Here is a 72,089-nt window from a genome sequence, read left to right as displayed (position 1 = left end):
AGCCTTATCTTTAACCACACCTAGATCTGAAGCAATAAAAACCTCTACGGACACGCCTTCGACATACGTTACACCTAGTAGTACAACAGCTCTTACTACTAATGAATTATGCGACTTAAATCCTAGCGAACTAATATTTTTTGTAATGCATTATAATTTGTATATTCTTCATAAAGATAAATTATGGATAATGAAATTAGAATCAAAGAAATTCACAACAAAAGACATGTCCATTTATTCAGTCTTAAGATTTCTGCCAAAATTTGATAAAATCACTTCAGTCTATCAAAGGCTTACAGGAGAAATTGTTCTCATAATTAAAGATGAAATATTTATTATTAACGAGCATAGTTTTGCTTTAATCCATAAATTTAACGTAACTTCGATTTTTACACAATTTTACCAAAATCAAATTATTGGAGCAGTAAATACATATTCGGGGAAAACAATTTATTTTTTTTCTAATAATTATTACATAATAGTAAATGATCTTACTTTACAACCTATTTGTTATGGTTACACGTCTCGAGATTTTTCAGGTATACCATCTTCAATACAAGGCGTCTTTCGCTATATTAATGGCATGCTCTATTTTTTTCAAAATGGTCGATATTTCGAATATAACGAATTGACAAATTCTTTATATTCTTCAGACAAAATTAACCTACAAAAATTTGGTATTGAATGTCCTAATATATCTTTATATGAGCAACTAAAAAAATTGTTAACCCAAATATTGAAAAAAAACATCATTACGAAATGTCTAATATTTAATAAATAAAACAATTATTGATTTATCTATGTATTAACATATTATATTTCTCATTAATAAAAAATATTTAATTCTATTTACATCATTTTGATTATCTTTATCATCGTCACCATTTTACATTTCCGCATTGTACAACCCACATCCAACCGAGCGAGTACCTTAACTTTTAATAATTCATAGGGACCTGTCTAGGATCGAATCTCATAAACAATTAAGACATTTTTCTTTTATTTAATTAAATAAAACAGAAATCTGCATTATTAATTATGGTTCGGTACCAATTTTTACTAAACACACATAGAGGTCGCCACTTCCTGGATCATACCACCTAATCATTGTACATCCTACATTCAGGCAATCAGCATTCTACATTTCTACATAGTACCCCCCGCATCCCCCTCCACCCACTACATTCAGCCAATCAGAACGCCCTGACCTATTAGGCTCCGCCCCTTTTTCAACTCCACCGGAAGTCCATAAAGCCGGGAACACATTGCTCTGACGTGTTGTGTTGCGATGCGTTATGATGTGAATCATACTGCTTATTTTGCGTGTATTTAAATGAGCAGTGTGCACATTCATCTGATGCGGTTCGTTCTGACGCGTTCTGACCTGTCGTGTCGCGATAAAATGCGGGTGAACCAGATTTTTGTTTGACACCGTCAGAACGTTTTCGGCCGTAGGTTGTAGCGCGATGGCCGCGATGGTGAACGAAATTGAACTAATTGAAAATGTAAGAAATCATGAATGTTTATTTAACGTCAAGTCAAGACACTACCGAAATCAAAGTATGAGACAAGAAGCATGGGAGGAGATAGCAAAGGAAATTAATAGCCCATGTAAGCTTATTTTATTTATTTTTATATACATACATAGTTACATAGGTACTGTATTTTTTTTAATTTATTATTACGTTACGTCCACGTCGTACAGTTTCTAATTGCCATGGTATACTACCAATATCTGATAGAAAATAATCTCTAAATTTGTCCCGAACGCGAAAAGCATCTTGAGTAGAATTTTGACCCAAGGGTGGCACTAATGTAAAACACGATTCGAGGGTGTTACGATATATTTCTTCTGGCTCAAAATCATTATTGCAGCATAACATATTATGAAGACAAATTGCGGCATATACTATGTCATCAACAAAATCTGGTTGTATTTCCATGTGCTTAAGAAAAATTCGCCATCGTGCTGCAAGAATTCCAAAACTATTTTCCACTACTCTCCTAGCCCGCGAAAGCCTATAGTTAAAAATTTTATTTGGCTCATTTCCTGCTACATAACGCCGGCTATAGGGGCGTAATAAATACGATTTTAGTGGGAAAGCTTCGTCTCCCACAATAACATGAGGTAAAGCTTCACCGTTTTGTGTAAGCGGCTTATCAGCTGGAAGATTCAGTGTATTATTAGCTAACGAAATTCCCAGAGAAGACTTGGCAAAAATTCCTCCATCGCTGTTGCGACCATATGAGCCCACATCAATCGCTATGAATCGGTAATTAGCATCCACCAGCGCCAGCAGAACAATTGAGTTACAACCTTTGTAGTTATAATAATTTGATCCGCCATTAATAGGACAGCAAATATTTATATGCTTTCCGTCTAAAGCGCCTATACAGTTAGGAAAGTTCCACATAGACTGATATCTTGCACTTGTTTCTTCCCATCGTTGCTTTGTGGGTATTGGTAAAAATTCTGATGCTAGAAGTTCCTTTATGGCCTTTGCTACTTCTTTGATAATTTCACGAACTGTGCTAAATCCCATTTTATAACTGAAGCCAAGAGATCGAAATGAATTGCCAGTGGCTAAGAATCTGAAAAGAAAACCTGCTGTTAGCAAAATGATCACATTTGCATTTTATATAGAGATTTCCATATTAATTTTTCGACCCGATTTTGGCCCTGTTGTAATAGAAGGACATTGCTAAAATTTGGAGTAGATAAATTACTTTCAAATTACTTTAGTTTGTTTGTGGTACCAAAAAAGTATGACAAAAGACTTAAAAATGCATTATTTCTCTAAAAACAATTAATTTTTTATCACACGTATTTGCAGACGTCTATCAAATTTTAACATTTTTATCTAGATACCGAGATGTAAGAAAACACTAATTTTGTTCTGTTTTTTGCATGACTGATAGCTTATGGCATTTTGAGACTCTAAAATGTATCTATGTCAAGCATCAGTTATTTACTTCTATTAGATCAGGGCATAAAATAGTTGAAAAGTTAACTGGGAAATCCCTATGTGCGCCTTGAAAAAATACACTTAATAGTATGTATATGTATAAATAATTTAACTTTTTAATTAATTTAAATTTGTATTTTCTTTTAGTGCCATCGGTTCGAGAGTCTTGGATTAAATTGAGAAACGCATTCCTAAACGCAAAAAAGCGAAGGCAGACCAAGAGTGGACAAGAGACAACAAAAGTGGTTCCCTGGAAGTATGAACAAGAAATGTCGTTTTTAATACCATATCTAGAGTGTCGCCAAACTAAAAGCAATCTAGAATCACAAAAAGATTAACCAAATGTAATTGATGATGAGAGCACTGGCAGTGACGATGTTATTAATAATACGCTCCAAGAAAGTATCACCTTGAATGCAGACAATTTGACACAGACACAACATTCAAGTACTGACACACCAGTTATTAGTACCCCGATCCATCCAAAATATTCGCAAAAAAAAGCCCGTTTATCCAGCAAAGATATATCTCTGAATCCAGCAGAGGAAATGGTGCATATCATGAAACAAAACGCCGAGGCACGAAATGAGAGACGCAATAAGATAAATTCAGATTCTCCTTCCTCTAATTTGGATGAGGTAGACATGTTTTACCTTAGTATGGCCAAAACAGTGAAACGCTTACCACAAAGGGAACAGGCATATATTAGAATGGAGTTTTGCCGAATGGTATCTGAAGCAGAAATCAGGAATTTGGATGCAAAAAGCCTTCCCGTCTCGGTGACAATCTCCACAGATAATCAGTCAACGTCAACATCATCTCTGCAATCCACTCCTTTGCATAGTCCAACTGATTTATCAACTCAATACAACAACTGTCCATCATCTGGTACGAGTACTTCCTACGTGCAACTTACTCCTTTGCGAAATCCAACTAATTTATCAACTCAGAGCAGCTGTCCACAATCTGGTACGAGTACTTCCTACTCTCCATCGCTGTATGAACACGGATTTACCCCATTTATGTAAAATATTACTGTAGATACTTATTTAGAAATAAAAGTTATTTACCTTAAAAATACAGCTAATCTTTCTCTTGTACAGATCGCTCTTCGAAAAGTGGTATCAATTTTTTTTATTCTTTCTTCAATTTTTCCATGTAAACTTTCAAATTGATCCCTGGACATCCTAAAGTACATATGGAAGCGATTTGCATCTTTAATAAGTAGATTCACTAAAGTATGATATTCGCCAAATGATTCTCTATTTTCGTTTATTTCGTGAATCCAAATTTTTTTTTTTCTTAGGTTTTGTAGAACAAATAATAGCAACAGCACATTCTTCAATTTCTTCATCAAATTCATCTGATGAGCTTGAATTCATGGTGAACAAACGCAAACAACACACCGCTATACTGTCACTGCATCAATTAAATATAAAATATTAACGTCTGACATTGGTCAGACCTAATATGATGCATCAGAACAATCTGTTTACAACCCGTCACATCATAATGCATCACAACACATCGCAACACAACACGTCAGAGCAATGTGTTCCCGGCTTAAGAAATACGCGGTGCTACGTCACCATCACCCGCTTTTTTACAATACTCATGGGCATTCGTATGCGAAACAACAGGCTTATGAAAGTATGATTGAAATATTGAAAAAGTGCGGAAGTTCGATATAGGAGCAAACAAAGAAACTGTAGTAAAAAAAATTAACTCTTTAAGAACCGCGTACAGGAGAGAATTAAAAAAAGTTATTGTGATTTGCTTAACTTTATAGGGGATCAAGAAATTCCACGAAAGACGCAAACCAATGTTGAAGATGAAGATAAAGAATCAGTAAGTACATTTTTATTACGTAGGTATGTAATAGTAGATAAAGGTAGCTACTTTTCTAAATGCCTTGAATTGTTGGAGAAACCATTTTATCCTGCCATGGAACTTTTGAAGCCAGAATTGTTAAAATAGTTTGAAAATTTCTCCCTTACTTCTTTTGCTTCTGAACTGGCATTGCGCTGATGGCCGCGAGCAAGATCCAATAAATTATAATCAGCTGTGCCAAGGCCAGACGTAATGATACCAGTTGTTACGTCTTCCACGTCGAATACGTCCATATATAGGAGCATACGCTTCATTTGCATGCTTTCGTAGAAAGTTGTGAAGAACACAGGATGCTAACTCTACTTTATCAATATTTTCAACGTTCAAATTGATTTTTGTATGAAAAATTCGAAATCTGGCAACTAAAATCCGTTTTCGACTATTCGGCGGGCACTGGATAATTGGTAGTTGAAAATCCTTTTATTATAGTCCAATTCCCTTTGATTGTAAGGCTTGAGGAAGTCTGGTCGCAGCGCAAATGCCTCATCTCCGACGAAGACGAAATTCAAGGGGGGCTCTCCGTCGACAACTGCCTCTGCAGCTGGCAAATGTAATTTATTATCCATTAAGTTCTTCATAAATATTGTATCGTCTAGCACACCACCATCAGATACTCAACCATTAGTTCCAACATCGCACATAATAAATTCACAGTTTGCATTCATAATGGCCATTAGCACAATGCTGTAAGTTTTTTTGTAATTATAGTAGTATGATCCAGATCGAGGAGGTGCCACAATTTGTATATGCTTGCCGTCAACAGTGCCCAAGCAATGTGGAAAATTCTATTTTTGCTCAAACTCTCTACCGAAACTCTTCCATTCCGTCGTAGTTTTAGGAAACTGTAACCAAAATAATACCTCATTACTCACGGCTGTTTCACAATTCTTTATAAAAAATATAATTATATACATTGATATATTCATATGATTTTCAGGAACTTCATCAATTTACGGCTGAGCGTGATGAAGCAACTAGTGAATCAGGATTATTCTCACCAAGGGAGTCGCCAAGTATTTCTCCACCCTCTACACCACACTCTTTGACGTTGGGACCATCCACATCCACACGCCCATCCACTCAGACAACTAGAACCATAACATGGCAGCTGGATAAATGCGATAATATATTATTACATGTGATTGGGAAACGTTTTACAGCCACGGCGCCGCCGGCCGTTAAAGACAAATTTACCTTAATAGCCAAAACATGGGCGGTGAAGTTAAAGATAGAAGTTAAAAATCGGTTACAGAATCAAACATATTTTCAAAACATAGAGCCTAATCGGCACCAGACTCTACAACCATACCTACAACCACAGACACTTCAGCACCATACACAACCGTACAATCAACCACCTCACGGACAACAATGGCCAGTGTCAATACAGCCAACTTATTCGCAACTACAGCAAAAACAAGCATATCTACATATGCCGGAAGAAGTCAATCTCACTTCATGCGTCTACCCCATTCACCAGAGCAAACAAACATAAAAGATCAGTTTCAACAAGAACGACAACACTTGACAAAAGAACCCCTACTGCAGAATGAACCCAGCAATCAAAAAAAAGGGTGAGAGCTCAGTGTCAACATACTTTCAACATTTTAAAGATGTTTAACTTTTGTTGTTCTTTTTTTCTTGGAGAAAGTGTTCTTTAAGAAAATTTTATTTGTTTGTTTTTCTTTTTGATAAAGGAACATAGTTTTTTGACATTTCCTGTATTATTATAAGAGAAATATATTTTATTTGTTAAATGATATTTACGTACCTTTAAATATTGTTACAGGTTAAAATTGGCATTTTATACTCTTTATTAAAAGCACTGATTACAGTTATATTTTCAAAATAGATATTTTACAAATATTAATGATTGATACTAGTAATGCCCTCTCTGTAATAGCCTCCCAAGTAACCCATAGTTCTGTTCTCTAGCCATTTCAAATTACAGTATTCTTTTTTTTTAAGGACACATTTAGTTTTGTACATTTCAGCTTCATATTGTACTGGTTGTTAATGAAATTTTATTTATACTCTTATAAAACCCGGTTATATTAAATATAAGAAATATTTTAGAATTTAAATTATATCCTATATTGATTATTTAATTATTTTATAACGAATAATGATTAATTGGGCATGTACAATTATTGTGTATGTTGTACTGTTCATAGTACAATATCTGATTTTGGCTTGACCATACCAGATATGCTGGTTGATTTTACTCGGACTGACCTATCTAATTTTTGTCTCTTTTTATCTAATGTAAATATTAGTTTTCTTGGAAGATAGCAAGAAGTTGCTGGTCTAGGCAAAATCGAAATTGATTGTCATAGTGACACATATTTTCATTGCCAACTTCCTTGGGCCACAAATTTTGTTATTTATTTTTTATAAAAGGTTTTATGGTACTTATAAAAAAAGTTAAGTTATTTTGTTATATATTTCGATTGGCAATACACTTTGTGCGTGATTGCTTAAATACGGGTTTGACCTCTGCGGTCGTCCCTTTTCCCAGACCGCCGTCATGAAGTGAAGAGTGCTTTAGTTCTTTTTGAAATTCGTGTGAATTTTACCCATATGGGGATATAATTGACTAAATGTGGTGATAGTAAATCAACTTTTGGGGCGTAATGCTGTAATTTGTTGTTTTGTTGAATTTACTGGCCTTTATGGCGATTTAAAACCTAATAATTTTTCACGTGCCCTCGAACATCGGCAAAATAGCGGTTCTGATTGGCATTGGCAGGGGACAATGTAATTAGCAAAGCTACATAACATGGATTTTGGACGGATTTTTTTTTTGTACGGACCTGATTTCTTCATGTCACATGGTGCTTTCGTTTTGGGGTTATGTACTCTACTGGCTCTAATCTAGAAGGAGATTTTAAGCAACTGTGAGCTAACGTCTAACCTAGACCACTACCAGAGCTTGGCGTATTGTGAAGTGGAAGAGGTGAAGCTTGGAAGCCTGCAGTTTTTCTTTGACTGGGATTTGGATGTCTGGGAGAGTCTCGAATCTGAAGTAGTCTGCTGTGTGTGGAGCTAGGTGACACAACATAACATTTTTTTTTATTCACTTATTTTATTTTTATTATCACAACTTTTATCTTTTGAGTTGAGATACATACATAAGCTTATTTAAAATTTTATTTACATTATTTAATCGATGCTATTTTATTATTGAATATTACTGATAAGAGTACATATATATGTGACAAGTGACTCCTGTGAGGTAAGACGCAGCCGGCTTCGTAGTACTACGAGTATATACTTGGGTTATATTATTTATTTTCAGACTACTCCTAAGATGTCAAATTTTCTCAGATTAGCTAGTAAATATTAGAGTAAACTAATAAAAGGGTAATTTTAAGTGGGGAAGCTTCAACAGTTAGGGTTGTTATTTTTTTTTTTGCTTAGGTCAATGTCCGTGGCGGGATATACCGGGCCATGTAAGTTATTAGTTTAATTGAATTGAAGCTTCATTCCCCAAAAGGTTTGGGTGTAACATAGTTTGTTTTATTTCGACAACCACACTTTGATTGTGTATTTTTTGGTGTGATGTTGTGGTTCCTTATTACCAACTTAAATAATTATTCCTCTTAACGATAAATAACATAACATAATTCTCTGTGATAATCAAGACTTAAATAAATTGTTATTTTCTGTTGTTAATTTGTTTTTCACTTGAGTTGAGTAGGTTGGAATATCATAGGTAATTTGGAAACAATAGTGTATACTGATTTGACTTTGATTTTGTTTTCCAAGTTTCGTTTTGAACTTGCCTAAATAAATTTTGATAAATATTGGGCGTCCTTTGGGATTATATAAAATCCAAAACTTGGTGGCGCCATACTGATTTTGACATTTAGTTGGGTAACTCTTGGGTAGTTACTACCTAAGAAATTTTGGTTCATTTGGTTGAGAAAGAAGCTAGAACCCACATCGGCTTGAGCTAGCAGCATTGTGAAGGATTCCTTCTCTGGGCGTTTCAGGTAAGAGGGGTTAAGTTCCTCCGGGCATCAAACAACTTTTGGAGACCCTCTTAAGGCCATAAACCTTTCACTATTTTTAGTACTTCTTTTCTTTTGATTAACTTGGCATTCATCGCTTCACCACCATCATTCCATTTTATTGCACTTTAGAAAAAAAAAAATATAACACTGGCGCCCCAACTTACTCTTCTTTCTCTATAGTTACCCAAAATTTTTTTCTTCTTTCACTGGATTGGACTTTAATATTCATATTTTGGATTTGAATTTTTTTTTAAAGGTTAACGTGAAATTTTAGGACAGGTGTTCAAATGATATTTGGATTTGGAATAGGATAAAAATCTTCTATTTAATTTTTGGTGAATTTTTACAGGAAAATATAGGAGTTGATTTTGGTAACCTATTAATTTTGACCTATCTATTCATATAGTACATATATATTTGTTTTTGATTTTTGGTCAATTTTTTTTAGTACAACATGTATAAGATTACAATAGAAAGATTGCAAAAGGATGAGCTGGAATATGAAGTTAAAGTTAGAGGTATTGACCCTTCTGGTACAGCAGATTCCTTGCGTAAATGTTTGCGTTCCCTTTTACAATTAGAAAAATCAGGCAATTCAGTTCAAAGCTCAGCAACTCTTGACCCTGATATCGAAATTCCGATTTGTGCAAATAAACTTACTGAGTTAAAAGATTCAATTTCATCTTTTCCTGGCACAACTACACAACATTTGAAAATAGAAACAAAATTTGCTCATTTAACTGGCAGAATAAATAGGATTACAGACACCGATAAAGAGGTGGCTTCAAAAAGGTCCTCTTTACTTCTTGAACTTACAACATTAGTTTCTGAGTATGAAAATAAAATAAAACTTCTTTCAGACTCTAATATTGATCCACCCTTAGATAATAATTTTGAAGTAAATACTTTATTAGATTCAACTCGAACTTCTATTCATGATAATTCTAGGCCTACTCGAAATGAAGTTAATATGACTGCGATAAATACCAATATGCAACCATCTACATCTTATTTCAAAAGTGTTCCAGTTTTTAAATGGAATTTAAAATTTTCAGGTAATAAGTCAGGTTTAAGCTTCAATGCATTTTTACAGAGGGTAGAAGAACTATCTATTTCAAGGGGTGTTTCAAAGGCAGAACTTTTCAACTCAGCTTCTGATCTTTTTGACTGTCAAGCTTTAAATTATTATCACTTAATATCTAGATATGCAACAGATTGGGACTCTTTAATTAAATTAATGAAAGATGAATTTGTACCTCCACACGTTGCTGATAAATTATGGAAACAAATTTTAGAAAGAACTCAGGGTAGTGATGAACCGATTGGTATTTATGTTGCAGCTATGTCTCAACTTTTTGATAGAATGCCTACTCCAGTTGGTGATCAGTTAAGATTAAGAGTCTTAAGATCAAACATTTTGCCTTTTTATCAGGAAAGATTAACTTTGCATGAAATAAATACACCTTTTGAACTTATTGAATTGTGTAGAAAGTTAGAGGAGACTCGGTTAAGGGTAGAGGATTTTAAACCACCTAAGAAGGGCAATTTGTCACTCGAACCTGATTTAGATTATCAATATAATAGGACAAGTTTAGAAAATTTTAAAATAGGTAGTAAACTTAATAGTACAGAATTTGACAATCTAAATAATTGTGAATTAATAAACTCAAATTTTCAAAATTCCAACTATAATAATAATAATAATAGATTTTCAAGTAATTATAACCAGAATATACCTCATTCAAATCAGAGTTCTTTTGTTAATACAAATAGATTTGCAAATAATAATATTAATAATCAAAATAGGCCAGGACAAAATCAAAATTTTAATCAAAGATCTAGTAACCACAATAAATTCCAAGGTTCAGATCGTTATGGACAAGACAGAAATTTTAATTCTAATAATTTTAAGAACAGTAATTTTAAAACAGGTCCTAGTGGTCTAAATCATCACAATTCTGGCAACAAAAATAATAATAATTTTGGTAATGCTAATTCTGGAGTAAAACTTTGTTTTAAATGTGACCAACCAAATCATTTTGCTAAAAATTGTACATCAAAAATTAAAAAATGTTTTGGCTGTGGAAAAGATAACTTTACTAAAATAAACTGTCCAAATTGTAATAGACATAATAATCAGGAAAACGACTCGAGAAGCCAATCTTAGGTCGAGGGTTTGCTTCTGGTTTTGATTCGACCATGGATTGTAAAAATAAAATTGTACTTGACTATGTATTAGCACATGTAGGTCCAGGGGAATGTCCTTATTTATCAGTAGAAATTTTTGGGTCTAAATTTTATGGTCTTTTGGATTCAGGTGCAAATAGGACTTTTATGGGTAGTGCTGGTTGGGAAAAATTGAAAATATTGGGAGTTACTTTGGACATTAATAGGAGAACATCTTGTACAATAGCTAATAATATGTCGTGTGAATGTATAGGCGTTGTTAGCGTGCCTGTAAGTGTAAAAGGAGTTATTAGGGTTATTGACATTTTTATAGTCCCAGAAATTCGTCATGAGTTGGTTTTGGGTATTGATTTCTGGAAAAGCTTGGGTATTGTTCCTGACATGCGTCGAGGTGAATGGCATTTTTCTGAAGAACCTTTAAATTCTGAAATTTCCTTGATTCAGTGTGAAGCAGATTTATCTGCAGAAGAACATTTGGCTTTGGATAAATTAGTTTCATCTTACTTTCAAAAGATTGGGGATAGGCTGGGATGCACTTCAGTTGTTAAACATAAGATAACCACTAATAGTGAGCCTATTAAGCAAAGGTATTATCCTGTATCACCTTTCAAACAGAAACTCATTGATGAGGAGGTTGACAAGATGTTGGAGTTGGGAGTCATCGAACCATCTACTTCAGCTTGGTTCTCTCCGGTTCTTCTGGTGCCTAAAAGTGATGGCAAAATGAGATTCTGCGTTGATTTTAGGAAATTAAATGCTGTATCCGAGCGTTGTGCATATCCACTTCCCTACATTTCAGCCATTTTGGATAAGTTAGGTGGAGCCAAATATCTTAGTTCTTTGGATTTGAAGAGTGCTTATTGGCAGGTTGAATTGGAGGAAAATAGTAAGCAGTATACTGCATTTACCGTTCCTGGACGTGGTTTATTTCAGTTCCGTAGACTTCCATTTGGATTACATAATGCCCCCGCAACCTTCCAAAGGTTGATCGACACCATCCTCGGTCCCAAGTTTCAGAATTCAGTGTTTAGATATATCGATGATATTATTCTAATAAGCCCAGATTTTAAGAGCCATTTACAGCTTCTAAAAGATGTTTTTCAGTGTTTGGAGGAGGCCGGTCTTACACTTAATAAGGAAAAAAGTAAATTTTGTAGAGCCGAGTTAAGATATTTGGGTTATGTAGTAAATCGTCATGGAATTTCTGTGGATCCTTCCAAAGTCGAAGCCATTACTAACATGCCAACTCCAAAATCAGTGACAGAAGTTCGTAGAATTATTGGTATGCTCTCTTGGTATCGTCGATTTATTCCTACCTTTTCTGATATAATTGCACCATTTACCAAACTTTTAAGGAAGGGTACTAAATTTTATTGGGATGTAAAATGTGATGAAGCTTTTCAAAAAGTTAAAAATTCCTTGATTTCAGCACCTATTTTAACTTGCCCTAGGTTCGAATATGACTTCGTTTTGCAAACAGATGCCTCAGGATATGGGGTTGGCGCTGTTTTATATCAAATTTATGATGGGCGTGAAAATGTAATTTGTTATATATCTCGTACCTTGACTCGACAGGAAAAGTTGTATTCAGCTACTGAGCGAGAACTTCTAGCAGTCCTATTTGGTATAGAAAAATTAAGATGTTATTTGGAAGGTGCTAAGTTTTCGGTTATTTGTGATCATCATAGTTTACAGTGGCTGGATAATCTTAAAAATCCTCAAGGTAGATTGGGGAGATGGGCTTTAAGGCTGCAGCAATTCGACTATAAAATAATTCATAGGAAAGGGCGCGATAATGTAGTAGCGGATGCTTTATCGAGGAATGTCCCGGTAAATTGTGATTCTGTTCAGTTCTCCAACCATGATTTTCATAAAACTAGTGATTCTTGGTATATTAAATTGAGAGATAGAATTGTCAAAAATCCATTAGATTTTCCTCTTTGGAGAGTTAGTGAGGACAAGATTTATAAATATGTGAGGTTAGATTACCCAGATTTACGTGACGCTGCTGACTATTGGAAATTAGTTATTCCTAAGGATAGGAGACACGAGGTTTTTGCAAGCTGCCACTGCTCGCCTTTAGGAGGTCATTTAGGTGTCTATAAGACTTATGCCAAGATAGGCAGATTGTATTATTGGCCAGGGATGAGGTCGACCGTGGTAAGGTTTGTGAGACATTGTGTTACTTGTCAGAAAATCAAACCTGAACAAAAGAAGCCAGCAGGCTTAATGGTTTCTAATTTGGTCCCTAAACATTGTTGGCAGGTTGTGAGTATGGATTTATTTGGTCCTTTGCCTAAGAGTAAACGTGGCAATATGTATATATTTGTGGTCACTGATGTATTTAGTAAATTTAATCGTTTCTTTGCCATTAGGAAGGCTAATTCTGCTAAAATATGCAATATTCTTGAGGAACATATTTTTCTTTTTCATGGAGTTCCAGAGGTTATTAGGTGTGACAATGGGGTACAGTTTAAGAGCAAAGAATTTCAAAATTTAGCAAAAAAATATGGATCTAAAATCATGTATAATCCCAATTATCATCCTTCTCCTAATGTTACAGAGAGAGTCAATAGAGTACTAAAATCCATGTTAACTGCTTTTGCTTCGGAAAATCATAGAATATGGGATGAAAACCTAGCAGCTTTAGCTTGTGCAATTAATACAGCAACTCATGAAGTTACAAGTAAGACGCCTTACTTTATTAACTATGGTACTGAAATGATTTTGCATGCATCAGAATTTTTTCAATATAGGGACGTTAACCAAAATATAGTTTCTGATCAATCTCAGGGGAATTCCATTAAAAGGGTTGAATCTTTAGGGAAGCTAAGGGAATTTGTATCGAAGAAATTATTACAAGCAGGTCAGAAATCTAGGGATCAATATAACTTAAGACGTCGAAATGTAGAATTCAATATTGGTGATTTAGTTTGGAAAAGATTGTATGCATTGTCAGATGCAGGGAACTATTTTACTGCTAAGTTGGCAGGTAATTTTGAAGGTCCTTTTAGGGTAAAAAATAAAGTGGGTTACTGCATTTATGAACTTGAGGATATGCATGGGAAATCAAAAGGAAATTGGCATGTGCAAGATCTTAAATCTTATTATGATGAAGTTGGAAACTAGCTACCTATTTAATTTATTTTTTTTATTTTCATTGCCTATTACTTAACTCAATAGATAATTAAATTTAATTTGGATGGTAGTGTAATTATTTTCTTAATTGGCTATACACCTATAAATTAGTATTTAAAAAAAAAAATTTTAGAAAAAATTTTTTTTGGGGGAAAAAGAGGGTAGCTTTTACAGGTTAAAATTGGCATTTTATACTCTTTATTAAAAGCACTGATTACAGTTATATTTTCAAAATAGATATTTTACAAATATTAATGATTGATACTAGTAATGCCCTCTCTGTAATAGCCTCCCAAGTAAACCATAGTTCTGTTCTCTAGCCATTTCAAATTACAGTATTCTTTTTTTTAAGGACACATTTAGTTTTGTACATTTCAGCTTCATATTGTACTGGTTGTTAATGAAATTTTATTTATACTCTTATAAAACCCGGTTCTGGACTAAAGAAATATTTTAGAATTTAAATTATATCCCATATTGATTATTTAATTATTTTATAACGAATAATGATTAATTGGGCATGTACAATTATTGTGTATGTTGTACTGTTCATAGTACAATATCTGATTTTGGCTTGACCATACCAGATATGCTGGTTGATTTTACTCGGACTGACCTATCTAATTTTTGTCTCTTTTTATCTAATGTAAATAATAGTTTTCTTGGAAGATAGCAAGAAGTTGCTGGTCTAGGCAAAATCGAAATTGATTGTCATAGTGACACATATTTTCATTGCCAACTTCCTTGGGCCACAAATTTTGTTATTTATTTTTTATAAAAGGTTTTATGGTACTTATAAAAAAAGTTAAGTTATTTTGTTATATATTTTGATTGGCAATACACTTTGTGCGTGATTGCTTAAATACGGGTTTGACCTCTGCGGTCGTTCCTTTTCCCAGACCGCCGTCATGAAGTGAAGAGTGCTTTAGTTCTTTTTGAAATTCGTGTGAATTTTACCCATATGGGGATATAATTGACTAAATGTGGTGATAGTAAATCAACTTTTTGGGCGTAATGCTATAATTTGTTGTTTTGTTGAATTTACTGGCCTTTATGGCGATTTAAAACCTAATAATTTTTCACGTGCCCTCGAACATCGGCAAAATAGCGGTTCTGATTGGCATTGGCAGGGGACAATTTAATTAGCAAGTAGGTATTCTTGAATTTATCGTTTATACTGATAGTATAGGTTTTTTTCTTTTCTTTTGGCTACTAGAGCTACATAACATGGATTTTGGACGGATTTTTTTTGTACGGACCTGATTTCTTCATGTCACATGGTGCTTCGTTTTGGGGTTATGTACTCTACTGGCTCTAATCTAGAAGGAGATTTTAAGCAACTGTGAGCTAACGTCTAACCTAGACCACTACCAGAGCTTGGCGTATTGTGAAGTGGAAGAGGTGAAGCTTGGAAGCCTGCAGTTTTCCTTTGACTGGGAATTGGATTTCTGGGAGAATCTCGAATCTGAAGTAGTCTGCTGTGTGTGGAGCTAAGTGACACAACATAACAATTTTTTTTATTCACTTATTTTATTTTTATTATCACAACTTTTATCTTTTGAGTTGAGAGACATACATAAGTTTATTTAAAATTTTATTGACATTATTTAATCGATGCTATTTTATTATTGAATATTATTGATAAGAGTACATATATATGTGACAAGTGACTCCTGTGAGGTAAGACGCAGCCGGCTTCGTAGTACTACGAGTATATACTTGGGTTATATTATTTATTTTCAGACTACTCCTAAGATGTCAAATTTTCTCAGATTAGCTAGTAAATATTAGAGTAAACTAATAAAAGGGTAATTTTAAGTGGGGAAGCTTCAACAGTTAGGGTTGTTATTTTTTTTTTTGCTTAGGTCAATGTCCGTGGCGGGATATACCGGGCCATGTAAGTTATTAGTTTAATTGAATTGAAGCTTCATTCCCCAAAGTTTGGGGTGTAACATAATTTATTTTATTTTGACAACCACACTTTGATTGTGTATTTTTTGTGTGGTGTTGTGGTTCCTTATTACCAACTTAAATAATTATTCCTCTTAACGATAAATAACATAACATAATTCTCTGTGATAATCAAGACTTAAATAAATTGTTATTTTCTGTTGTTAATTTGTTTTTCACTTGAGTTAAGTAGGTTGGAATATCATAGGTAATTTGGAAACAATAGTGTATACTGATTTGACTTTGATTTTGTTTTCCAAGTTTCGTTTTGAACTTGCCTTAATAAATTTTGATAAATATTGGGCGTCCTTTGGGATTATATAAAATCCAAAACTTGGTGGCGCCATACTGATTTTGACATTTAGTTGGGTAACTCTTGGGTAGTTACTACCTAAGAAATGTTGGTTCATTTGGTTGAGAAAGAAGCTAGAACCCACATCGGCTTGAGCTAGCAGCATTGTGAAGGATTCCTTCTCTGGGCGTTTCAGGTAAGAGGGGTTAAGTTCCTCCGGGCATCAAACAACTTTTGGAGACCCTCTTAAGGCCATAAACCTTTCACTATTTTTAGTACTTCTTTTCTTTTGATTAACTTGGCATTCATCGCATCACCATAATTCCATTTTATTGCACTTTAGAAAAAAAAAAATATAACAGCACCTTTTTATTGTTTTCCATTGTCACTATTTTTTTTTTTTGCACTAACAACACTGAAGTTTATTTACACTTTGAAAGTTTATAATTTTTTATCGCGTACCGAATTTATTCAAACAAACGTTCTGGGCCCATAACCTATTAAGAATATGGGTAGAACAAAAACACAAATTATAATAACTATTCTTTTATTTTTATTACTTAAGCAGCGAATGAAGCAAAAGTCGAAAAAGGAATGAATATTAAATATATCCCTTTTAATACAGACTAATACGGACCTAATGAATCGGTCTTTGTATTAGTAAAAACACTACGTCAGTTATTATACAAACGCATTTATATTACAGTTGCTTTCTGTTTTCATAAAGAAAGATGACGATGTGGATATTGGCTTAAACTAAATATAAACATCATAAACCTCTCCAATAATAGAAATATATTGAGTCATATTTGTTGACTATTAAATACATCTATTTCAATATTTAGAAGAGATTTGGATCGCTTTACAACAATTTTAAATAAAATTTATAAAATTCAAAATGGCGGATCCAAAATAGCGAACTTTGTTATTTATGAACCGTTGGTTCAAATTTGATATTTAGAAGAGATTTGGGTTGCTTAATAATTTTAAAGTAAAAAAAAATTATTAAAAGAAGCTTTTATTTAAAATGCACTAAAAAGCTAAAAATAAATTATAAATAAAAAACTTTTTAAGAAAAAGCTTTTATTTAAAATGTACTAAAAAGAAGAAAATAAGTTTTAAATTTAATAAAGTTTTCTCATCAACACTACCAATTAATTTATTACATATATGTATATGTCACATTTTTGAGGTTTGATATAAAAGCTTGTCGCGAGATTTATATAGATAGCAAGAATAAAATTTGTATCTCGCGACAAGCTTTTATATCATCAAACCTCAAAAATGTGACATATACATACTCATATATGCAATAAATTAATTGGTAGTGTTGATGGGAAAATTTTATTAAATTTAAAACTTATTTTCTTCTTTTTAGTACATTTTAAATAAAAGCTTTTTCTTAAAAAGGTTTTTTATTTATAATTTATTTATATTTTTAATTTTAATTGAAATCGAAAGATTTTGTTAAAAAAAAACAATCAAAGAAAATTTGAGCGAAAAATATTAATTAGGTCGGTAGTACGCCCGCTATAAAGATTTTAAAATCGAGGCACACCGCGAGGCTAAAAAACGTACCTGGCGCGGCAAGACTCGAGTAACCGGAGTGACGTCAGTAGTCAGACAAATTTTCCAGCGTTTTGGCAGTACGTATAGGGAATTAGCGAAGCGCGTCTGACTATCGACGTCACTCGAGTCTTGCCGCGTCAGATACCTTTTTTAGCCTCGCGGTGCGCCTCGATTTTTAAATGTTTATAGCAAGCGTAATAATTAATATTTTTCGCTTAAAATTTTTTTGATCGTTTTTTTAATTACAAAATCTTTCGATTTTAGTAAAAAATAAAAAATGCCAAACCCTCCTGTATTAAACTATTCCATAGCGTCAGCGTTTTTAAACACAAAATGAAGGTCTAGTTATAGTGAGAAATGTTTATGTTGACGACGCTGTTTTACCTTCCGGAAAAATATTTTTAGCGTTAAAAACTTGCTCACAAGTATTTTTTAGCAAAAAAACTATAACCAATATCGGAAGATGTTTTAGCTTTTGTGGCATATTTTATATTAAAGGATATAATTGACTATAAAAAAGTTAAGTTGATGATATTTGTTATTGTTTTTTGCTAAAAAACACTTGTAGCAAGTTTTTACCGCTAAAAATTTTTTCACGGAAGGTGAAACACCGCCGTCACCATGAACATTTCTTACTATACCTAACTAGACGTTTAGTATGACGCGACGCCCGGGTCAACGAATGTGATAAAATTGCTGTCGTTTGGGTTTGTTTATTATCTTTGTTTTACACGTAGGAACCAATGGTAATTTTTGTACATAAATCGAGCGACAAAATCTATTGAAATTATCAGTGTTCGACTATACCTTGAATCCGGCTCCAACCGGTTAACCAAAGACCCGGTTCCAAAACTGCTTGGACTGGTAACCGCTTATTCTGCTGAGTAACTTCTTCAGAAGATGGTGGTTATATCCCCATGAAGGGCATTCCGTCCCCAAGCGGTTATGAGATAAACCACCTGCGTATGAATGTAAATAATTATATTATTATGAGTGTAATTTTATTATTTGACATTACAAATAATTATATCTATTATTATCAACTTCTAGGACAGAGAATATTTTGAAAGAGAGAGAGAAAGGGATAGGGAAAGAGAGAGGGAAAGGAAAAAACAAGAAGATGACCACCGGGAACGGGAGCGGGAGAGGATCGGAGAACTCGAAAGAGAGCGGGAACTCCGCGAGAACGAGAGAAGGGCCAGAGAATGGGAAGAAAATCGAAGGAGGGAAACTCCCAGAACATGGGAGAGGAAGAGTGCCCAGAAAAGAGAAAAGGGTAAAGAGGCAGAGAGGGAAACTTCAAGAAGATATAAATACGAGGATAATCACTAAGGTAGATATAAAGCCCTTAACACATTAATATCACACATCTTTTTTTGATTTTTTATAAAATTGAATACTGAAATTTGATTTTTTTATAGTTGTTACGTGCGGCTCCTGATGGCGGCTCATACAGTATATCAACGTTCAACATCTACATTAATTTTATTACTACGTTATTTGTATCCCTTTGAATAAATTGATTTCTTCAAATGACATAAAAAGCGGTCTTTTATTGAAATAAAATTGTAATAGGCGATAGTAAGTTCTATGGCTATCGCTAAAAAATAAAACAAAAAGTTCATATTTTATCAACTTTTGGGAATTCAAGCTGCCTTTTCGAGATACGGGGTGTAATAAAAAGTTAATCAATAAAAATATAATTTTTAAAGATATTTCAAGAAATATTCAATCGATTTTGATATAACTTGACCCGTTTATAATACTAAATATATGGGACTTATATGATGTAATTAGATTTAAGTTTACTGTCTAGTGGCGGCGGTGGGGCATCACTGTTAATTTATTTTAAAGAAAAAAATATGCACGCTCCTGCTTTTTTAGAAGTTTAAAATTATTTTTGAATTCATAGATACTAAATTTGTAAACATTTAATTTTTTGTCTCTTGACTTTTTTGTCTATCTTGCTTACTTTTTGCGAAAAAAAAAATTATCCGTTTACGAAATAAATATGCACGCCAATACTTTTTAAATAAATCTAAAAATATTTTATTAAATTTTTTAAAATTATTAGTCATTATTTATTATCAGTAACAATTTACGAAGTTTATTCGTATATAGGTCAAGAAACACCCTGATACAAGATAGCATACAGGGTGATTCAAAATTGAGTGCAAAGTTTTTAAGGCGTATTTACCAGCCAAAAATAAGAATTTTTCTATATACTCGTATGTCCGACTTGCTTCGTTTTCAAGATATAGGGTGTAAAAGTTTAAAAAAAAAAAATTTTTTTTATGAATTTTTCAAAAATCTTTCAGCCGATTGAAATAAGATTTGGTAGCTTTATTTGTAGTCATAAGGCCCTTCATAAAAGGACCTTCTTATTTTAATAATAAATTTAAAAAAATATATTTAAAAAAAAATTACACCCTGTATCTAGAAAACGCAAAATAAGCCTGCCAAATTTTATTTAAATCGGCTAAAAGTTTTTTGAGTAATTGATAAAAATTGTTTTTTTTTTTACATTTTTACATCCTGTATCTAGAAATCGAAGCAAGTTAGACAATATTATTAAAAAAATTCTTATTTTGGGCTGTTAAATAAGCTCTTAAAATGTTTTCATTAAATTTTGAATCACCCTGTATATTATTATAATTCCGATTTAACTTATGACTTCCGATCTGATTACTCCTACATTAATATAATCTGTATTTAGACTTTTATGCTAGGTTAAATTAAGGAAATTTGCGACCCATTTTTAATTAAGTCATACTGCAAAGACTAGCATAACCTATGATTTGTCTTTGTCAATTATTAAAATTTGAAAGTAAAAATATTATTTCGAGTTCTGGCCGTACTTATACTAAGTGAAGGCCAAAAAAGATTTTAAAAAAATATTATTTTTAATTTTACTTCGAAGTGCAAGTGATTTAGTAAATATACCTAAATGAGCCAAGTACCTATTTTTTAAAATAATTATGTTTATAAAATAGGCGGGAATTTTTTTAACAAATACTTATACGTATATGTATTACGTTAAAGTGCAGAGGAAACAGCAACATTAATGGTGATGTCGACTGTAAAATAATGTGATACTTACGGGAGATGTGCAGATATACAAATAAATAAAACATGATAGAAAGTTTAGCAAATATATTATAATAAAAAAATAAAATGTGGTAAAATACAAATATAAGATATGGGTGCAAAATGATAGCATTGGTGGTTTATAATACACACTGGATGAAATCAATAAAATTGCTAACCAATTAAAAAAATGCAATAAAGAAGTTAGCGTCTTTTTAACGTAAATTAATATAACAACTAAAGTACTAAAATCACTAACATACCTACTTAAATTAATAAATTTTACAAGTAGTATAAAATTCAATAATTTCGGAGCAAAAAGAAACACAATAAGAATAGGCAAAAAGACTGGCCAAACAATTTAAAAAATAATATAAGTTCCATAATAAGGATAATACATTATTGGATACGAATACAGTGTGAGCCTACAAGTTTGCTTCGATATGAGAATATATGTAATTATTGATTTATAAAAAATATATATATTTTAGTTAAAGTTTATACAAAGAGTAAAGATATAAAGTTTTAATAATATCAATTTGAAACACATATAGGTACCTACTATTAGCACAACTTAAAAGTGTAAACAAATAATATAATATATAAATATATTTAACAAGAATTCGTCTCAAGTCTTTTTAATTTTATACTTATAGGTCAAATAAAAAAGCATTTGACGTAATTATTTATTACGTCAAATGCCACGAAATCTTGTTTAATATAGGTAATCTATTTAAGACGAGGTTAACTACTTATAAGTATTTATAATTATATAAAAATGCTTAATTCTAATTCTAATAAAAACATGCACACAAATTTATTATCTAATTTTTAAATTAAGTTTATAGCAAGGAAAGTAAACTAAAATTAATAAATTTTAAAGAAAAAAGCCTAGATGTTAAGAAAAGAGAACATTATATTTAAAGAATACATAGGATTTTCTAAATAAGCTTTTAAAAATCCCATATTTTAATGGAAAGTTAAATACTTGCGCCTAAAAAAGTAAGTTCGGCACAAGTTTAAAAAAAAAATCTCTGGTACCAAAAAAATACCTATAGCTTAATACAGAAATAATTGTCAGTGACGAATGACCAATAATTATTGCAGAGCGGTGTATTTATATTTAAAATTAAAAAAATATATATTGATGTAGGTATAATATAATAAGAAAAAGAAAGCTACCAGTCCATCTCAAAAGAATTTGTCTTTATTTTTTTAGCTTGAATTTGTTCCTCATCACTATGAGAAACCTCAGCAAAATTTGAACAATCAAGAGATGTGTCCGAAGTAGCAAATGTTTTTTTTTTCGTGAACAATATATTTTTTTAAAGTAAATAATGGTTGCTTTTTACGTTCTACACGTGTAAATGGTCGGTATATTAAATAGTTTACCTCGGTGTCTAAGGAGATGCCGCTTTTTGTAATTTTAAATCCAGTCACTGATAATAATATTAAGACGTGCATAAAAGTTGGGGGAATCAGATCCTGTCCATTGGTGGCTTCTAAAGAATTATCATCCAATATTTGGACCATTGGCATATTCAATTCACTAGTTGACTGACTTGAATTATGATAGACTTTTACACCAAACACTGCTGGAACAACTTCGTCGTTTACAATTTTGGTTGATGTCAGATATTTCTTTTTGAAATTAACAAGAACATCCTTATTCTGGCGAAATCGAATCATGGAATTTGTAAAATCCTGATCCATGCTTAAAGATTTAATTTCAGTTCCCATGCGTTCAATAAAAGCCTTAAATGTAGCAGAGGATTTTTTATGCCACCAATGGTCACTTGTTGGAAGTAATAATGAGATTCTCGCAGCTAAACTGTATAGAACGGTTCTCTCGGCAAAATCCTCAGAATTCCCAATCACAAATCCATAAGCATTTGTAACCAATGCCAAAGTAGGGGTTTGCATATAAGAGTATTGAGTTATAGTTGTTTCGAATCACTGGATTCCTTTTAAATTTTAAAGATATATCACCCAGATCATCTGCCTTGGAAATAAAAATATGGCGAGGAGAACTTGACTTAAAATCCTCGTAGTATTCTTGAAGCTCCTCTTCGGCAAAAAATGTACACGATTCAGAAGGATGTAAGACATACTCATTATTTTTAGTTACTTCATTAGATTCCGTCTTCTTTTCAGTAGGTAAGGCAGTTGTAGCACCAGAAAAAACTGGCTTTGACTCCAATAATTGTTTTAAACTTTTTCTAGTGACTTTTTTGGCTATTGGCGTAGATGTAGACACTGGCACTGGGTTACTTGAACTAGCTGATGATGACCCTGACGCTTGTTCCATTGTTTAAAGAAGATTCAATTATCCCAAATATTGGACAAAATACGATAAACAGTCTAGAGCGTACCGAAAGAACACGTAAGACTAACTTTAACTATCCTTTTTATAATGCAGCCAAGCACCTCGTTTTGTAAACACTTAAGTGGTTACACCGAAGCAAGCAAAATATCTATACCTATATTAAGAATCCCCGTGATCCCATTACTCATGACTGTCAAGTATGTATGTTACATAAAAGTGTCAACAGAGAAGCACAAACATGAAAAAGGACTTGCACTATGGTCCACTTGAGATGCGTTAAAAAATAGCGTACAATTTATTGGTGACACTGGGAACAGAAAACGAAATAAATGTTTTTTAATTGAGGAGCGGTAAAAACATACAACTCCACAAAAATTTAATTTTATTATTAAAAGGGGGAAGGAAAAGCAAACATGTTTCACTGATATAAAGTAGCAACTTAAGTGCATACTACAATAAAATAAAGTGCCACAAAATCAATGTAAAATATTAATAAAATACAAAAATGATACTAACCTAGGGGTCAACAAATTCCACTTCTAACTCCTTAATGGTGAGGTTATAGATAGTTAAAAATGTGTTGAAACATTGATCACTTTTTACAAAATAAAGAACTTGGATTTAAAAATAGAAAAACAAGACTTAAAGAGGAAACAACTTTAAGTATGGAAACATTTTTTTTAACACATTCATGTAGATAATTGCCTTACTAAATATTTTAAAGACAAAACAAATTAATAAAAAAATATTGATTGGTTCATAAGAACCAACAATACCACTGAATATTTTTTATTAATTTATTATGTCCTTAAAATGATAAGTAAGGTAATCTACATAAAACATTTTTAGCATGTACGAGTGATAAGTATGATATGGTGCTTTTCACGATATTTAGAACTCATTATTTTATATGGTGTCCCGAGCCCCACGAGCAAAATGATTTACGCCTACAGAGACGTATTTAACTACCTTTTAAAAAAAATTGAAAGGGTAATTGTATTAAGTACTTATTTAAATAGGAAAAATATAATATCCATTTTAAGGTTTTAATAAGTTTAAATAAAATAGAGTTTTGTATCATTACTGTTTTAAATATTTTCACACCCTTTCTCCAATCCAATTGCTTAATTTAACAATAATTACTATACATAATTTAATGGTAAAATAATATTTTTATCAATATCTTAACACTATTATTAAAAATTACAGTATAGGAAAAAAATTCATGTATATAATACTCGCTTTGCCCATACTTCGACTCGGTCCGGTCCTAAGAAGGATTAAAAGAAATAGTTCTTGACATGCTTTTTAACTGATGGTGGCATCGGGTCCAACAATAGATATTTTATGGCCCGAAAATTTTTGAGGCTGCCATCTCGTTTTTTAAGACATTTTTCATATTTAGTTCAATAAATTCATTTGTAATTATATTTGAATAAATAAGATTTACGAGATAAGAATTCGATTAGTTTATTAATCGCACATATGGTCCTTCAAGTCTGGATAGAAGAAAAGCAAAAGGCCAGAGTTTGTAAAGCCTTGCCCTTTGTTTCCTTGGTTTGGCTCCCGTATTCCGAGCAAAGATGGCCGTTTCTCGCCGCCTTTATTAGCCGCAGAGTTACCGTAAATCGACAGCGAAGAATAAAGTGGGAGTAAGTGTCCTTTCCCTTGATTATTTAATCCTTTATTTTAGAATTTGCACACATTTGCATAAGTACAGTATTTTATATTGAAATAATTACCTAACTAAAAGATAAAAGTATGTTGTTTATGGGCTTTATACTTAGCAGCTGATCTCTCCATAGCTACCAAAAGAAATGTAAGTAAGGTACTGTTGGGTAATAAGGCCGGGTTAAGAAAAATATTTTTGTTATAACCAAATAAAAAATATTTTTATTACAAAGTAAGATACAAAAGATAAATCAACATGTATTCTTTTAAAAAACATAACTAAAAAATAAAAATTTTTAAACATTCATAATGCAAAAAAATAAAAACAACTCTTTTGGCCTTATTACCAGCATAGGCAGGTAATATGGCCACGGAGTAAAATTTGTAGCAGGTAATAAGGCCGATTTTTAAAATTTCCTCAGGGCATGCATTCAGGGCAAATAAATGCTTCTTTATCTTCAACTGTTAGTCCAACACATTCTTCGTGAACCCAAGTACCACAAGATGAACATGCTCTCATATCGGCTACGAAGTCAAGCAGGCAAACAGAACACATCCATACAGCTGAAAGGCTCGTAGTTGGCGTATTGGCGGACTTCCTCTTCACAACAGAACCCTTTTTTGAGATATTGGTAACCTTTTTACCAGAACTACGATCCTTAAATATGTGCCTTTTGACCTCTTGAGCACGATAATTCAAAGCCTTTCTTCGATTGGAGGTTTTTATTGGTGCCATATCAGGTGTAACTAAAACTTCAGAGAAAGAGTTTTGATGTGAAGTTTCTCCTTTTTCAGCTAAATCTTCTGAGTTGATTGAGACTGAGACTGATCTGCAGGGCTGGTACTGGAATGTACTGTTGAATTATCCTTAGTTGTCTTAAATAATGTTGCTAATGGAATATCATCTTCCGAATCCCAAAGTTCTTCCCTTACTATGGAACTTTCCTCACTATTTTCAGCTGCAATATTTTGACCACGATGAGTTGGAAGACTTGGAGCGAATGCATGTTCAGGAATGGCGTTTCTACTGAACGGGTAGATACCAGTTGATCTAAAACCATTGCAGATGTTATTAATAGTCATGCACTTTCCCCAGACTGGCGTGAATACATCAGAAAATCTCTCTTTACTCAACCTTCTATCAGGATGTTGACTCCAATATTCAAGAAGCTGTTGATCCCAGTGGGATTCAAAAGACCGGAAAACGGATTTGTCCATTGGCTGGAGCTCGTGAGTCGTATTACTGGGTAGGCATAAAAGCTCAATTCCTAAAGTTTCTGCCTTTTCAGCAATGGACTCATCTAGGTGACTTGACGCTCCATCAAAAATTAAAACTGTTGGAGGGGAAGACATAAATTGTGAGAAGTGCTCCAGCCATTTGATAAATATCTCAGTCGTCATGCTGCCCTTTGCGGTCATGTGTACAGCTGAGCCTGCTGGTAAACCATCAGAATAGCAAGGTTTTCCACGTTGCCCTTTGAATAAAATCATAGGTGGTATGACATGGCCTAGGGCATTTGCACAAGCGACTACTGTGACGTTTTCCGCATGTTCAGGCGCCACTAAGTGCACTCTTTTGGCACCTTTTTGGGCTAGTACTAGCTGCTGGTGATGAAGGGTTAATCTGCAACCCTTCTCATCCATGTTGTAAATTTTTTCGGGGCTATGTTTTAATCCGGTTCTACACAGCAGAGCATCCAATTTATCAAAATAATCATTTACAATGAAATGATTCAATTTCTAAGCTCGGACAGGATTTAATTGCTGTGCTTTGCGTTGAGCTATTTGTGGATAACGTCTTAGAAAGGCACGGTACCATTCTTTACCCGCCAATTTTTTTTCCCGGTTAAATTTATGTTTAACGCTCATTTTCTCACAATAATTGAAAACACTTCGGCGTAAAACTTTCGAAGTTAACGGAAAGCCTCTGCTAGAAAATCTCAATATTTTCCTTTCTAAGTCCGTTTCCTGTTCCATATTTAATACTGGTTTTGCTCCCAATGACCTGTTTGAGGAACCGGATTTAAGGTGACTCCTTAAGGTACGACGCGGAATCCCAGATTGCTGTTCCACCCATTCTTGAGACCGACCACTCCTTAATAGCTGAAGGGCCTCTTCAATCATTTCTTCGGTCCAATTTGCTCGTATTCCTCGATTTTTTTTCCCCATAACTGAAAAATAAAAAAGTATTTTCTACTGCGTATGTAGGAGACAGATAATATGGCCGGAACATTATAGCTACAGCTATAATACTTACCTAAGCTAGAAAACTGCTCCGCGCTGTAACTGTTGCTGACACGTTGGTATAAAAAACTATTTTCTAAGACTTCCGCAGGAATCCTACATGGAAAAACAACTTTTAGACCATCTTGTAATAGGCCTTATTACCTGGCTAGAAACTTAAAGGTAACCATTTCGGCAGGCAATAAGGCCGGGAGCTCATTGCATTGAGATAAGGTGGGAAATTTCTTTAAAAAAATATATAAGTAAGTAAAAAATATATAAGTAATGGGATTATTTTTTGAAGACTTTTGCCAGCGTAAACAATTAAGATAAATTTACAAAAAATTACGCATTATTTTGTAGCCGGCTTTATTATCTGCAAACAAATTTAATGGTAAGGCAGGTAATAAGGCCGCGGCCTTGTTACAAGTCTGGCATCCATTTTCTTTTTGAGGTTAGATGTAACAAAAAAAGAGTAAATAAAACGAAACAACTATGTTAAGTTAATCTATATACCAACACAATTTGGAAAATATAATGCAAACAATACTCTAATCAAACTACCAAAAAATGTTACTCACCTTTTGCAGGTATTTTTTACAACACGGGCACGAAAACACTTCCAAATTTTTAAACACGTGCATGTAGGTAAATGGAGGAATGTATACTAGCTCGCAAAGCGCCAACTGTTTTGTGTTAGATCTGTCTACACCTAGATGGTGCCACTAGGACCACAGAATATTAAGGTATCCGTTGGGATAACTTTGGCTTTATTACCTGCCCGGCCTTATTACCCAACAGTACCTTATTTGTTTATTTCGATCGTAAATTAAAAGTGTGTAGTTGAAATTATAATAAATAGTATCAAAACTTGGCTTTAAATTTGAAAAGTTTGAATACTTGTATCTTGTATCGTGTCTTGGTATGGTCTTCATGTTCATGTAGCCCCAGATAGAGGCTATTGTTTGACCGCTTTGACCCCTACGAGATTGTGTGCATCGATCCATATTCGAAATCGGTCGTGTGCATCGATCCATATTGCTTACTTGTGGCGCCACCTACGATTTGACCAAAAGCACCACGATGTTGCCGTTGTGTCTTTATTTTATTTGAGAATAAGGAAAATTTATTTAACATAATTATTAGTATTTTGACGTATTTGTTGCCTTTTTCTTTGTTTATTTACCCTGATTTAATTTAAAAATAAAATAATATAATACAAAATGAGTGTTGAGGAAAAAGCAAAAACCCTAAAACAAAAAAGAGGAGTGATTAAAGCGTCTTTGACAAGATTTGAGAACTATCTTGAAGCATTTACGGTTGATTCGAATTTGTTCGAACTAAAAGTGCGTTTAGGAAAAGCCGAAAACTTGTTAGAGAATTTTGAAATATGTCAGTTGAGTATAGAGGAAGAGGTTGGCGATTCTTCAGAACATGAAGTTGAAAGAAATTCATTCGAAAATCGGTTTTATGTTAGTATTGCTAAAGCAAGGTCGCTAATTGATAAATTTACCCAACAAATTAATAGCAGATCTGAACAATCGTTAGATCCTCCTCTAGATGCTTTTTCAAACGTGAAATTACCGCCTTTAAATTGCAATTTTGGTTGCATTTTCATGATACTTTTAAATCATTAATTCACGAAAATAATAATTTGCATGGAATTCAGAAGTTTCATTATTTATTATCGTCTTTAAAAGGAGAAGCCTTGCATTGTGTACAATCATTACAATTAAGTAATGATAATTATATCATTGCATGGGAATTGATTTGCGAGCGTTATAAAAATACCCGAATAATAATTAATAGCCACATTAAGGGCATTTTTGATATTCCAAATTTAAAAAAAGAATCTAAAGAGGGTTTAAGAAACTTATTAGATACCTTACAAAAAAACATTAGATCACTGGAAGCTCTAAAGCAACCAGTTAAGAGTTGGGACTCTATTTTAATTTTTGTGATTACTTCCAAATTAGATTTTTTTACACGAAGAGAGTGGAAAAACTCTTTAGGCAATGATGCATCGACGCTGCCTACATATGAAGATTTAATTAAGTTCTTAATGCACCGTTGTCAAACTTTAGAAATGGTCAATTTTAATTTGCATACTGATAGTATGTTAAAGGGATTTAAACAGTTACAAGTTTCTCACGTATCTCAGGATTCTAAAGTTTGCAATTTTTGTAAAGGTTGCCATTTAATGTATTACTGTCGATTTTTGAATCTGCCAGTTGAAAACAGATTAAATGAAGTAAGGAAATTACATCTTTGCACAAAGTGCCTTCGTGCTGGGCACGCAAACAAGGACTGTAAAGGTGAAGATTGCCGGAAGTGCCATAAAGGTCATAACACCTTGCTTCATTTAACCAATCAAGATAAAGGCTCTATTTCTAATCCCGTTACTGAAGAGTTAAATGCTATTGCATTTAGCTCTAGGTCAAATAATCATAATGAAGATTCTAAATCAGGCACTAGTATGGTGGAACCCGAAACTGCATTATTAAACCAAAATTCGAATAATTACATATTGCTTTCAACTGCGAATGTAATCATTTATGATAAATTAGGTACCCCGATATTATGTCGAGCGTTGTTGGACTCTGGTAGTCAATCTAACTATATCACAACAGAATTAGCAGATAAATTGGATTTTAAAAAACAAAGCGTCAATATTCCAATTCGCGGAATTAGCAGAAATTTAGTTTATGTTAAATTCTCAACTAAAACGAGAATACATTCCTCTCATGGAAAATATTTTACGGATTTGATTTTTTTAATTTTGGACAAAATTACTGAGAACTTGCCAACTATGACTATTAATTGTGAGAAATTCGACTTTCCCCAGGGTATTAAATTAGCCGATGATAATTTCAATATATCAAAGCCCATTGATATGTTACTTGGAGCTGCAGTTTTTTGGTCATTGCTCTGTATAGGGCAAATTAATTTAGGAAATGGCATGTCTATAGTTCAAAAAACCCATTTGGGATGGATCATTTCGGGTCCTATAAACTTAAACTTGAATTTGTCAAAGCAAGTTGTTTGTAATTTAAATACTTTAGTTAGCAATTTTGATCTTGATCAGAAGGTAGAGCGAAGGTAGTGGAAAAGTGAAGAGGTTTTGCCGAGAGTAACTCAATCAAAAGAGGAACGGGAATGTGAGAACTATTTTTTAAAAACAACTAAACGCGATCAGACGGGCAGATTTATTGTTAGTTTGCCTAAACGGGACAATTTTTCCAAATTGGGCGAATCCAGAGAGATAGCTTTAAAACCATTTTGCAATCTTGAGAAAAGATTGCATAAGAATCCTTCGCTTAAGAATGAATATCATAAATTCATTTATGAATATATTGAATTGGGTCACATGTGTCTGGTTTCTGCACAATTTGATGATTTTAATGACTCAAGTAAAATTTATTATATTTATTTATATCAGGGCTGTTATTCGTAAATGCCTTCGATGTTTTAAAATTAATCCTAGTATTGCAACTCCGAAGATGGGAAATCTTCCTGAGTATCGTGTTTGTCAAGCCTTTCCCTTTCAAAGAGTAGGTATAGATTTTGCCGGTCCGTATTTCTTAAAGGATGGGAAATCGCGAAATCGTATATTGGTCAAGGCCTATTTATGCGTATTTATTTGCGTTGCTACTAACAGTGGCGAAGCGTACGAGTAGACAAGGTAGACACTGTCTACCCAAAATTATCCAGTTATTTGTCATTAATTTATTACGTAATTATTTCATGTAATTGTTGAATTAAAATTTAAAAAAAAAAATAACACAGAACGTAGTCGCTCTCCTTACTATTATTATGTAGTATCTAAACGGCTATAATACCTATCTATCTATAATAATATCTAAGGCGCGCCCCGCCTGACACACCAATTAAAATAAAAATGCACGGCTGACACGCAATTAATGTATACGAGATATAACCAAATAGGCATCAAGCAGGTGACGGAGGTCCGGCCGCATCAGTATTCAGCCTATTACGTATGCAAAATTTACTCGCAAAAAGACATTCGAGCTTTTGTCTATCGAAGTCGACCAGCTATTTTATTATGCTGTTGAGGGTAATTGTTTATGGACACGCTTGATCTGGTCGGCCGCAATACATCTTCGCATTTGGTGGGGACGCGTGCTATAGTAATTTAATAAATAGTATTTTTATTTTTGGGTGTATAGAAATAGTATATTGTATACCTAGTAGGAAAAGCTTAACATTCCCGGGCGATCGTAAAAATTGCCAGTCGAGGCGCAAGCCGAGACTGGCAATACGGAGTCCGGGAATGTGGCTTTTCCTACTAGGTATACAATATACTATTTCTATACACCCAAAAATAAAAATACTATTTATTAAATTACGCGTAGTAGGAAAAGCTTAACATTCCCGGGCGATCGTAAAAATTGCCATGGCAAATGGCAATACGGAGTCCGGGAATGTGGCTTTTCCTACGAGGTCTACATACTATTTTTCCGAAAATCGGGAATCATTAAAATTACGGTAAATTATTACTAATCATGTTAAAAATTTTAAATCAACATTATTATTTTTCCCTTAAATAAAAGAAGCCATGAAACATTGTTTTGTAACTACGGAAACGAAGTACATAATTTTAAATTGTCAAACTTGACGAGTGAAAAGTTTATTTGTGGCGTCTTTCCAAAGTGTTGATTTTTTAACGTTTTAAAAAGCCAAAGTAACGTGTAAAATGATGAGTGATGATGACTGTTCCATTTCTGAAACCCTCCCAGAACTCACGGAGGCAATGAATGCTGCATCATTGGAATTGTTACCAATAAAATCTAGAAATAAGTATAACTATGCATACAACCGCTTCATGGACTACCGTACGAATAAAAAAGTAACTTCTTTCTCGGAAAATGTTGTAATGGCATACTTCTTGGAGCTTGGTTCCAAGATGAATTCTTCAACTTTATGGGCCAATTATTCAATGCTGAAGGCAACCCTTGCAATTAGAGATGATGTGGATATATCTGAATATTCAAAACTTCGGGCATTCCTGAAACAACAAGCACATGCCTATAAGCCAAAAAAATCCAAGATTTTAACTAAAGAAGAAATAAACAAATTTATTCAGGAAGCTCCAGACAAGGAATATTTAATGATTAAGGTAACTTACAAAACTTCAAATTATATTTGGATTCTTTACATGCTTATTTATTGTTGTAGGTAGCTGTAATATTTGGAATTTCCGGAGCTTGCAGAATGGACGAGCTGGTTAAAATGATTGTACAAGATATACAAGACCTACTATCTAAACTTTTAGTTACCATACCGGATTCAAAAACCAATACATCAAGATCATTTATAGTAATAGTTATTCTCATACAAATAAAATTATTTGTTTGGAAAATATTCAACAAAATAATGCTATTAGTTCCCAAGTTCTTCCAGTTTTCAATACTTGTACTAATTGTCAAATAACAGTAAATATAACAAATAATAAGTAATAATTTTAAAATATAATGTTAACCTTGTTTGTGCTGAAAGTTTTAAAAATAAAATTGTTTAGGAAAAAGCCTGTTCGCATTTATGTTCTAAAGTCAAGTTGGAGGAAATATTGACTTTTTCTTTCAAATATGTTGTCAAAAATGTTATTATTTCTTATCGATTTTCGGAAAAGGTTTTTTTTAGTGGATATTTTAGTCGTTATTTTATGAACGACTGTTCGATATTGGCAATTGTATTTTAGTTGTGTTTTTATCTGTCTTTAATTAATTTTAAAATAATGGATATTATGGATTTATAAGTTATGGTTATACCTACATATGTTGTGTTTTTTTGTAAGTAGTATTTATTTTTATCTATCTATCTTTTTATGCTAGTAGTAATTATTTTTTTCTTTTTTATATCACTACATAATTTTTCTCTTTGAGTTAATATTTCATGCGCATTCATTCTCTATTTCATTAAAGTGAATAATATTGAATACACATTTTTTTCTAATTAACGATTTTTATTGTTTGTCTACCCGAAAAAAAAGTTCACGCTTCGCCACTGGCTACTAAGGCTGTGCATTTAGACCTTGTATTGATCTTTCTACCGAAGGCTTTCTAAATGCACTAAAAAGGTTTGTGTCAAGGAGGGGATTGCCTTCTGATATTTTTACGGATAATGGCACTAATTTCGTAGGGGCTGCGAATGAAATCAAGCAGTTGGGTGCATTGCTGAGCTCTTTACCTGATACAAGTATAGGTGATTATTTGACAAAAAATAAAATTTATTGGCATTTTATTCCGCCAAGAGCACCTCATTTTGGTGGACTATGGGAGGCGGCAGTAAAATCCTGTAAATACCATTTAATTCGCATAATGAGCCAGGCTCATCTAAATGTTGAGCAATTCAGTACTGTACTCGTGCAGGTGGAAGCGATTCTTAATTCTCGCCCTTTGCTACCCTTATCCGATGATCCTGATGACCTTGAATCCCTGACACCATCCCACTTCCTGATAGGACGAAAACTTACTTCCTTGCCACAAAGAGATGTCGAGAATATGCCAGTTAACCGACTGACACAATTTGACCGGCTTCAACAATTGGTGCAACATTTTTGGGGAAGGTGGCATCGGGAATATTTGGGAAGTCTTCAGACCAGAGCTAAGTGGAAACTTGAAGGGAAGCTAAGCTTGAAACCTGGAATGTTGGTTTTGTTGAAGGACGATGTGGTTCCACCATTGCAATGGCCTATGGGACGAGGTATGGAAATCCATCCTGGATCCGACGATGTCGTCCGAGTCGTCACGGTTAAGACTTCTGGTGGCACTTATAAGCGAGCATTTTCCAAAGTGTGTCCACTGCCTATTGAAGGTGATTTGAAAGTCGTTCCCAGCACGACGTTTCAATGGGGGCGGCTTATGTTGAGTCCGAGATCGAGGAAGTGGCAACGGCGGAATGGCCGCCCGATGACGCGACGGAGGGGAGTGACTGACCGAACACGTCAGCGGAGAATAGACAGATCAAAAAAAAACGTCGGGATGGCATCTCGTTTTTCAAGACATTTTTATATTTAGTTCAATAATTTTCATTTATAATTATATTTGAATAAATAAGATTTACGAGATAAGAATTCTTAAAATTAATTAGTTTATTAATCGCACAATATACATAGCTTATTAATAGATCTACATTCATGCAGGATGAGCACCAGAAGCATCTTGAAGTTTATATGGGAAAGTGTTACCATTTTTAATATCTGTTTTCTTTCTTCTCTAGGCATATGCACAATGCACAGTGTTTTAAAGAAATATTTTAAAATACATATGTTTATTTCTAGATGAAGTTTAAAAAAAAAATTGAAAAAGTTATGTTTTTAAACAGAACACGCTATATTATATTTTATAACATAAAATCTCCATAAAATTCCAATAAATTTGATATTAGCAGCTCTAAAATAAATGCAAATTGTTCAATATAGGAAAATAGATTTAAGTACTTAGTAAAATTTTCTTGTCAGCTTTTTAGCGTATTGCTTTTATTTGCCTTTTTATTACAGAAAAAGATATATAGGAGATTTAGAAACTAGCGATTTTTCTACTCCTGAGAAAAGAAGCAAAAATTTACAACTTGTTAAAAAATGGGATGAGAGACGCAGAGAGAAGACATCAAATTCATATATTACAAATGAAAGTTAGAAGATTAAAGCTTATAAGAATTACAAGTTTGCAGCGTTTAATTGATTATTTAAAAGAAAAGGCTTTAATTAGTGAATCATCAGAATCTGTCATAAAGGTAACTAAATAATTTTTCACTTTTCCAGTATAAAGAACATTAATTATTATGAATTTAATTTTTTAGGCTCCCTTAATGGACCAGCTATAAATATTTTTGAACGGATGTTGAAAAGTTCTTTCAACATCTTGGTTCTCTTCTATATTAAGATCATTTGCTTTGACTTGCATATGAATTCGTTAGAAATACGTTCAACAAACGGTTACCACATTTGGGAACAATATCAAGATGGTATGAATCAGTTGATGTTGAAGTCCAGGATTTTCAAAGGAAGCACTTAATGCATTAATTTTAAAATAGGCAAACTGTGCATATCCAATTCTTTGTAATTTAGTCATGGATGAAATGTCAATAAGAAAACAAGTTGAGTGGACAGGCAAAAAATTTACAGTTTACAATTTACAGTTTTTACAAAATTTATTTATGTTGATGTAGGTACCCAAATAGACAGTGACACTTTACCATGGGCTAGGGAAGCTTTAGTATTTATGCTAGTTGCTGTTAATGCATTTTGGAAAATACCCATTGGCTATTTTTTAATTGATGGCTTAACAGCTGTAGAGAAAGCTCAGCTAGTAACAAATTGTTTGGAATTTGTAAATAGGAGTGGTGTTACTGTTACATCTTTAACTTTTGATGGAGCCCCGGCAAATATTTCAATGTGTGAACATTTAGGTGCTAAATTTGCTAATTTTACAAACTATGTTTTCCCATCCTGTAACAAAAGAACCTATTTTTATATTTCTTGACCCCTGCCACATGATAAAGCTGGTGAGAAATTGTTTAGCAAGTAAGGGAGAACTTACGGATGGAACTTACGGAATTTTATAAAATGGGAATATATAGTCAAGTTGGTAAATAAACAACATGTAGAAGGTTTGCATGCTGCAACAAAAGTAAAATTAAGGCATTTACAATGGGAAAGAGAAAAAATGAAAGTTAGACTTGCAGTGCAAACTTTTAGTAAGAGTGTCAGTAATGCGTTAACTTTTTTAAGAGAAGACTTAATAGATTTTGATTTTAAAGAGTTTTTGCGAACTATTTTTTGCAACGTTTTTGCAAAATACTCTTTTAAAAAGCCATTATCAACTAATAATGAAACTTTTATATGTGAATACCTCAATAATGTTAAAAATTACATTATTAAATTGAGTTTAAATGGTAAACCACTTATAAAATCAAATAGAAAAACTGGATTTTTAGGATTTTTAATTTGTATTGAAAACTTGCAAAAAATGTATTTTTATTTAGTAAAAGAAAAAAAACTATTAAAATATATTTTAACTTATAAAATCTCTCAAGACCATTTAGAGTTATTCTTTGGAGCAATACGTAGCAAAGGTGGACATAATGACAACCCAACAGCAAGGCAGTTCGAAGCTGCCTATAAAAGGCTGTTGATACATTCAGAAATTAGAGCCCCTAAATCAGGTAATGCAGTAGATCTTGATTCAATCCCGATTTTAACATGTGGATCACATCCTAAACTTTTTAGTGAATCGGAAGGAAATTTCGAAGAGTCTTCTGCGTTTAAAATTTTCTTAAATAAATTTAATGAAGATATTATAAGTATAACAACTAATGCTTGGGACCTCACTATTTATACAGAAGACATTGTTTCCTATATCAAAGTTTACTGAATAAAATACAAGTTGCTTCACTCGGCGAAAAACTTTTTATATTTCGATCTCTAAAGGTGGGTCCAGACTACTCGTGCTCGCGCTCGCACTCCGGCTTTTACTTGTACTTTTTGAACTTGATCTACTTGTGCTACCATTTACTTGGACCGTCCACATAGACTTATTTATTTGCTAAATTGCTTGTACTCCGGCTGTTCCAATGAGCGACGACGAGCTTGTGGCGGCTAGTGCGGCTTTTAGTGTAATTTATTGTTTATTAAATAAACAAAAAACAAAAATGAGAAAGAAGAGACGGTGGTGGGTTACGTCGTTATTTAAAAGTCGAAGCAAATGCAGTGGAAGCAATTTACTTAGCGACCTTAATATTGAAAACCTCCACTTTCATACATTCTGTAGAATGTCGCCTACTAATTTTGAGGAAATCATAATTTTAATCGGCCCAAAAATTATGAAGAAAAACACAACATTTCGAAAAGCAATTCCTGTAAAAGAACGATTAGCTGTAACACTAAGATATTTAGCATCGGGTGATTCGTACACTAGCTTAAGCTTTTTGTTTAAGTTTTCCAAGCAGTCAATTTCGCTGATTGTGCCAGAGGTATGCAGTGCTTTATGTGAAGTTTTTTAAGATTTTATAAAGGTAGGTAAACAATAATTCGTTCAAAACTTTATTAATAATAATTCACAAATTTTAATATTGATTAGTGTTGAGAGTGTTAATCCATGGCGTTAATGAATAGTTATTATCGTTGGTTTGTTCAGGCTGAGAGGTTGTAGGTGTAGGTGTTAGTTGCGACGGTTGTAATAGTGGTTGATGTTCCGTGCTTATTGCATGAGGCGAGGGAAAAGGACTTTGAACCGTAGAAGCTGATTCAGTGGTTGAAGGGGAAGCCGTACTCCCGTACGCCTGTAGTGTTTGGGCCCTATAATTTCCTAGATTGGGTCTTTGCATAGGTATTCCCCTAACTCTGCCTTAAACAGGATGTCATTAAAACCTTTCTGGACGTAAACAGCTGTTCGTTTATCCAATGATCTTAACTTACGAGCGATGAATTCACCATATGCGTCATACTCATCTCTCTCTTTATTGTTTATCTTCTTTAATATTTCAAACGATTCTTTTATTCGAGGATCTTCATTACTACGTATTCTTTTGCGTCCAGTGATTTGCCTAGTTTGGGCCAAACTATTTTCTTGTGGTACAGTCTCTTCAATAGTGTTGTTATTAGGTGCTTCTTGTGTATGTCCTTCTTCACTTTCTACTTCTTCCTCTTCTAGGTTTTGTGTTGAAGTTTCCTAAAAAATTGACTTATTAAATTAATAAAATCTGTCCAAGAAAATCTACAATATTTAAATATTATTAATAAATGTTTCTTTTTTTCAGATGCCTCAAACAGAGAATGAGTGGCTTCAAGTAGCAGCTCAATATGAAAGACTATGGAACTTCCCACATTGCATGGGGGCAATGGATGGCAAACACGTTGTTCTTCAGTGTCCAGTAAATACAGGCAGTGACTATTTTAATTACAAAGTAACTTTTAGTATTGTTCTTTTTGCTGTTGTTGATGCCGATTATTGTTTTCTCTACGCTGACGTGGGCTGTCAAGGTCGAATATCAGACGGCGGTGTTTTTCGGAATACAACCTTTTACAAAAAACTGGAGGATGGCTCTTTAAATCTTCCAAGTAGTAGAAAACTTCCTGGTAGGGAAATGTTGGTCCCGTATGTTTTTGTTGCGGATGATGCATTTCCGTTGCATAATAATATAATGAAACCATACTTAGGACAGCAAGAAAAGGGATCAAGCAAAAGGGTTTTTAATTACAGGATGAGTAGAGCCAGACGAATAGTAGAGAATGTTTTTGGTATAGTCTCAGCAATATTTCGGGTTCTTAGGAAACCCTTACTTTTGGAGCCCCAAAAAGCTCAAGTAATTGTTATGGCTTGTGTTTATTTACACAATTATTTAAGACATAATGCAAGGAATACATATACACCAACCTTAACATTTGACTGTGAGCAAAATGGAGAAATTCCAGGAAATTGGAGAAATGAACCAGAGCCGAACTCTACATTCCGGGCTTTAAGAAACATACCTCGTAAATCTTCTAAGAATTCCCAAAGCATAAGAAATGAATTTGCAGATTATTTCGTCAATCAAGGAAAAGTACCATGGCAAGATAATTATCAATAAATTAAAAATAATTTTGTCAGAATTTTTTTAAAGTGTAATTACAATTTTTTCTTAAAAGATTTTTAATCGGTGTTTAAATGAGGATAATATTTTGAAGAGCAGTTTATTTAAATGGCACTTATAATTAGATAAAAAATATAGATACGTACCTCTGTATTTATTGTTTCCTTGGGTTGATATTTCGTGTGCAAGAAATGAAAATGTTTAAAGGCAAACCAAGGAGAATATAATTCATCTGTGCCCATTCCAGATCTGTTATTTTGTGCAACTTTTTGCCTAGCTTTTCTGTATGTTGCCAGTAGTGACGTAATTTTGCGTTTTATCTCCTGTACATCTAAATTTAATTCTTGTGATATTTCTTTCCAAGCATCGTTCTTTTTATTATTAATTTTGTAAAATTTGTTTGTACTGTCCCACAAAACTACATGCTTTTCGTATAATTTAATTAAATCAATAACGCGATCGTTCGTCCACTCCATTTTGATAAAAATTAAACGTTTAAAATACGTTTGACCGTAAACAACACAACACAAGTCACAAGTATACGAAATTCGAAAAATTTCCGTCCAATAAACTTACAAGTCCGTGCGAGCTTCCTTTGATGTACCGACACCGGTCGGAACCTCACGAGTAACGTACTTGCCTGGCTTGCGCTGCTCCCACTCCGACTTGTCGCCACGTCCACATATAGGCAAGTCGCAAGTAAAAGCCGGAGTACGAGCACGAGCACGAGTAGTCTGGACCCACCTTAAGGTAGGCCGCCGAGCTCCTTGCCGACTGGGAACTAGCAAAAAATGTAAAGGGGAATTCTGGTAAAAAATACCTATTATTTTACGAGTTTCGTCTAATTCGAACTGTAGGGGAAGACGGAGCACGATTTTATAATAACTTTATTATCTGGCATAAAATTATTATTTAATGTACCTACTTAGGAAAAATATGTATTTTGATAATACTATAAATTATTTGTTTTTATAGCCACCAAACTAAATAAATTTTACATTATCAAAGTTTACGTAATTCAAGAACTAAATGGTTAAATTTTTTTTGTTAATAACTAGGTACTTAGGTATCTTATTAAAGGTTGTTTTGATACGACTGGTTTCATTGGGATTTATTTTTAAATCAAAGTCAAAAGTTTGTGTGAAAAATGCATATATTACTGTTACTAAACATAACAACTAAAGTTAGACATAACTACTAAGTAATGACGTGTTTGAATTTTAAATGATTGATTACTACACTTTTTGACGTTTTTGTTATTTTGTCGGACTAATAATAGCATGACCAAAGACATTATAAGTAATAAACGTAATGTTTCATTCATAACCAGCCCAAAAATGTGGAATTTTATTGTTTTAAAATTAGTAGTGAGAGAGAAAAGCATGGAGAAAGTGTTGTTAGTACCCCTTGGCAACAATGCATATTTTCAATTAATTGGTCGCTCTTGTGCAATTTTAAATAGAGGCGCAAAATGTCATTACATAATTATTTAACCTTAATATTTTTCATGTGATGACGCTGGTGGTAAAAATACAAAAGTCTTTTGCTGTTTAAAGTTAAACAAATAAACTTACCGATGAAACGTTAAATTTGGACTTTAATGCTCTACTCTCTTTACTACACAAGAATGCACCATGATCGTTTATTTTGGCATTAATTTTCTCCAAAAAAGTACGAAAACAACAAAAAACTGTTAAAACACACTCTAAACACAAAATAGGCCCTTAGTGCACGGCCAGACTGAATTGCGGGCGGGCGTGAAGCGGGCGATAAGCGAGCGAGCGATTTTTTCAAAAGCTATTGCACAGATGCAAATAGCCACACCGACGCTTAGCGGGCGGGCGAAAATTGAGCGTGCAGCGTGCGATAAAAGACTAATTAAACTTGTTTGAAATTCTAGTGAGCGTGTTTGGATTTTTGGATAGTTTGTTGCTGTGTTTCTCGTAAAACAGATGTAAATAAAAAGAAATAAAATGTGTAGCAGTAATAAACATGAACAGAAGGAGCTCCTGATATCTGAAGTTCATACCAGAAGACCTTTGTGGCAAGACAGTCACCCTTTATATAAAAGTAAAAATGCTGTTGATAAATTATGACAAGAAGTGGCCGAAGCATGTAATTTTAATGGTAAGGAAACGCTTTTTTTGAACACAGGTCTATATTATACTTATCAATATGAACGTATATAATTATTTAATTACACACACAATCACATAATTATTTAATACATAGTAGATGTGTAATTAAGTTGGCAAGTGGAATAAGTAGTCAGCAAGTTTTTCTCGAATTTCAATTGCTCTTGAACTCTATCGATTATTCCTTCTTCCATTAAAGGCAGGTTGATTATTTTCCTGATATTGCTCCGATATGTGACGATAGTGTAGATCACTGTCGCCATCTTTGTCTCTTACTAAATTATGCAGGATGCAAGCACACTTAATAAGTATGCAAGCTTTGTCAGGCAGTGTTTCTATGTCTTTATTTAAAAAACGCCATTTGGCACACAGTATTCCAAAAGCACACTCGATACATTTTCTAGCAGTGGAGAGGCATTTGTTAAAGTATTCTTTTTTGGGATTAAGTCCGCGTCTCGGATAAGGCCTCATTAAATATGATCTTAGAGGGTACGCTTCGTCACCTATTAAAAAATGTGGCAATTCTATATTTGTGTTCGGTAAATTAGTAGGACGAGGGACATTAAATAAATTACTTTCTAACAAATTGAATATCGTCGATCCTGCAAATGTTCCACCGTTACTTTGTTTACCACGGCCTCCAACTTCAATGGTTAAAAATTTTTTGTCCGCATATGCTACAGCTTGTAGCACGACAGAGAAATAGTGTAGATAATTAAAATAATGAGATCCAGAATTTGGTGGGCATCTTATTTGACAGTGTTTTCCATCTATCAAACCGAAACAATTTGGAAATTTTCATCGATTAAAGTAGTCAGCTATAACTTTCTTTAAACAGTTCTCAGTTGGAATTGGCATAAATTCTTCCACTAGTTCTTCCCAAATAATTTGGCAGGTTGCGAAAACTATGTTGCTTACTGTAGATTTTCCCATTCAAAAAGCAAATGCTAACGATCTGAACGATAAACCCGTTGCCAAATACCTAAAAAAATCTATAAATAAGTATAAATATCACCAAAAGTTTTGTAAATATAAAAATAATAAATTAGCTATAATAGTGTTTAAATTATGTTTTCTTTTTAGTTACGGATGCCAAAAACAGGTGGAAAAATTTAAAAGATCAGTTTAGAAAGGAGGTGAAAAAAAAAACCCATTCCCAGATCGGGAGCCAGTGCATCACCTGTAAAACCAAAGTGGCAGTATTTTGAACAAATGTATTTTTTAAAAGATTTCGTTACTCCTTCCCCTACACAGGGGAATTTGTTTTCTTGCAATGAAGATTCAAATGAAATCGAAGAACTTCATTCCGTTGAAAATAATGAAAACAATGAAGCCAGCGATCTACATTCACAACCTTCTTCACCCTCATCAATGCCGCCACGAACACCATCTAGAAGCAGCTCAATTTCTCAAAGTACGTAAAAGGACCAAAAAAGACATCCAAGAAGAATTTTTAAGTTTAGAAACTAAAAAAATTGAAATGTGGCAAAACGAAGCGAAAGACAATGATAACGCCGATTTACAGTTCTTTAAAAGTCTATAGCCCCATATGGCTGATTTCACAGAATTTGAAAAACTGGAAATTAAGTCGGATATCATGTCATTAATTTTAAAGAAAAAGAAAAAAAAGCTGCCAGAGCAGCAGCAGCAGATTTTACAACTTCCGCTTTTGGAAACTGGTAACTTGGAAAACCACCTGCTTGGTTTTACTGCAGTAACGATCCAGGTTCATATTTAACGTATAATATTATATAATGTAGTTTTCGTTAAAAAAATTGGTTAATTAGCCTGTTATAATAAAATTAAATAAAAACTTTTATTTCTAACTAACATTTCATTATTATATATAAAAAGAATATATTCTTACCTTAATGTGACTACCAGTCTGTCTTCTGCTGATATAGGAGATCGATAATTTGTCGTAATTTTCGTAAGCCTCCTATTAACCTTACTTAATAAAAAATCATATGTACTTATGGACATTCTTAAGTATTCAAAGAATTTTTCCGGGTATTCTCTTAATTCGACGTATAGGTGATGAAATTCTCCAATTTTTTTCTCCTTTTATTAATAGGATGTATTCCATATCTACGAGACTTCTCCAAAAATAATTTCCACTTCATATAGGGGTTACTGTCTATTAAAATATTTCTTTTTAGTTTTGATAAGGGCGCCATGTTTACTGGCGACAGAACACCACCAATCTGCGATTTTCTATTTTTAGTATGGCCAAAAAATCGCCTTGCAAAAAATCGCTCGCTCGCTTATCGCCCGTTTCACGCCCGCCCGCAATTCAGTCTGGCCGTACACTTACACTCAATAATTTAAAGCGTTTATTTGTTTTAATTCCTTAGCGACATCGCTCGGGATTTATTCATTCATAATTTTTGACAGAACTCGAAAAATAGTAAAACGTGCGTAAGACTGTAGCGCAACGTTGCCGAAGTGACGAAATTTTTTAATGCTCCAAGATATTTTTATTTTGACTGTTGCTTTAATTAATATTTTTGCTTTTAAATTAAGTCGATTTTTCTATGAATTTCATTAATTTTTTTATTATAAGCTAAGTTATGTAAAGGTATTACATTTTTTAATACTTAAAAAGTGGATAAATAGCTCTGGCAAAAGTGCAATATTGTAAAAGAAGGACAAAAGATTAAGAGGAAAATATATTTTGCCATTTTAAAATGTAAACAATGTAGTCTCTTAAGCTGGATTTATACAGACAAATAAAGTAAAATAAGAAATAAAATAATAGTTAAATGTACAAAAGTTCCATAACGCATTTATATTGCAAAATTATATAAGAATAAAATAAGAAGTGGACCAAAATCCAACTTTCATATTTTATTTTATGTGAAAACGAAACTGCACACGTTATTTTGGTCACAACACACCCTTCTTCTTCTGCACTGATTCTCCGGGCTAGCATCGAGGCTCTTGCGGTCTGATGATGCCTTTCTTGCTGTTTAGGCGCCTATCTTTTTATTTTTGGGTCGCATCGGTGTGCGTCGGAGTTTGTGTTGGCCCGGGTCGACAGGATTGACTACTCGGGATTTAGGTGCGCTTATATTTATAAGGTAGGAGGTGGGCTGCCATTGGTCACGAGTCCGACAGCAGTCTCCGCCCCCCAGCACGATCTTGATGTGGCCGTATAAAAGCGGACGGATTGGGATGACCTTGTGTGTTTGCAGTTAGTTGGCAGTTGGCAGTTGGGCAGTTGGCAGTTAGCAGTTGCAGCAGCAGCAGTAGCAGTCAAAAACGGCAAACCACAACCTACCAACCAAAGCGAAATACCAATAACCAACCAGAAACGGCGGAAAACAGCAATAACTCGCCCCCCATTGTCAGCGGGGGGCCGAACCACCGACGTCAAAGACGCCAGAGCACGATAAATGAAAACCGAGAAGAACTAGAGCGGGGTAAGTCTCTAGCTGGCACTCCTTACCCCGTCCATAAACCTCTCCTTGAACGGAGATACCAAAAAACTCCCTCCCAGTCCTCAAATCCTGCCCCAAACATGGAAGGAAACAGCCCAGTTTTCAGTGCTGAGGTCTATAAAGACATCTGCACTTCACTGGAGTTTCAAATAAAAGACCTGCAATCGAGCATTGAAGAAAAAAATTTAAAACATAAAACGCTCGAAAGCGAAAACGAGCGACTTAAAAATAAACTTAAGAATACTGAGAAGGAAATCGACCTCCTCAAGGATCAAGTCCGCATCTTCAATGCTCAATTGCGGGAAACTAACGATAATATGAAGAAAATATTAAAAATTAACGAACAGCTTGAAAATGAAAATAAAAACATTGCCGAGCAGCTGGGAGCGCTGAGGGACCAGCTAAACGATAATGAAAAAAACATAAATCAACGTAAAAGATCCAGAAAAGAGGCAAACATCTCCTCCCCACGAGAGGAGGAGATGTTGCAATCTTACTCTGAATCTAACACAGACACGGAAGAACCTGGTCCCTCAGCGCGCCCAGATGCTGCAATTAACAGCAATCTGGATAAACGGGACACAAAACCTCAAAAAAAACCCACTCTTTATGCCCCTCAGTAGTTTATCTGTTGCGGGAAAAGGGGGGAGTGCAAAGCCTAGCAATCCAAAGATACCAAAGGTCGTCATCAGAGACACCTCAAACTGGGCTAAAAAATATCAGATGATGATGGAAAAAAAAATCAATATTCTTAAAGTTCAAAAGGAGAGGCTGGGCTTGGCACTCTTCCCCAAAACAGCGCAAGATCACAGGAATCTGACTGCCCTCCTCAGGGAAAGGGAGATGGAATTCCACTCCTTCTTCCTGGAGGAGGACAGAAAGCTAAACTTGATCCTGAGAGGTTTCGACAGAAACTTTAAACTGGAGGACATAGAGAGTGAGTTGAAGCGGATGGGGTTCGAGCCTGAAGAAATGGGCTGGTTTAACACTGGCCCAGGTCGTAAAAGGCAGACGGACCTCATCCGCTTCCTGATCAAAAAAGAGCAGGAAGATATCTATAAAGTTGACAGTATAATGAACATCAGGGTCCAGGTGGAGCGCCTCAAAACGTTTCAAATCAATAATATAAGACAGGTGGGACAGTGCCATCGCTGTCAGGAGTTCGGACACGCCGCGAGCAATTGCAACGCGGGGCCGCGTTGTCATAAATGTGAAGGAAAGCATCATTACTCAAAATGCGAAAAAGAACGTACAACACCGGTTGCAATTGCGGCGGCGACCATCCGGCCAGCTACTGGCGCTGTCCCAAAAACCCAAATTTTATTAAAATTAATAGAAAATACGCCGATGCGTTAAAAAGAGAGCCCAATTTGGGCCCAGAGTCCTGTCAATTTGGTTCAGAGAGACTGAAACGGTTAAAGGTCCCGTCCCAGAGGCTAAACTATTAAAAACACCTATTCAAAACAACAATTTATTAACGCTTTTATTCTTGCCGGAGGACGAAATAAACACAAAAATTGATAAATTAATCTCCAAACTCAATAAATTAACATCTAATCCGGCTTTTAAACTTTTATTACAATAAAAACATAACATCTTTTTTTTTTCTTTTTTTTTTTTTTTTAAATAAACAAAATAAACAACACCGGCCAAAAACCGACGAGCTGGGTGGGCGTGTCCTAAACCAGTGAAACCAACCAATCCCAGCCGCCCACCTAGCCTATAAATATAACCTACGTCCCACATCCCAGTCAGTTCAATCCCACGATCCAAAAATTAAATTCTTTAAACTCAAACCCAGCAATAAAATTACTCCTAGGTGCTAACTAAGCTACTCTGGGGGACTTATCTAGTTGCTTAAGCATCGTTAGTTGGAATTCACAATCACTATATCCTAAAAAATCCGAATTTATTGATTTTCTACTTACAAATAATATCGATGTGGCATTGGTTCAGGAAACCTTTCTGAGGCCCTACACAAAATTTAAAATACCTAATTATAAAATATACAGAAACGACAGACCTAACGTTGTGGGCGGAGGAACAGCAATTATAATAAAAAGAAATATAATACATAAAGAAGCACCGCAAAGGGAAACAGACCCGGTAATTGAAAATACGGCTATAAAGGTATACATAGGCAACAAAGAAATATTATTAATGTCAATCTATAGACCACCTAGTAAATTATTAAGCTATAAAGATTTAGATGCACTTTTTATTGAAGACATTCCAACAATAGCCGCAGGGGATTGGAATGCCAAAAGTAGAATCTGGGGATGCACAACTGAAAATAATTCCGGGCAAAAGCTTGAGAGATATGTCAGAGAAAATACAGTAAGGGTAGCAGCTCCACCGGAGCCAACTCACTATCATTTTATGACACCTGACATATTAGACATTGCAGTAATAAAAAACCTAAGCCATAATGTCGCTGTGGAAAACCTTGACCAACTAAGTTCCTCAGACCATACACCAATCCTTATATCCATAGCCCAAACTTTCAAAAAAGATCCCTTTCCGGATAAAAAGATAACAAACTGGCAGCTTTTTACCGAATTGTTATCTAATACCTATCCCCTCCCAACTCCCAATACAGAAGAAGAAGTGGAACAAAAAGTAAAGGAAATAACAAGCATCATTAACACAGCATTTGAAAAATCCACTACCAAAATCCCAATACCAAATACCCACACCTTGGTTTTCCCAGTGAGAATTAAAAACCTAATAAGAACAAGAAATAGATTAAATAAACAGGCTAGGTTACACAAAGACCCAGAAGCAAGAAGAATAGCCAATAGATTAACAAAAAGAATAAAAAATGAAGTGCATGACTTCAGGAATGAAAGGTGGAATAATTTCCTAGAGGAATTAAACAACGACGATGAAAATCACATAAATTACTGGAGAGTCTCTAAGGTTCTGAGAGGAAGAACCAAAACAGAGTTCCCGCCCATACAAATACCAGATGGAAGCTTAGTCTACACAGATATAGAAAAAGTAGAAGCATTTAACAACTCATTAGAAAATCAATTTAATTTAAATAATTTCCCAGAGGACCACACTGTATTAAATCAAGTTAATCAAGTATACAGAGAAATAGAAAATATTCAATACCAAACTTTAAATGCCCCAAAAAGAATTAGATTTCAAGAAATAAAAGATATAATCACTAAACAACAAAATAGAAAAGCACCAGGGGTCGATGGCATAAACAATAAGATGCTTAAAATGCTACCCGACAACATAATATATGAATTAATGATAATTTTTAATAAATGCCTCACCCTCTGCTATTTCCCAAACTCATGGAAAAGGGCAATAGTAAAACTAATACCAAAACCCGGGAAGAACTTAGCAAAACCTGAAAATTACCGTCCTATCAGTCTACTCCCATCAATAGGAAAAGTTTTTGAGAAAGCGGTGCTAAGTAGACTAATAGACGAAATAAATATATTAAAAATAATCCCGGCAGAACAGTGTGGTTTTGTGAAGGGCCTATCAACAGAAATACAGCTTGCAAGGATCCAGCAAAGTTTAGTTGATTCGTTCAATTCCAAGTATTCAACTGCCATGATCACGCTCGATATCGAGAAAGCCTTCGATAGAGTGTGGCATGGCGGGTTGATATACAAAATGGCGACATTTGGGGTGTCTCCGGGTATAACTAAATTTATTCAAAGCTTTTTAAAAAACAGGGAGTTCACAGTACAAATTAATAACACCACTCAAGATTTTAAAAAAATCAGAGCTGGAGTCCCACAGGGCTCCCCCATGGCACCCACCCTGTACAATATATACCAGGCAGACATCCCAAAGAACGATCACTATTCTAAGCTGGCATTATTTGCGGACGATACTTGTGTCCTTGCGAGCTGCAAGTACCTGGACCAAATAACAGCGTATATTCAGAGCCACATTGATAAAATAGCGGTATGGGCCGAGAGGTGGAAAATTAAAATAAATGAGGATAAAACGGAGGCAATCCTTATCACCAAAAAATGGGACCGTGATATTCCTAACTTAACGGTGCTGGGCAGGATGGTCCCCTGGAAGAGTGAGGTGAAGTACCTGGGAGTACATTTTGACAATAAAAATACCTTTGTCTATCATATTAAAAACCAAATAAATCAGTGCAATGGTTTAGTCCAAAGCCTCTACCCCTTCTTGGGCAGGAAAAGTAAGATGTCTCTCGACAATAAACTCCTCTTGTATAAGCAGGTGATCAGACCTAAGCTCTTATATGGGTCTTGTGTCCTTTCAAAGATCCCTAAATCAACTATGGCTTACCTAGAAATATTTCAAAATAAGACGCTTAGGCTGATCACAAATGCTCCGCAATATATTAGAAACTCAGATATAAGAACCGACCTTAAAATGAGCACCATAGAGGAGTTTATTGTCGCCAGACACACAAAATTCAAGGAACGTGTTAAAGCTCTCGACCATCCTGAGATCCGCAAATTCTTACTGAAATGGCGCGAAAACAAACCCTGGAAGGGAGTTTTCTAGCCTTAACACCGCGATTGAGTGAACGCTCGGTGGCATAAAGACTAACCGGGCGCATACACACCCATCAGAAAATAAAATACGCTCCGTTTGTAAATCAAACGCTAAACGTTCTCAAGGGCATCCTAATCCGACCGCTTCTAGACGGCCGCATCAAGATCGTTCTGGGTGGGCGGAGACTGCTGCTGGACTCGTGACCAATAGCAGCCCACCTCCTACCTTATAAATACAAGTACACCTAAATCCCGTGTAGTCAATCCTCTCGACCCGGGCCATCAACAACTCCGATGCACCTCGATGCGACCCAGAACAAAAAGATAGGCGCCAAAAAAGACATCAACAACAAACTAAGTCAGGAAACCGGCAAGAGCCCAGTTGCTAGCCCGGACGAATTCAGTGCAGTACAAGAGAATCCCACGATCCGTGCCATCAAAAGCTAGAGCACTTCGATGCGACCCAGTAAACGAAAGATAGGCGCCTATAAACGAGATAAAAATTCATCACTAAACCGGCAAGAGCGCAAATTGCTAGTCCGGACAATGAGTGGATAACAACAACTTGTGTGTTTTGATTTGCAAACGGAGCGGTTAGCTACGTTTGCTTTTTTCCGCCCGGTTGCATTTTCATGCCCCTGAGGCTTGTTTTCTCGCCATTTTAATAAGAAATTTTGGATCTCCGGATGGTCTAATGCCCTGATACGTTCTTTGAATTTAGTGTGTCTCGCGACAATAAACTCCTCTATTGTACTCATTTTTAAATCTGTTCTAATATCAGAGTTCCTGACGTATTGTGGAGCATTTGTGATCAGCCTAAGCGTCTTGTTTTGGAAGGTTTCCAGGTAACCCATTGTTGTTTTTGGTATCTTGGCGAATACACAAGATCCATACAAGAGCTAAGGTCTGATCACTTGCTTATACAGGAGGAGCTTATTGTCGAGTGACATTTTGCTTTTCCTGCCCAGGAAGGGGTAGAGACTCTGAACTAAACCATTGCATTGATTAATTTGTTTTTTAATGTGATATACAAAAGTGTTTTTATTGTCAAAATTGACTCCCAGATACCTCACTTCGCTCTTCCAGGGGATTACGCTGCCAAGCACCATCAAGTTTGGAATGTCACGATTAAGTTTTTTCCTGATTAGAATTGCCTCCGTTTTATCCTCATTTATTTTAATCTTCCATCTCTCAGCCCAAGTGGATATTTTATCGATGTGGCTCTGTATATATGCTGTTATTTGGTCCAGGTACTTACAACTCGCAAGGACACAACTATCATCCGCGAATAATGCCAGCTTGGAATAGTGGTCGTTTTTTGGTATGTCTGCCTGGTATATATTGTACAGAGTGGGTGCTAGCGGGGAGCCCTGGGGGACCCCCGCCCTGATTTTTTTATATTCTAATGACGTTTCATTGATTTGGGCGGTAAATTCCCTGTTTTTAAGAAAACTCTGTACAATTTTTGTAATACCAGGAGACACCCCAAATGTCGCCATTTTATAAATCAGACCGCCATGACACACCCTATCGAAAGCTTTCTCGATATCGAGTGTGATCATGGCAGTTGAATATTTGGCATTGAACGAATCCACTATACTTTGCTGGATCTGGAAGCTGAATTTCTGTTGATAGGCCCTTTACAAAGCCACACTGTTCTACCGGGATTATTTTTAATGTTTCTATTTCCTCCCTTAGTCTGCTTAGCACCGCTTTCTCAAAAATTTTTCCCATTGAAGGGAGTAGACTAATAGGGCGATAATTTTCGGGTTTTGATAAATTCTTCCCCGGTTTTGGCAGTAGTTTTACTATTGCTCTTTTCCATGCGTTTGGAAAGTAGCATAGAGTGAGGCATTGATTAAAAATTATCATTAATTCATAAATTATATTGTCGGGTAGCATTTTAAGCATTTTATTATTTATGCCATCTACTCCTGGTGCTTTTCTATTTTGTTGGTTTGAGATTATATCTTTTATTTCTTGAAATCTAATTTTCTTTAGGGCATTAATTGTTTGGTATTGTATATTTTCTATTTCTCTATATGTTTGGTTAACTTGTGCTGATACAGTGTGGTCCTCTTGAAAATTATTTAAATTGAATTGTTTTTCTAGTGAGTTATTGAAAGCTTCTGTTTTTTCTATATCTGTATAAACTAGTGATCCATCTGGTATTTGTATGGGCGGGAACTCAGTTTTGTCTCTTCCTCTCAGTATCTTAGAGACTCTCCAATAGTTTTTGTGGTTTTCATCATCATTATTTAGTTCCTCTAAGAAATTATTCCACCTTTCATTCCTAAAATCGTGAACTTCGTTTTTTATTCTTTTAGTTAAATTGTTAGCTATTTTCTTTGCTTCTGGGTCTTTGTGTAACCTAGCCTGTTTGTTTAATCTATTTCTTGTTCTTATTAAGTTTTTTATTCTCGCTGGGAAAATCAAGGTGTGTGTGTTGGGTATAGGAATTTTAGTTGTTGCTTTTTCATAAGCTTGTTTAATAATATCGGTGATTTCAACAACTTTTTGTTCTATTTCTTCTTGTGTGTTGGGAGTAGATAAAGGGTGGGTGTTGGACAACAAATCGGTAAAAACCTGCCAATTTGTTATCTTTTTGTCGGGTAGGGGATCTTTTTTGAAAGTTTGTGCTATTGAAATAAGGATTGGGGAATGGTCAGAGGAGCTTAAGTGATCTAAGTTTTCCACAGCGACATTATGGCTAAGGTTTTTTATAACTGCTATGTCTAAGATGTCTGGAGTTATATAATGATAATGCGTTGGCTCAGAGGGAGCTACTACCCTTACTGTCTTCTCTCTGACATATCTCTCCAGTTTTTGCCCGGAATAATTTTCATTAGTACATCCCCAGATTCTACTTTTTGCATTCCAATCCCCTGCGGCTATTGTTGGAATGTCTTCAATAAAAAGTGTGTCTAAATCTTCATGACTTAATAGTTTGCTTGGTGGTGTGAAGAAAATCAATAAATTCGGATTTTTTTGGATAAATTGATTGTGCATTCCAACTGATAATGCTTAAACAGGTTGATAAATCCCCCAGAGTCGCTTAGTTAGTACCCAGGAGCAATCTTAGAGCTGGATTTGAGTTTAGAGTGCTTAATTTTGCAATAAGGTTGTCTATTTTTTTATTGATCTCTGCCTCAGGCAGACTTAAAAGATAAAGAATATTATTATTTTTTATGTTGTTTACATTATTTATATTATTTCTATTAGGCAACCCACTTGACAGACCTGAGGTGCCCGCCCCCAATATGTCCGCCATAGTCTCCGCCCCCTTTTTATCCTGGTTCCTGATGAGAGATTTTTTTGCCATTTCAGCAAAAGTGCCCGTGTTTGTTTTAGTTTTGATAAAATTAGGGTTTTTGGGGCACCGCCAAAAGTTAGCAGGGTGCTCCCCGTCACAATTGCAACACCTCGCCGGTGCTGCTTTGTCCTTTTGACACTCTGTGTACAGGTGATCTCCTTTACATTTGTGACAGCGCGGCTTGGCGTTACAATTGCTCAAGGAATGCCCAAACTCCTGGCACCTATGGCACTGCCCCACTTGTCTTATATTATTAATTGTGTATGATTTTAATCTCTCAACACTAACCCTGATGTCGAGGAGAGTTTCGACCTTAAAAATATCTTCCTGATCTTTTGGTACTAAAAATCTTATCAAATCTGTCTCTCTCTTACGCCCCGGCCCCGTCCTGAACCAGGAAAGCTCTTCAGGTGAAAACCCCATTCGGACCAATCCATCATTGATCTCTTCAAGGTCAAAATTATGATCGAAACCTCTCAAGACCACATTCAACTTTCTGTCCTCCTCCAGGAAGTAAGAATGAAATTCTATTCCCCCCTCCTTGAGGAGTTTCGTCAGTTTCCTGTGATCCTGAGGGGCTACAGGGAAAACTGCTAAACCCAACCTTTCCTTTTGAATTTTAGTAAATTTTATGTTATTTTCTACAATAATTTTGTATTTGTGTGCCCAGTTCTTCGTGTCCCTAATGACAACTTTGGGGACTTTAGAAGGGGTGGGTTCAGCATTCCTCCCCTTCCCCGCAATTGATAGCCCGCTCAGTGGCATAAAAAGTGGATTTTTAGTGTTTTTATTTATGTTTTCATTTTTTTCTTTATTTCTCTCCAACACACCCGAGGTGGATGGAATCTCACTATCCCCCGAGGTTTGGTTCTCCCCCTCCAGGTCGGAGACAGCCATCTCCTCCCCCTGTGGGGGCGAGGAAATACCTGCCTCCTCTCTGGGGCGCTTTCTGGGTTGTTCAGCGTTATTTGTGTTTACTTTTTGCATCGCCCTTAGGTGCGCGGAGAGATTTTTATTATTTTCAATTTCATTATCCCTTTCCTTGGTCATCCCTTCGAGCTTTTAGCTCAAGGCAGAGATCTGGTTTTTAAAAAGTTGATTTTCTTCTATTAATGTTTTTAATTGCTCCTCAAATGTAGAAATCTTACTTTTTAATTCAATTATTATGTGATCTCTGTCTCGAACCTCCTGCTCGAGTTCCCTGTCACGCTTTTCTACCGCCCTCATCTTCTCATGCTGATGAGGCAGGCCTACTACCGATACTGTTCCCCTTGACATGCCCGGGTCGGGATTGGGTTTCAAGGATGGTTTAGAGGTTTTTGTACTTTTAAGGTCAAGTTTATCGTGGAGTAAGGGTTTTTTAAATCTTGTGGAAGAGGATGAGGATGAGCCCTCCGATGGCTTACCACGCTACTTGGTCTTTTTTTGCTTATAGTCATCGCTTTTTGTGCAGAAATCAGTCAAGTATCCGTCTGAAGTGTCCATCTTTTCCCTTTCTTGAGCCATTCTGTTATTTGGCCCCCCTCCGATTATGGGGGGCGAACTCGCGTGGTCCTCCGCCGTGTGCTGTTATTTATGTGCCAGTAAAAATAAAACACTGAAGACTTTATTTATTTATTGATCTACTATCGCCTTAGTTAAAAATCGCAATCCGCTATGTGTGTATACTTTCTCTGAACGAGAATGAATGAATGGCACAACACACCCTCTCAAGACAGAGAGGTACTATAACCTGGCATGTAGAGTAGAGTGGGGCAAAAGCACGCGGCGGGTAAAAGAACGCAGTGCCAATATGTCGGGCCCGAGTGCATGTACGATCAGTCTGTCTCCACGCGATTTAAGGGTCACATGTCGCTACAATGTAAAGGGCACCAGTTTAGTTTTTCGGCTTTACAGAAAGGAGAAAATGAGGTAAGTTTATTTTTTGCTATTTTGATGTTATTTTTCGTGCATACAGATTCTTGTATTTTGCTTTTATAGTGCAAATTACGATAACAACGTTTATTTGTTATAAAAGCCCAATCGTAATCTCAAATATATTCACCTGTTGTGAGTCGTGCTTGTGTCGATTTACACTGAAAAAAAAATAAAAAAGTGCATGTGGGGCAAAAGTTTGCACGTACTTTTACCCCATGAATTTTTGTAACCCATTTTCTTGTTTTTAGGGACTACAAAAGAAAATCAGAGCGCACGCCCATCACGCCACAAATTCTTAATCGAGCTAAGGAGCTGATCCAAAATGCTTTATCCAAGCGCCAAGCTGCTTCGCAATTAGAAATTTCAGAAGGTGGCCTAAGAAAGCGACTAAAAGTGGATTGTGGGGTTCAGCAGTCAGGTCGATTTAAAAAGGTATTTACGATAGAACTTGATAATGAACTCGCAGAATACGCAAAAACCCTGGAAAAAAAAACTATGGCCTAACTTTTAAAAGCTTGCGCCAAATAACTTTTCAGTTTGCTGAAGCTAACAACATAAATCATCCTTTTCCGTGTGAAAAACAGATGGCTGGGAAGGATTGGGCCTACAGTTTTCTTGAAAGGCACCGTTTGTCTCCAAGAACACCATCAAAGACCAGTGTAGCCAGAATGATGGGCTTTAATAAAGTACAACTGGACAGATACTTTTCAAACCTTAAAGTTCTCTGGGAGAAGCACCAATTTGGGGTTTCCAGAATGTTTAACATGGATGAAAGTGGTCTGTCAACGGCTCCTAATAAAACACCCAAAGTCGTTTCGGAAAAAGGCAAAAAATTAATCGGCAAAGTCTCTTCTACTGATCGAGGACAAACTGTCACTGTTGTGTGCTGCATGTCGGCATCTGGAGCTTATGTTCCTCCAGCTATAATATTTCCCCGAAAAAGACGTAAACAAGAACTTCTTAAGGGCGCCCCCCCCCAGACTCTCTGCTATTGACATCAGATTCTGGATATATTAATGGACCCCTATTTTTGGAGTGGCTGGAGTATTTTACAAAACACGTAAAGCCATCAGAAGAGAACCCGGTCCTTCTCATTCTAGACAATCATTCCTCTCATTTGTATCTAGATGCCGTTTTGTTTGCCCGCAATCACAATATTTTCATTATTCATTATTCATATGTCTTTACCGCCACACAGTAGCCAAAAAAACACAACCGCTGAATAGATGTTTTTTAAGCCTTTAAAAGACAAGTTTGCTGAAGCATGTGAGCGTTATTTAATAAGTAATCCTGGGAAAGTGGTTACACAATTTCAGATATCTTCACTGTTTGCAGAGGCATACCAAACTGTGGGTACCATGGAAAAAGCAATTAACGGCTTTAAAAAATGTGGAATCGTACCTTACAATCCTGATGTATTTACCGACGAAGACTTCTTACCATCAACTGTTACTGACCAACAATCCATACCGCAGGAAAATTTACCTCAACCAGAAGATTCTGTCCTTCAGCCTTCTATGTCAGAATATTTTGGAGCCATCAACTTCAAATAATTTACTACAATCTTTAATTGAATTCCGACAATCAGAGATTAATGATCAGTCACCTCAGCGGCAACCGTCTACATCAAAAGTTGTTCCAGAGCCTATTCAAAAACCATCTGCAGTTACTGATTTACAGCCACCTACATCAACCAACGCTGATGTACTGGCAACAATAGCATCTGAAAAACCAAGGAATGACAAAAAACATATTCGCCCCTCCGATATTTTGCCTATTCCTAAAAAAAAGGACCCTATGACAAGAAAAAGTAAGGGGAAAAAATCAGAAATAATAACTAGCACACCTGTTAAAGACGCCTTGGAGGAGGAAGTAAAAAAGCGCGAAGGAAACAAAAATAATAAAGGCAAAAGAAATGTCTTTGAAACCAAAACACAAACAGGGCCTAAAAATAAAAAAATAAAAACTTCGTTTGAAAAAAAATATGAAATTAGAGAAACTCTAAAAAGCGCTGAAACAGAAGATGTCATTTGTCCTAGTTGTGAGGAATTATTTTTGGAAACTCCGAACGATGATTGGGTTCAGTGCAATTATTGCCAGGAATGGTGGCATGAAGATTGTTCTCCTTATGAAGGCGTTGGTGCATTTAAATGTGACCATTGTGTTTAAGCCAAAGTTTTAAGTAGTTGCTATTAGCAAGTTCTAATGTTTCATTATTTTTTGTTATTATTTGTTCAGGAGTTATTTAGTTTAAGTTGTTTTCTATTAGCTATAAGTTCGTATGTTGTGAAATATTTTTTAGTTTTTGTTAAATGCAATGTTAAATTGACAATAAAAAGAAGTTTCATTTTAAAAATAAGGTGCGTACATATGCCCCACGGCATGCGTGCTTTTGCCCCCCTACTGGGGCAAAAGAACGCAATTGACATTTTGTCATATTTTTTTTTAACATTAAAACCATTTACATTTAAATTTTTTCCATCAGATATTTTATAGTACTGACTTGAAGCTTTCATCCATTTGTGTTTTATTATTTTTTTTAATTAAGGTGGAAACTAGGGGAGTTCAAACATTAACTGCGTGCTTTTGCCCCACTTTACTCTAATTGGTTTACCCCTATTTCTTATTTGTTATTTTATTATATATATAAATATATATTTCATTATATATTTTATATATATATTTAATTTTTCGGGCATCTAAAAAACATTAGACCACTTCTACGCTTTGTAAAACAACGAACAATAAGTCGACATTTTAATATAATAGATTATAATAATTTGCCAGTCCACTGAGTCCACCCGGTACAACTACTAATAAAACGCTCGCACATCAAAACGATTTAAACTCTACTCACTGTGTAACCCAACAGATTCGATTGTTGGAGCGTCGCCCGGCAAATGAAGTGAGGGGCGGTGAATAGGCTATTCGGCGCGTGGAGCCCAGTGAAGCAACTTGTATTTTATTCAGTAAACTTTGTCAGCGGTAACAACTAAGTGTAGGGTTGTGTTCGATGCGAGTGAAAAAAAGTTAGCCATTTTAAATAAAGATACATACCCGCGAACTTCAGAGATAATAGAAAAATGTTTTTATATAGATGACTTACTCATTAGTGTAAATTCTAAAGAAGAAGCAAAGCAAATCTATCATGAAATTTTCTAAAATTTTATCAAGCGCAAAATTTGAAATACATAAGTGGTCCTCAAATAATTCAGAAATTTTAAATTACATTTTATTCAATACCGATATTAAAGATGAAAATTTAATATTATTTCAAAAAGAAAAAGAAAACTCTAGGTATCCGATGGGATACAAATAACGACAATCTAAAATATTTTATTGATATTAACATTAATGAAAATAAAGTCACAAAACGCGTGATACTTTCTGTTATATCGCAGATCTTTGATCCGCTGGGATTAATAGGTCCTGCAATAATCAGAGCCAAACTAATCATTCAGAAGCTCTGGCAACTTAATTTGGATTGGGACACGGAAGTTCCTCCAGACATAAAAAATCACTGGTTAAAATTTTATTCTGAAATAAATTTCTTAAACGAAATAGTAATCGACCGTCATGTTTTATTGCCAGATGCTAAAGAAATTGAACTTGGCTTTAGTGACAGCTCTGAAAAGGCATACGGTGGGTGTGTCTATATAAAATCTATGTGAAATAGAGAAACCATTGTTAGACTTTTAACCGCCAATTAAGTCACGCGTAGCCCCGTTAAAAAGTCTGTCACTGCCTCGTTTACAAATATTAGCTGCTGATTAACTTTATTAGCCGAACTAATGCATAAAGTTAAAAACACCCTTGACATTCATATTTATAAGTCTTTTTATTTTGCAGACTCTACTGGCTAGTCATCTCTAACTCATTGATTTCGTTTGTATGTATCTCGTATTTTAAATCTGGCAACATGGCTAACACAAATGTGAAGGTGCGTGGCCACAAGGACGATCTCGCTCTCTTTTGTAACCAGCCATCGGCCATGATAGATAGTTTAGGGTTTACTAGAAAATACAGTCCATTTTGCTTACAATAATTAGTTTCCTTTCATCAAGAGACAATAAATAGGGTTTGAAATAGCAACCCCTCAATATTGGTCATTCGAGACGAATTTATTGCTAGGTTTCCACGGTGTTTTGTGGAAAATTAGGTAAAGCCGGGAACACATTGTTCTGATGCTACACCACACCACGCTATGCCATGCCATCCGACGCAACGTCAGAAGGATCTGACACCGTGGACTTTAATGCATATTTATATATTGTGTGTACACTGTTCTGATGGGAAAACGGGCAAATAACACAATGGACATTCGACACACTCCCGAAGCGACTCCGCGAGCGCCCGAACAGCGTGACCTCGACACATAACACACCGCTCGGAAATACTCGATTATGTTGAGACGAGAGAGACAACAAATCGAAAATCTTACTTACCAGAATACGTACCGAAAAAACCTTTCGAGACACTAAATTATCGGGGTTGCCAGCGCTATTATTTTACAGGTAATATACTATTTTTTTAGGTGATCGAATAGTGATACCATTCGATAACTCGTTAAAAAAAATAATTAAAAAACAAAACTAATTTCAATAGCTGTCTTATTATTCTTTTTAATATATGTTTCCTATTTAAATTGCAGTTTTCAATTGGCGCTAAGTCTTGACTCTTGACAACCCTGAAATTATTTTTTTTTATATAAAAAGACGCTGGGTGCAAAAAGGACCTGTTGTGTGAATAATCATTTTTCATAAGAAAAACTGATTGCGCAAAAAAAAACGAACAGGGGTAAAATTTTAATATTTTTTATTTTCTTTTTTCAAATGATTGAAAAATGATTGAGTCTCCGACAACGAATTTATAATAAATACGACATACATTAACTTTTGTAACTGTTTAATTTTTTAAATTTGTACAAAAAAACGGCGTTCGATAGGATAGTAAACTGTTACGCCAGGGGTAATTATTTAATATAGTCACTTTTTTTAAACGATTTAAAAAAAAATAAAATTGAAAAAATTGAAATTTTTGGTCTCCGACTATGAAATTATGATGAATACGACATTCACTATCCTATGTACCTGTCTTTTTTTTTAATCTTGAAAATGGGTAGTCCATAATATAGTAAACTGTTACTGTAACTTGTATACATTCCAGCCCTGACAAAACCCAACAACATGAATGAAAACTTGGCTCAATCTAAATACGGCTGTAATATATGATATTCTCTAAGAACCTGTCTCTTTTTCTACTTATAAATATTATTAACTAATAACTGATGCATTCCCATCCCGTCTCGGGATGGGAATGCATCAGAAGAGACGGGTGCATTCGACACAATCGTCCTTCGACATAATGGACATTCGACACAATACCCGCGAAATATTTTAAACGTTCGAGTATGATCGGTTGGGTCTTTTACACGTCAGCCAATTTTTATTCTAAATAGCTGTAGTGTTGTCATCTAACACAAAATAAGGTTAGGTATAGATAGGTATATTATTTTGTTTACATTCGAGTCGTGCTTACAATAATTAGTTTATATTTATCGATAGTTTGCCAAAAGTTATTAATTTGTGAGTTCTTCAGTATATTTGAAGCTTTAAGATATAACTACAAAGGACCTGGGATGATACTTCCTGATACTGATTAAGAAACACTATAACTAACTTTGTGTAATTTACTACTTGGTCTCCTATCCTGTGATTCTTCTTCTTAGAACATTAAACACCTGCATTATACTTATTGCGAACTGAAGAGGAATTTGTCGCCAAAAAAACGTACCATCACTTGGGAAAGTGCAAGTTTTTGATCTTGTGGAAGCATGTTTTTCATTAAAAATTGTGGCAAACAAAGTTCCATCTGACTTGCATAGGTGTGGTGATAGTGTTTATATTTACTACGTTTGACTAATAAACTTGAAAAAGTGCAATTTAGGATAATATGCTGGAGAAACTGGATGATATTTGGATTATAAACTATAGTGTGTCAGCTTAAATATAACATACTGAATCAAAAGGACTGTAATAGACTATACAGTTTTTAATTTACTTATACATACACTTATTGCTATCAAGTAATTTGTGACTAACATTATTTCTGAATTGGTGTCGTAAAAAAGTGCAATGAGTTATTAGTTAATAATATTTATAAGTAGGAAAAGAAACAGGTTCTTAGAGAATATCATATATTACAGCCGTATTTAGATTGAGCCAAGTTTTCATTCATATTGTTGGGTTTTGTCAGGGCTGGAATGTATACAAATTACAGTAACAGTTTACTATCTTATGGACTACCCATTTTCAAGATTAAAAAAAAAAGACAGGTACATAGGATAGTGAATGTCGTATTCATGATAATTTCATAGTCGGAGACCAAAAATTTCAATTTTTTCAATTTTATTTTTTTTAAAATCGTTTAAAAAAAGTGACTATATTAAATAATTACCCCTGGCGTAACAGTTTACTATCCCATCGAACGCCGTTTTTTTGTACAAATTTAAAAAATTAAACAGTTACAAAAGTTAATGTATGTCGTATTTATTATAAATTCGTTGTCGGAGACTCAATCATTTTTCAATCATTTGAATAAAGAAAATAAAAAATATTAAAATTTTACCCCTGTTCGTTTTTTTTGCGCAATCAGTTTTTCTTATGAAAAATGATTATTCACCCAACAGGTCCTTTTTGCACCCAGCGCCTTTTTATATAAAAAAAAATAATTTCAGGGTTGTCAAGAGTCAAGACTTAGCGCCAATTGAAAACTGCAATTTAAATAGGAAACATATACTAAAAAGAATAATAAGACAGCTATTGAAATTAGTTTTGTTTTTTAATTATTTTTTTTAACGAGTTATCGAATGGTATCACTATTCGAACACCTAAAAAAATAGTATATTACCTGTAAAATAATAGCGCTGGCAACCCCGATAATTTAGTGTCTCGAAAGGTTTTTTTCGGTACGTATTCTGGTAAGTAAGATTTCCGATTTGTTGTCTCTCTCGTCTCAACATAATCGAGTATTTCCGAGCGGTGTGTTATGTGTCGAGGTCACGCTGTTCGGGCGCTCGCGGAGTCGCTTCGGGAGTGTGTCGAATGTCCATTGTGTTATTTGCCCGTTTTCCCCCATCCCACGCGACTCGACACCATCCGACATGATACGATCCCCTCTTGCCTGATTTTCATCATATGATATCACGTCGCGTGGCACCGCGTAGTAAGGTGTAGTATAGTTCAGTTCAGAGATCTATTAGAATCTTTGATGTACCGCAAATAGTCCGTGTGCCGGTGTTGCTTGTATTGTCACACGACATGCATGTTTAAATCGCAAAATTTTATGTGGAAAAAGTCATAAAGTAATATTCTAAGCGATATTTAATCATTTCATTAAATAAATAAACGTTTTAAGCATTTTTTTAAGAATTTATACATTTGATTCGTAAAATTTGACTACATGCGTCCACGTACTATTTTGTTAAATGCCTGACCTTAGTCACAGCCACTCAAGCGTGAAAAGTTGCACAGGTCCGGCCTTAAAATTTATTTGTATTTAAAACTTTATTATTCGGGATTTTTGGGTCTAGTTTTATTAAGTTAGAAATTCAGGATAGTTGATAGCAAGATAATATTTAATTTAAATATAAGATTTAAGTACGTTAAATGAGTTTAACCAAAAATTTTAATTTCATAAGTGTAGTTTTTAGCGCCATCAGTCCCTTATAACAAGTCAAGTCTCTTTGCTTTGCAATATGTCAAGTTGGAATAATGTATTGACTACTGTTAACCCACTGCATAGCTTTCATCAAATAGTATTAAACAATTTTAACACTGCTTTTCCTGTTGTCAATATTAAGAAACGAAATAGAAAACCTTGATATACTAAGGGTTTACGAGTATCTGGGAAAAATATGCGCTTCCTTTTTTACATTAGGAAATACGCTATGAACAATGCAACATTTTTAAATTATTATAACGGATACCGCAAGATTTACAGAAACTCAATCAGAATGGCTAAGTGGACCTACTTTCAAAGGAGGATAAATAATTCCTCCAACAGAACATTTGACTGCATGAGTCACAGAGTGCTGCTGATGAAACTGGAGCTCTATGGTTTCAGGGGAACTGCCCTTGAGTTGTTTCGTTCCTACTTATCAAATCGTGTCCAGGCTGTCAAATTTAATGGTGGTATGTCTAAGGAACATAATATAAATGTGGGTGTTCCGCAAGGATCAGTACTTGGTCTTTTAATTTTTCTCATTTATGTGAACGATCTGCCACAACTGCAGGTAACTGGTGTGCCGATGATACCACCATCCTCTGGCACGACTCTGATGTTTCTCAAATGGAGGCCAATATACGTGCAGATTTGTTAAAAATAAAAGACTGGTGTGATGCAAATTTTTTGACATTTAATGTTTCCAAAACAAATATCCTTAAATGTAATACAAATGATATATGTTTAAGTAATGAAGCCATCAACATGCCACCGTTCAGTAAGTTTTTGGGTCTTTCCATAGACAAGTTCCTTAAATTTGAAGACCATATTGTGAATGTATGTAGAAAAGTCTCATCAGGCTGCTACGCCCTAAGGGTTATTGCCACCAGTCTTAATTTCTCCATCGCCAGATCTGCATACTTCGCGATTATCGAGTCGCACCTTCGATATGAAATTTGCTTTTGTAAAATAAACTTTTACATTAAAAATCATCTAGCTGTCTATACTTTATGCCTTTAAAAGACACAAGTTTTACTTATAAAAAAAAACACACTTTACATCCTGAACGTATTTATTAATTTGTTTGCCTCGTACTTAGTTATTATGCATATTAGGAGAGATTAGATAAAAATTAACAAAAATAAATGCTTATACTAAAAACTAAAAATCTTATACAAAACACTACATTTTAAGTATACTGGATCCTAAAACTACAGTGAGGATACTAAATACTTTTATAAATTTAACCACTCTTTTGAATCTGGCCCAAAAAGTTAATACAAATTTTGTAAATTCTGTTTTTTTGCCATTGTTCTTTAGCAGTTTCTTCCATTAAGGAAGGAAACAGTTTCTCTGTTGCCACCATGGATTCCAACTTCATCTCGCACATCAGCATATGGATTCTAAAGCATTACATTATATATACTTTATTGTGTCGCTGAAGGACAAACAGGGGCAGTAAGCTGAAAAAAACAAAACTTTAAACTTGTTTAACTAATAAAAATAGGATTTTCTTACTATGGCAAAAAAGGGACTTTTTTCCAGAGAATAGAGGAAGAAGCAGTTTTCATTGTGTTGCTGAAGGACAACAGGGGTAGTAAGCTGTAAAAAACAAAATTTTAGATTTGTTTTCTTATTAAAAACAGTGTTTTTCTTACCATAGCAAAAAAGGGTTTTTCCCAGAGAATGGTGGAAGAAGCAGTCTTTATTGTATCACTGAAGGACAACAGGGGCAGTAAGCTGTAAAAAACAAAATTTTAAACTTGTTTTATTAATAAAAATATGGTTTTCTTACTATGGCAAAAAAGGGACTTTTTTCCCAGAGAATGGAAATCATACATCAATCATAAATGTATCATATCATGTTTCAGCTAAATAATATATGGATCTTTCTTCCTCCCAAATTTTTTTAATTTTCCTCAAATATTCTATACACCACCTGACAATTCCATTACAGCAGCTCTTTTGTTAAGCTTAAATCCAAGTTTTATCAGGTATCTCCGCAAGGTTGAGACTGAGAAATGTTTGTCCCTTGCCAATAAGGTGTCTCTATGGTCAGAACCTCATTGTTTTTGTATTTAGAATACACACCTTTCCTTAGCAATTTGGCAATATCCATGTCAAGTCCCTTTGATTGTCCTGCATCTTTTCTTTTTATTCTGTCTTTAATCCTTTTTTTTACAGGCATATTGTACTATAGGGAACTCCTGTTAAAAACGCTATTTTTTGCAAAGCACTACAATCATTTGTGAACTGAGTATCATTCCTTAGATTGTTATAGATATTTAGATAAATTTGTTCTTTTAAAACTGCTTGATTTCCTCTGTAGCTTCTACTTCCCTTGCTTCTTTTTGCTTCCTCAATACTAGAAAATGAACTATCAGAACTATGTAAGTCTAAATCACTGCCCAGATCACTCTTATTGTTTTTATCACAAATGTTATTGTCTTTCTTGTACACCCACGGTCTCCATAAGGCCGCACAAACACTTTCCTCTTCATTTGCCAAATTTTCCTGCCTATTTTTCCAGGGTCGAAACATTTTAAGGTCTTTAGGTATAATACCAAAACAAATCCACAAACACAAATAAAAAAACACTGTTCCTCACAGTAAAAACTGCAAAAAATTTACAGGAATACAGGCCAAATTCTAAATTCTTTACTTTCATAAACGTGTAAAAAGCATAACCGGCAAAACACATCAAATAATAACGTCACATGGCCCCCCTCCCAACTATTAAAGGTGATAGACCCATCCAACAAGTATTTTAAAGGCGATAGACCCATCCGTAAAGATCTCTTTAAAAACACGACGAAAATAATACAAAAACGGTCCAAAAATTTATTTGGGTACGGCCCCGTAATTCTTAAATTCAGTGGGATAGAGAGAGATACACAATCACTTGCACAGCCTAAAGTAGGAATTGTCAGAACGCAGGTGTTTTATCTTTGTTTAATAGACTGGCTAAAAAGAGGTGACAAGTCTGTGAGTGCTGGAAGTGTTTAAAATATTTTGTAAGATGCTTGGATTTTAGTCCGCGGTCAATTTTTTGATATTATTTTCTTGTGATATTATTTTCTTTCTAAAAATTGACATTTTCAAAAGAAAAATAAAAAATAGTATAAAACATGGGGTTTTACGTATATTTAAAATGATTTCATAGATAGACAATATAAAATTTTGCCATTTAAACATATATATCATGCAACAATAAATATGACATAGGCGCACGGACTAGTTAGTGCGGCATCTGCGACACATCAAAGATTCTAATAGATCTCTGAACTGGACTTTAGCAGTGTGCACGCGAAGGTGGCATCATATCGATAAAATGGCAGCAAAAATTGATAAAATTTTACTAATTGAGTTGGTTCGAAAGCACGAGTGTCTTTATAATATGAAAAGCAAGCACTATAGAGACCAGAATATGAGAGGAGAAGCTTGGGAGGAAATGAACATAGCAGGTAAATAAAACTATACAAAAATTTTCTATATTTATTAATAATATATTTTTACAACTTCACTATATTCTTCCGCGTCTCACGGTTTGGGTCTGCCAAGGTACGCTGCCCTCTTGGGAGTTGAAATATTCCTTAAATTTATCTCTCACAAACATTGCCCGCTCTGTGCAATTTTGCCGAATGGGTGGTACTGAAGTAAAACAAGAATTAGACTGATTTGAATAATCATTTTCCGGTTCAAAGTCACGTTTTTGACATACCATATTATACAAACATACGGCTGCTAAAATAATATCTTGTGCTGTGTCTGGCTGAACTTCTATGTATCGAAGAAAAATTCTCCAGCGAGCAGCTAAAATCCCAAAAATGTTTTCTACGACTCTTCGAGCCCTTGACAGACGGTAGTTAAAAATTTTTTGGCTTCATCTCCGCCAAGATTTCTTCTACTATAAGGGCGCAGAAGATAATATTTAAACGGAAATGCTTTATTGCCAACTATAACGTAATTCTTCTCCATGTGCTGTTAGTTTCTCATTGGCAAGTCCATTGAACGTGTCATTAGCTAATGATTTGCCTAACAAAGAATTTGAAAAAATGGCACCATCGCTATTTTTTCCATATGCTCCTACATCGACAACAATAAACTTATAATCGGCATCAACAAGGGCTAGCAGAACTATTGAGTGGGCCCCTTTATAATTGTAATATTCAGAACCAGCTCTAATAGGACACCGTATATTAATATGTTTGCCATCTAACGCTCCTAAGCAATGCGGAAAGTTCCATAGTCATTCATAACTTTGGGCAATACCTTTCCACATTTCAGTAGTCGGTAATGGCATCACCATGGGTTTCAATACTTGCCAAATTACTTGACATACCTCTTTAAATATTTGCCGTACTGTACTGAACTCCATTCTGTAATTGAAGCCCAAAGACCTAAATGAGTTTCCGGTTGCAAGGAATCTAAAACAAAAATGTAATTTTTAATAAACTATTCATGAAGAACTTTTAGTTTTTCGACACTTGCATGGTATTTCCACCATATTTTGCTTATTTTTAAAGATTAAAATAAGCGAAATAAAAAATTGCGGTTTGTGGTTTTTGCGACACTGTGCTACTTTTTTATGAAACTAAAGATGTCATCAACAAAATTTTTATAGCCCTCTTGGTTTTTGAAACACAGGGTGAAATTGAAAATTTGCACTTTTGGTACCCCCTCGTATCTTTGTTATCTTTTAACATATCGCAAAGCTAAAAACTGATTCTTATAAAATTTTTTACATAATCTAGTGGCTAGTTAAGTTTTATTTGGGTGCATCAAATTTTAAGTTATAGACAAACCTTGTATTTTTCAAATAGGACACCCTGCATTTTTGACATTTTTGAAAAGAACATTAAAATAACTTCCCTATATATTTTACAGGTTCTTATGGCGAGTTTTGAATTCTAAAGAAAGTTAGTCAAGTTATTTATCATTGTAAAGGCAATTTAATGCTAGTTAATTTTTTTTTAAATGCAGGGTGTCCCATTTAAAAAACTGCTTTGACGCATCCAGAGAAAACTTAACTACGCCACTGGATTCTACGTAAAAAACTGTATAAGAGCCAGTTTATAGTTTTGCGATATATTAAAGAATAACAAAAATAAGAGGGGTCAGAAAATTCAATATTTTTAATTGCGCTCTATATCATTAAGAAACCAAGAGGCCTATAAAAATTTTAATAAGTTTTATAAAAAAAAGGCCAGAATCGCGAAAATCAGAACACCCTTTCTTTCAAAATAAGGGAAATACCATGCAAAAGTTTGGAAAAATGGTCACCTTGTACTGTTTAATCGTGGTACCTATTTTTAATTTGTTTTGCACAGTTTAGTTTTTGTTCCCAGAGACCCGGTAGAGTATAATATTTTTTTTAGCGGATGCTTTAAAAACAGCTTGGAATAAGTTAAGGAACTATTTTTTCAATGCCCAAAAAAATTTTCTGAAGCAGAAATTAGATAAACGAGGAGTCAGGAAGGGCCCCAAACATATCAGCCATACCATTAACCAGTTCTTCTTCATTCACTTCTTCTGCATCTACATCAAACCAGCGATTTTCTCCACCTCCTAGGCCTTTTTCACAAACATCTACATCAAACCAGGCATTTTCACTAATTAATTACCATAATAATTATAGTCAGATAGAACACCCGGCTGAAGACTCTCACATGCAGTACACAACTTTACATTCAGCACACAACATTCAACAAGATCCCTCTACCTGAAATCCCTACGTTCGTTCTTTATCCTTACGTTACATTCTTTTTATAGAGAACATATTTGGTTTATTTAAAGTTCGGTGTTTTTAGGATTAATGTTCTTTTTTTATATAGTATTACGGTTTGTATGTAAGAAATAAATATCATTTAAAATAAAGATATAAATTTAAAAACAAATAAACGTTTTCCTTACCTTAGACAAATTGCTAGTCGCTCTTTGGTTGATATGGCCTTCCTATAGGTTGTATTTATTTTTTTAATATTCATTTCCACTAATGAATGCAAGTTCTCAAAATGCTCCTTGTTCATCCGACATGTGGAACCGGTCACTATTGTCACCCATTTCGAGAAGATCAATTAGCGTGTGATATTCTCCATGAAAGTGACGTTCTAAATTTATTGGATGTACCCAACATTTTCTTCTTCGCTTCTTTTCTAATAACAGTAAAGCTGATGCTGCACATTCTAGTTCTTCTTCCCACTCACCTGAGGAACTACTACTCGCCATAGTGTCTGAACTCAAACTGGTCTCATTTTCTATCATTTATATAACGTAGCGTCGCATCGTATCGGATGACGTGGGAACAGTGTGCACAAAGTACATCTCTGATGCATTATCTCGGATGGCATGGCGTGGTGTAGCATCAGAACAATGTGTTCCCGGTTTAAATCACGGCCGGCGGAGAAGCCATCATGTAAGTCCGTAGTATCGAGGAGAGCCGTAAATATTGATCGAATTTTGCATTTTTATAGTATTGCTTGTGTTTATTCCGCTAGAAATTTTAGTTGGTTTTAGAAAAAAGTAGCCTTGATAATGTAGCCTGGGAATAAATTGCCATTGATCAATTTACGTATTTAGATATCGTGTCGTAGTATTTTTGCAGTAGAAAGAACAAAATTGAAGCTTGTCGTTTAGAAAATCGGCTGGTTCCAGCTCGTAAAATCGGTTATTAAATAATAATTATACGAAAACTGTAACAGGATAGCAGAAGAGGTCGGCAAATTTAATTTTGTTTTTTAAGGTCATTGTCGTGTATCGAGCGGGGTAGCAACGCGGGAACGCGGCGTACTGGGGGATCGGAATTGGTCCTACTCAGAATTTGTCCTACGTTTACGAATCCGGCCGAACGGTTAAAAACAGTGTTGTCAGAACTCTAAAATATTCTTAGCAATGTGACCGAAATTCAGTATTCAGTTCAGGGAGGGGGATACTGTGTGAAATTGAATGTGATACCAACCATACAACAACTACAACGAATAAGGCCGTTCAACCTAGAACTTATTGTTGTGTGTGTGTGTGTTGCAAAGATGGAAGGATTTGGTAGTCAAAGATTTTTTGATCAAGAATTTATTAATGAAGCCAGAAGGTATGAAACTTTTAATAAAATTTAAATTTAAAATTAAATCAGTTTTATACTTATACAAATTATTATAAAATAGACAATATAATTATGAGGAAAATCGAAGTTTTATGACCAATATGCTCTGTATTTTGTATTTGTATATGTATTTTTTTTTAAATATACGAAACCTGATCCAACCTTGGGCCAACCTAACTCGCCCTAACTTTGTCTAATCAAATGATAACGACTGGACATCAATTTAAGCATTATTAAAATTAATTGGCTACACAACGTCCTGGTGACTTGGGTTGGCCCAAGGTTGGGTTAGGTTTTGAATATTTTAAGAAAATAGAGAATATTGGTCATAAAACTTCGATTTACCTCATATATTGCCTATTTTACTTGGATCGTTACGTTATTGCCCGGCCATTATCGTTAATGTACGAATTTTCATCATTGACCGTAACATATACACTATACAGAATACCCCATATTTCCATATAACTTAATAATACAGTTGCCGCCCGCGTGCGCCATCTAGCTATTAACAGTTGCGACACAGACAATCCATCGCATCGGTCGCTATTTAGCTGCCGAAATTCGTAAATACGGCGTTGTCAAATATAAATACCTCCTATCCTTGCTTCTATATCGAAATACAAACCCAGGATTTTCGAGGAAAAGCCGAACCGTTCCGATCTACCGTAGGACAAAATCTGAGTAGGACCACATGGATGAAACTTGTATGGTGAAAATCGGAATCGTATATCGGCCATCTTGCTTGGCAAAATTGACACGGAGCTGACAGACAGTTGTTGACATTGACTGATAGAACATCATTTGTCATTGTCATACCATTTGAGATTGTTTTTCATTTCAATGAATTCCAGCGTGGGTTGAGTTGAGTTTGCTATTTGTTTTAAGGATGTTATTTTAAATTTATGACTTTTTTTCTAAAAAGTTCTCTTTCAATATTGGGAGTAGTGTTTTAATTAATTTGCGGCAAGCAATTCCAGGTTTCTGGTAAGAAAATCTGATTTTATTTATTACTATTATGTTTTTGTATTGTCAATCTTTAGTCTTCAATAAAATCAAATTAAGTTGATTTCAATAAAGAAGTTTCACTTTTCAAGTATTTAATTTTTAACTTGATTATTATAAATACATATTACAAAATGTCTGGCCTCTCATTTTCTATTCAACAATTAAAAATTGATTGAAATTTTCCTGACCTTGATGTAAGAGTATGTATATTTTAAATGTTTCTGAGAAACAGTAATAAAAGATTTTTTTAATTTCCTTCAGTACATATTACAAGAAAAACATGGAGAGGGATATGCAATGTAAATATTATTAAGACTTTGAGCTATAGAATTTCTTCTGATCGGTTCTCCACAAATTTTAATAATGCTGATACCCCTGGCTTTACACTACAATACATATTTATTTAAACATTTATTTTGTCTTTTTTTTACATGAATCATTTAGTAAATTGATTTATAAGGTTTGCACTGTCTATTTTTTATTTTATTTCCTGCTCGTATCATACCACTTCCTGTGTTCACTGAGACAAGACATAGGTATAGCGGCTAAGAGACCTGAGCACCCGGAATGGATCAGAATTAATGTTTTTCTTACAACATGTTTTTTTAAGAATTTCTTTTTATTTTATGTAAACATCTGTCCTTGAATTAACTTTTTAGTATATTATAGTTCCAAGATATGTTGTTAGTATTATAAGAGACCAACAAATATATTCTATGTAAGTGATATATGTTTATACTAAAGAGTTGTTTTCATTTTGAAAGAGTTTATTTTGTTTTGTCGATGGATATATTGTTTCTTTCGATAATACTCTGTTATAGAATTTTTAATTAATTTTAAAAATTAATATTTAGATTATAATTTAAATAATTTTAAAATCTGTTTAATTTTTCTAAATTTTTCTAGGTAAATATTCTTAAAGGAAACAGATACAAGTACATATTAAATAAGAATAATTCATCCTCTATTGACTCTATGTGTTAATAAAATGAGAATATTATTAACCTAATGGGAATGCCTTTAGACGTATTATGAGAAAATAGCACAAAAATGTTGACATCCTTTTCTAATCTGTATAAAATTAGGGTAGTTCAGTGCTAACAAAATAATTTTAAACATTTTTAGATTAATTCTAATTTATATAATGTCTATTATAATGAATTATTGAATATTATGTATATCATTTTAAGTAATTTTTTTTTCCAGGAAAATTAAATAATAAATGTATTAAAGCAAAAAAAACATTGTTTTATTTCCATTTGTCCAATTGGTGATATGCTTAGAACATTGAAAGGCTAGAAGTAGCATGCCGTGGAACTATGGGCAGGTTTGTTTGCTTGCAACATCTCTGATGCAATGATGCCAAGTGCTTATAGAGAAATGGCAAAAATCACTTTATAATATCATAAAAATTTTCAGTTGTTTCAGAAGGCACAAGACAATACTACTGCTCCCCTTTAATAAAATATCAAGCATTTTTTAAAAATAAATTTGATAAGATACTCTATATCGAAGTCAATATAAGTTAAGTAAATGAAAATAAAGTACGAAGAAACGAGAAAACGGTAATGGCATCGCAACGCCGCTCGATTGCATTGTTTATGTCACAGATACAAGCACTCTTTACCAGTGACGTCGTCAACAAATATTTACCTGATAAATTTTTATTAATTAATAATTAAAGAGTTTGAGTATAAGTAATATTACCATTTATGAGCTATTTATGTGTTTTTTTTAATGGACTTCATTAGAGGAAGGTCCTAATGAAAGGCAGCATTTTTGTCAAAGCATTTTTATGGAAATAAAATATTTTATTAATATAATATTATAGATTTCTTAATAAATCATGTTTTAAGACACAAATTTTATCATTTTGCAAAATTTTATTGTTATTGTTATATTGGACAAAACTCAGTTTTACATCACTTACTTACATCACATAATATATACTTCTATGCTGCTGACTTTTTCAAAGGGACAGTATTGCTTCAGCGGAAAAAGTTAAAACTACAAGGATGTTCAAATTGTGAAGGAGTTGCAGGTTTT

The 72,089-nt window shown here is 34.3% G+C and overlaps 1 protein-coding gene and 1 long non-coding RNA gene across 2 annotated transcripts; one reads left to right on the top strand and one right to left on the bottom strand.

Annotated features, from left to right (window-relative positions):
- Window positions 1-36,885: 36,885 nt before the first annotated feature.
- LOC126747049 (uncharacterized) lies at window positions 36,886-54,513 on the top strand (the record flags this gene model as incomplete). The annotated part of the gene is given in 5 exon segments (XM_050455532.1): window positions 36,886-37,350; window positions 38,095-38,575; window positions 44,237-44,464; window positions 45,282-45,616; window positions 54,463-54,513. Coding segments are annotated over 5 exon segments (1,560 nt in total), but the record flags the coding sequence as incomplete, so codon positions are not given.
- Window positions 54,514-63,037: 8,524 nt separating this feature from the next.
- On the bottom strand, window positions 63,038-63,890 carry LOC126746730 (uncharacterized). The gene is made up of 3 exons (XR_007663968.1): window positions 63,595-63,890; window positions 63,455-63,538; window positions 63,038-63,399 (listed from the first exon to the last, which is right to left on the bottom strand). It is a non-coding gene; the product is annotated as an uncharacterized LOC126746730 (long non-coding RNA).
- Between the last annotated feature and the right edge of the window lie 8,199 nt (window positions 63,891-72,089).

The sequence above is a fragment of the Anthonomus grandis genome, chromosome 18 (assembly GCF_022605725.1).
Source record: "Anthonomus grandis grandis chromosome 18, icAntGran1.3, whole genome shotgun sequence".
In the NCBI taxonomy this organism is placed as follows: domain Eukaryota; kingdom Metazoa; phylum Arthropoda; class Insecta; order Coleoptera; family Curculionidae; genus Anthonomus; species Anthonomus grandis.
This window is presented reverse-complemented; position numbering and strand designations above follow the sequence as displayed.